At 37.5% G+C, this 72,089-nt stretch overlaps 3 protein-coding genes across 4 annotated transcripts; 1 reads left to right on the top strand and 2 right to left on the bottom strand.

The window, feature by feature from the left end:
* Positions 1-20,968: 20,968 nt before the first annotated feature.
* LOC143612851 (proteinaceous RNase P 1, chloroplastic/mitochondrial-like) lies at positions 20,969-44,698 on the top strand. 2 transcript variants are annotated; one of them, XR_013150007.1, is made up of 7 exons: positions 20,969-22,092; positions 22,884-22,973; positions 23,070-23,251; positions 23,339-23,459; positions 23,564-23,632; positions 24,807-25,015; positions 44,643-44,698. XR_013150007.1 is itself a non-coding variant. In XM_077086730.1 (6 exons), exons 1-6 carry the CDS (start codon positions 21,013-21,015, stop codon positions 24,900-24,902), a joined length of 1,638 nt encoding a protein of 545 aa, XP_076942845.1. In that variant the 5' UTR covers positions 20,969-21,012; the 3' UTR covers positions 24,903-25,107. The 2 variants fall into 2 exon arrangements, 1 of the variants encoding a protein (XP_076942845.1); XM_077086730.1 differs by lacking the exon at positions 44,643-44,698 and having other exon boundaries at positions 24,807-25,107.
* On the bottom strand, positions 41,187-41,717 carry LOC143612849 (uncharacterized). The gene is made up of 2 exons (XM_077086729.1): positions 41,511-41,717; positions 41,187-41,399 (listed from the first exon to the last, which is right to left on the bottom strand). The coding sequence occupies exons 1-2, from the start codon at positions 41,715-41,717 to the stop codon at positions 41,187-41,189; spliced, it is 420 nt and encodes a 139-aa protein (XP_076942844.1).
* LOC143612848 (uncharacterized) lies at positions 41,884-42,861 on the bottom strand. The gene has a single exon (XM_077086728.1). The coding sequence runs from the start codon at positions 42,859-42,861 to the stop codon at positions 41,884-41,886; it is 978 nt and encodes a 325-aa protein (XP_076942843.1).
* Positions 44,699-72,089: the final 27,391 nt, after the last annotated feature.

Here is a 72,089-nt window from a genome sequence, read left to right as displayed (position 1 = left end):
AAGCTTAAAGGTCCAAACATTATGTGTTTTCGGGCCGAGTCTTATCCGAAAATGACCTTGGGAATGTTACGGGATTGGTTAACATCATATCAAAGGGTTACACGTTGAAACGGAGATGATTATGGGGGATGAGAACGAACCCGTAGCTGCTGCTACAAGTTCGCCTACTGTGAACTTCGCCTGATATCTAAGTTCGCGTGCAGCCAAGTTCGTTTGTAGCTATGTTCGCTGCTGATTAACTCCGCCCAATAAGTTCGCGATGTATATAAGTTAGCTAATGTTAAGTTCGCCTACATGTAAGTTCGCTTACAGTTAAGTTCGCCTACATGTAAGTTCGCTTACAGCTAAGTTCACCTACATGTAAGTTCGCTTACAGTTAAGTTCACCTACATGTAAGTTCGCTTATAGTATGTGCACTTGCATTATGTTCGCTTACACTTGAAGTTCGCTTACAAATACAAGACTCGGCTACATTAAGGCTCGATTTCCTTGGATTACCTTAATGATTCGAATACAAGGGAATGAAAAGGGAGATTACAAAAGAAAGAAAGATATTAATGTAAACGAAAACCATGAATTCAAATATGATCGGGTCTAAAAATAACTTAAGTAAAAATTATCTAATACCAGGCCCTTAGATTAGACCTGACTTAGCCATTCTTGGTTGACATACAAATAGGAAGAGGATTGATACGTGTAACTATTATACAGTTAGTAGAGCTCGATTAAAGAAGGGATTAACAGTTAACGGAGAAAGAAACAGGATCCAGGTGAGTTTCTAGCCCCATTCCTTGTTATGTTTTCGGGGCTTTGTGCATACTTGATATGATTTGTTAATACACTGATCCTAAGTGATAAGTGTATGCCCTACGTGATATATGTAAACGGTATGAATGATTGCTTGTTGGTACGTGAACGATCTTCGGATATTGCACGTACTGTCAAGTTATAGTTATGAATATGAATGTTATGTATAATGTATGAATGATTGCTTGTCGGTACGTGAACGATCTTTGGATATTTCACGTACTGTCAAGTTATAGTTATGAATATGAATGCTATGAAATGTATGAATGATTGCTTGTCGGTATGTGAACGATCTTCGGATATTGCACGTACTGCCAAGTTATGATTATGAATATGAATGTTATGTATGAACTATGAATGATACGTATGTATGTTATGAATGAATGTAAGAGATAGAAAGGTAGAAAAGGGACTGGACCCTAATAATATCCAAGGCAGAAAAGGGACCGAGCCCGTTAATAATCTCGAGGCAGAAAAGGGACTGGACCCTAATAATATCCAAGGCAGAAAAGGGACCGAGCCCTTTAATAATCTCGAGGCAGAAATGGGACTTGGCCCTAATAATATCCAAGGAAGAAAAGGGACTGGACCCTAATAATATCCAAGGCAGAAAAAGGGACCGGACCCTAATAATATCCAAGGCAGAAAAAGGGACCGGACCCTAATAATATCCAAGGCAGAATAGAATAATGTAAAGTAGATATTTGAATAAAGTATGAAGGTAAGTATATGTATATACTATGAATGAAGTATGAAAGTATATGTTTAATGTATGTTATGTGATTAACTAGAACTCACTAAGCGTAGCTGACTTTTAGTATGCACGCAGGTGAGTAGGATGAGACAGCTCGCTTGAGGGGAACAAGTACCTGATAATTTTTAGTTTATTGTGAAAAGATGGCCGGTTGTAATGGACTTTAATTAGGGGTTGTGTGTGTGTATGAGGGAGAGAGAGAAATGATAGAGAGAGATCATGTAGGGGAAGAAAGGTGGTGGTGGTCGGAGCGACGATGGTGGTCGGAGCAGCAATGATTATCGGAGAAGAAAAGAAAGGTGACGGTGGATGTGTTGAATTAGATTAAATAGTCAAAGTAATTGCCACATCACATGTAGCATCATTAGAAAATCAATGGAGTTAATGACCAATAGTCACATTGTTAGTAAGGATTAATATTGGCCAATAATTAATAATTTGAATTATTAAAATCTAATTTTTCATTCATGGAATATTGGCATTTTATGTAATTGAAGACATCATTACACACTTATGTATAGAAAATTGTTACAAATTGTGATGCCTTGGTGTATAGAGATGTATCTCGGATGAAGATGTTGAGGTGAATGTGTGGGCACATAAGAATGATTGGATAAGAGATGAAGTTTTTGAGGAGAAATTGGGGTTGCTTATATCTCAAATAAAATAAGAGATGAAAGATTAAAATAGTTCAAGGAAGTGAAGATAGACAAATCGCAAATATAGTAAGAAGCTTGGAAACCCTTGTCGTCACAATAGACTGGATGAGAAGCAAATACATGTCTAAACTAAAATACGGTAAAACAGATTAGACGTGTTATGCTAAACTTGCTCTTTTCCAATGAGATGACTACGGATATAAGTTCTTAGAGGCGTCGAATTAAGTCATGGATTTTTAAGAAAATGTATAAATATGCTTAGATTTGTCTTAGGGCCTTAACTTTTTTATGCTTTTGTTGTACTTAGCAATGTCTCGACGTATAGACTTTCCTATGGAAGCATATAGGTATTTGCAACCAAGCTAGTTGTTGTATATCGAGAAACCCATTAGATTCGAATCGAAGCTCCACAATGGAAGTTAGAGACTTCGTACACTAAACACCATCCCATGTCTTTATTACAATTTTAATTTAATACATGTGTCTTTTGTTGTACTCTTTACATTTTAACTTTTATCTAGTACCTTACTCTTCATTTGTTTCAACAAAATTTTCTTTCTTTATGTAATAAACCTTGTGCCGTTAATGAATGATAAAAAGTTATTGTGTTGATTTATATCTAGAGAGTGAGAGTTAGATTAACATGTGCTTATGCTAGTTCAACATTAACAGATTTGATGGTGTTCTTATACTCGATTTCTTAACTAGCTGGTGAATATGTATCTTCGATTAAATATTGCAGCCTAATAGTTTGTTTTCGGTGATGAATCAGTGTTTGAAACCAGCTGTTATCCATTTTTATATTCAAATCAATTTTCTAGTTGTTGCACTTTGATTTCCTATCGATAGTGCTACATTTCATTGTCTTTATAATCTTTTATTTGTGGTTCTTAGTTCCTATATAGGGTTGTTGCTTTGATTCTCTTATTCATGTTATATTTTTACATGGATTACTATAATGTAGTATACTCTACACCCCATTTTTTAAGCCAAGCGTCTCACAATAGTTTTATTGTGAGTGAAATTTTACCTTTTGTTTAACATCAACTGTTACCTTACTTTATACCGATAAATCCAATTAATTTGTCCGAATTTAAACCTAAGACCTTTTAAAAGAAACGTTTGTACCAACTAAGCTAGCTTCACAAGTGAAGTTTTACTCACATAAAAAATGGTATTTTCATTTTTTTTCTCATTAGTTTCATAATTAAATTTAATGTTTACATCAAGATAAAAGGCAAATAGGCTGTTTATTTTTGGGGGATCATATATCCCGGATAAAGAAAGAGCAGGAGTAACTGATGTGTGCCTAATGAATGCTCTTTCTAAGTAACTCACAACGAAGCTTTAAATTTATACAAACGCAACTCCTAACGAAACCACACGCAACCGGCAAATGTACCGATCGTAAGTAGTAAAGAACTAAGGAAGTCCGAGTATCGAACACAAGGACACGTGAAAACGTCTATGATTACCAAACTCTAGACAATACCTTCCTAAGAATAATATTTTTTAAAATTTATTTTAAATAATTAAACTACTTGACCTAATTCACTTTGATTAAATTAATAAACTTAACTTAACTTGACGAAACACTTAATAAAACTTAACGACTGAACTGACAATGGAGATAACGTCTACCTAGGTAAGAATCAAATTGAAGGTCTAACAAGCTAATGGATTTAATGATCTCACGACACCGGTATCTAAAGATGACACAACTAAGGTTCGCTCAAGAAAACTAGATTACCTCTCGGTCTCACCAACAAACTCTAACTTACACTTAATTGATTTTAAGAAAAAACCGGGAAAAACGAATGCTAAGGTGTTCTAATGTCGACTCTCCTCTCGGTCTCACCGACACACGACCCTAATGAAAACGAATACTACACTACCAAGGATAGAGGAACAATTTGGTTAAACATTAACTAGATCAACTAATCACTCACAAACCCAAACCCAACAAGAACCGAGCCCGCTCTCGCGCAATCCTAATCCTAACAAGTAAAAGCAATGAGCCGACTTTACTTCCTATCACCTCTCGGTCTCTAAGAAGGTGTTTACCCGCTGAATTAAACCAATTAACAATCTCAACAAAACCCTACGGTTGATCCTACCGCAATCAAACTCTAAACACTAGGTAAAGAATTGAACATACAACTATCAATTAATACCAATTCAATCAATCGAAGTATGAGATTATGAGATTAAATAAATAATATCATAGCCACTACAAACAACCCAATGCACCACTAAACCAAACTTTCAATAGCAAATCAAGTCACATTGATCAAACAATCCACTAAACTCATTAAAACATAACAATAATCATCTATCCTAGGTAGAACAAAGAAGATTAGCTACTCATGATTTTTGGAAAACCGCATATACTCAATGTAAACACCATATTAATCATTAAAAACATCATTAAAATCATTCAATATTAAATCAAGATCATACACAATTCAATCTTCAATTCAATTGCAAAACAATTAACCTTAAAGAACAAAATCAAAGAGTATGAACCTTGAACAAGAAAACAAAGATTATAGATGTTTTACTCAAGTATAGGGGCTGAAATAAATGATGAGGAACGATCCTAGCTGCTATCCCAGGTCACCCTTAGCTTACTTCTTCTTTTGGCTTAACAATTGCAAAAAAAAAAACGAATTTCTTTTGTGATGAAGGGCTGCCGATCGGAAGTTGTAAGATGAGATTGCTTTATATTGTTTTCCTCTTGTCTTTGTTGCCCACATTCAATAATATGGCCACCCAATTCTATAATGTGTTTCCTTAAAACCAACAAACCTCCAAACCTTTCCTAGCCACACAAATCCAAAGAAACAATCAACTTTTTGTTCTTCTTCTTGCTGCTAATTTCCGATCAGGAGTATGCAAGTGGGAAGTTTTGGTTTAGTTAAAATTATAATTGTTTCTTGTTGCTAGCCGCCTAGCCGACCACCTTTTCACCAAGAAATACAAGTTTATGTTGTCTCTTTTAAGGAGACAACATATATATGTTGCTAGCCGTCCACCAAAACAACAAACTTTATTCTTCTTCTTCTTGCTATCCCGATCGCTACTGCTGTAACGATTCCGGTAAATTCAGGTATACCCTAGCCGGTATATACTATTTATGTGTTATTTAATATGGAATATATGAATTATAATGAATTTATACGAGTATGAATGATCCACAGTACGAATTATACTCGATCATACGGCTAATCGTATTGGAATTACGATTAACCGATGAACGGTTATTGAAACCCGAACGAATCGGGGATTACGTTATAGACGAAATATATGATGTTTAGTAATGTTTACGAAGCATTAAAGCTTCGGGATAACTGAATTATAGCACGGAAAAAGAATTTCGATTTAATGGTACGTTGGTACGTTAAACGAAACCTTTAATACCAAACCAAGCAAGAGATGATCAATCAAGCCGAAAAAGATGTGCAGTTATTAATAATATGATGTTTTAAGTCAATAAATGTCATGGTTTAAGTTTTTAAAGTTTTTAAATCGGTTTTATATAAATTTCATTTTTAAGCCGAAATACGACCGTTTTAGCCTCGTTTTAAGCCGAATTAAGCATTTAACCGAAAAACGAACTGAACCAGATTATCCACAACATTATCCAGATTGCGTAATCCGAATGTGTGGCCAAGAATGAAGGAGTGGGCCCCACCCCACTCCTTAATAGTTCCGATCGGCTAGGGGTGTTCCCCCTTAGCCTTTTATTTTCTTTTTTCTTCATACATTCAAGCTCCAAACCTTTCCCTCTCTTCAAATCCCAGCCAAGACCTTGATCTTTAACCCGAAGTCACAAGGTAAAAACATGATATAAGGGTTGAATCTTGGTTTTTAATTCCATAATCTTGAGAAAATGAGGTTTCAAGTAAGAAATGGGTGAAAACCCGAGATGAAACCGATTCTTGCATGATCAAGTGATGTATACAAGTTATACAAGGGATCTTGGTCCAAGAAAGGAGTTAAAAGAGTCAAAAACGAATTTTTACGGTTAAAATCTTTGTTTTGATGTCTTAACCGAAACCATGAAAGAAATGGCTTGATTGTGGGTGTAACTTGCTTGGTGTGGTGTTATTGTGCTTGTAGGTGTTATATTTAGTTGCTAGCAAAGGCTAGAAAGCGAGATCCTCGCGGTTTAAAGCTAGAAACACAAGGTAGTTCGGTTTTTCGTATGATTTATATGATTTTGACAGATTATGATAGACTTAGAGTTGGGTCATGAAATTTCACAGAGATGATCTACACATGAAAATATGAGATCTGTGAAAATTTGGTAATTTTTGGATAAAGGATGAATATTTGGTGAATTTAATGCTCGGTTTTGGCTAAAATGATGAAAAATAGTTAAACAACATGAAAAATTCTGGAAAATTCCAGATAAGCTTTTTATAACATATAAAAGTCACACACAAAATTTCAGATCCGTTAGAGAAGTCTAAGTAGGCTTTTCGGTAAAACGAGTTCTAGGGTTTTCTAGCTCGGTTTTTGTGAAAATGGCATGAAAAATGAGATTTTGGTTCTGGAAAAATTACAGGGAACTATGTAGATGTCCGGGGTCATCCCAGAAAAATTTGGGATTTTTTTAAGGTCGTTTGGTATTTTCGATATATTTGGTGTTTAAATGACGTTTAAAAATAGATAAATAAATGTTAAATATAAAAATTAATTCTGGAAATATTTTTATAAAATTCCTTACTGTCAAAAAGTGATTTTTGCAAAATTTCAAGATCCGAGACTAAACGGATAATTATTTGTGCTAAAAAGAACATAAAAACAAACTTTTAAAGCTTAAAACGCGTAAACCGGCAAAGTTCGCCTAAGCGAGCTGACTGGTGTATAAAAACCTTAAAAATGAACCATTTTCATGAAACTAAGTTAATCAAGTAAAAATAAATCATCCGAAAATAATTCGGATGATTTGGGTATTTTTATCCGAAATAACAGTTTCCGGCACCCTAAAGACGGAAACGGGTCCCGCGGCCAAACGGGACGTCTAAACCGAGCTCTAAATTCACGGCTTTAACTAAAATATCAGTCAAACACTATTTTCGGGTCGTGTGTGACCAAACTCATTTTTGAAACATAAAAACGGATAACCGTGCTAGGCACGCAAAACGGGGAAAACACAATAATAATAATTTTGACGGATAAACTCTAAGAGATATCACAATCTGAGTCCTGAGAAGTGTCTCTGGGTTAACATTGTCCCCGGATCGAGTACAGTACTGGGTTAACAGTGTCCCCAGATGTACCGGTTGACACGGATTTAATTTATGGAAATTGTATAGTAACGACTTAGGTATCATATTACAGATTCAGGCTCATAGCTGTTCACTGTACTACATACTGACTCACGAGAAGGTGAGTTTCACGAGCCCCTTTTTACTGAACTGTTTTAAATATTTTCCCGGGGCGGAAAGCATGTTTCTATCAAAATGTTTAAGTACATGCTGATCGCATGGAAATGAATGTATTTATATAATGTTTATTGTACGGGAATCGCACGGTAATGTATTAAGATGGTAATTGTCTAAGTTGCTAACAGTGTAAGGCCCGAAACAGTGTTCTGGGTTAACAGTGCCCCAGAGGTTATTAAATGGGTTTCTGGGTTAACAGTGTCCCTAGAGGTTATTAAATGTGTTTCTGGGTTAACAGTGTCCCCAGAGGTTATTGGATGTGTCTCTGGGTTAACAGAGGTTTCACTTGTAGGCTCAGCATAATTTCATCGCTAATATATGATTACTATAATGATTTGTCATGGTTTATTTAAATTAGTGAAACTCACCAACTATTCGTAGTTGACCCGTTTTCTTTACATGCTTTCTAGGTACACCCAAATTGGAATGAGTGATACGTGCTTGATGATATGTGCTATTTTGTGGAAGCTTAGTGATCTTTATTTTGTGTTGAATATGTTAACGTATTATCGGTAAAACTTATGTGTTATCGCCTAGATGATAACGAAACTCGGAACAATGTATTGCGATATAAATTAATGTAGTGGTGTTTTCTTTATAAGCAATGCTGTTGATATCAGATGCGTCTGTTGCATCCCGTTTACGTTTCCTCTGCGGTTACGGGGTGTTACAACTGCTGCCAAGAGTTGTTAGGGTTTTTTAATTTGTGTGTTATATTATATAATAACATGTAAGGCTTTTCTCTTGTGGGCTTGGGTCGGGCCTTGAGTTTACTCTTCAAAACTTGACTATACAAGCCTCTTACGTCTTCCAAAACCCGAACTTTTTCTCTTTTAAAACTCGTAACCTACACAAAATAACAGACTTTGAAAGATCAAGTTAAAACGAGTTAAAATCACTATTTATTATATACTTAAGCCATTAAAAGATGATAAAAAGGTACGGAAAATAAGTGTGTTTTACGACACATCAGTAAAAAAATGACGATTCAAATTAAGATTTATCTGTTACCCTATATAGAATCAAAATAAAATCATAAAAAGAAAATCGATTCGAAAGAGACCAAAGAAATGTTGTAAAAGAAATGTTGTAGTGATGAATATGAGCACAATTGAAATTCCTGGGGAGTTATATAGTTGTGTATTGATAAGACCATTCTCTATTTATTGAAGCTCGATCTCTCCCCCCGGATGAACCATATAGCCAAGAGAAACCATGAACCAGAATAGAAGAGCTTGCCCCGCCCATGAGTAAATATTTCATAGTAGCCTCATTTGACCGTACATCTTTCTTGGTATATCCAGATAATAGGTAGGAGCATAATCTGAAACATTCTGGAGCTACAAAGATAGTTATTAAATCGTTAGCACTGCATAAAAACATTCCTCCTATAGTAGTTGTTAACACGAATAAGAGAAACTCTGTTATAGCCATATCTGTATATTCAATGTACTCTACAGATAGAGGAATACATAAAGTTGAACATAGTAAAATAAGAAATTGAAAGATTTCGTTGAAATTGTTCGTTTGGAAATTTCCCGAAAAGTTAATCATAGGTTCCTCTCACCATGGGAACAATACGGCCGTTATGCTCATTACTAAACTTGTTGAAGATATAATATATAACCAAGGTATATCTTTTTTATCAGAGGTTGAATCGACCATCAGAAGAAGAATTAGGCCAAAAATTAGGATACATTCTGGGAAAATCAAACTTCCATCGAATAGAAGCAAATGAAAGGCTTTGCTACACCGCAAGCCCTTTTTAAATTGAAAACTCAATACTTTTGAAAACTAAATTAATAGATCTTGGAATCATAACATTACTAGTATGATCCGTTGGATTCGGCTAAGTAGCTTCATAGTTTCATGTGCGAGGAAACCAAAAGTGTTAAAAGAAAAAATAATACATACATGTTGGTTGTCAAGACATGCCTTCTCATGTTTTGTCACATTGCATGAAGCGGCTTTTAGAACAGTCTGCCCGACTGTGAAACACACGCATGTTTCCCCCCACTCCATCCAAAGACCAAAATGTCAGAAGGGTGAAGAGTTAAACGCCCATCAAGCTATTCAGTCAAGAAATTCACATGTGCTTCTTTCTTAATAGAAATTCTAGCATGCTTGAATATGTCAAATAGCACATCCCTAACCAAACTGTGTCGGTACTTGAACCCGGGGAGCTCTCTACAATGTACCCGGTGATCCCCATACGAGTCCAAACATGACTTACGACAAACAGGGCATATTTCATCAACCGAGAATTATGGAATCATGAAACGATACTTAAGGATAGTACGATAATCCACAACGGACATATGTTGGCCTAACCCATCTATAGGGATAGCAAGAAGAAAATTTTGAACATGTGGTGTCCATAGACACTCAAAAATGGCTTTTGTCTACCTGTCATGTCAAAGTGTGTTTCCCATGTCGTGAATAGAGCACTCTTCGATGCATGTTGGGCTTTAGGGGGCACGGTTTCAATAGAAATTCTAACATCAAATCATGGAATCATATCACCAAGACAAGCAAAAGCACAAGAATAATAAAAATTCATACCACATATATCACTGTCTCGTAGGATGTGCTCCTAAAGCACCCACGATTGGGCCCTCGAGGACACAAAAGCATAAGATGAAGCCTCTACTACCGAATATAATCCCAACCCCCCATTCTTAATGGATAAGGAAGCAAGTTTCCATTTGAGGTCTCCAAAGAAAGGACCTCCACAAACTATAATATCCTCAATCGCCTCGCACAATCCTTTGTCAAAGAACAACGTACCTCCATCATGTGTATAGGTTGGTGATGTGTGTTGTGGTCGTGATTGTTTCTTAAAATATGATGGATTTAGTTTTCGCACAAGATCGTGTTTTAAATTTACAAAAGTGATTTCTATTGACACTAACCACACACAAAATAAGCAAGTGTACCTATAGTATATGTAGATTAGTGTAAGGCCCCGTTCCCGGGTCCCTACATTGGGTGTTGGTTTTACTCATAAACACAGTTCTAAATATCAGATTTAATTAAAACTTTCGCGGAATATAAAAATTTTCAATAAACATTTCATATCATTACAAAAACTTGTCTTAGATAAACATCTTTTGTCTTTCATCATAAACATCGTTTATAACACACATCATAATTATTCGGATGCCAGCTTCTTATTCTTCTACCATGTGCCCTCCTCAAGCTAGCTGCCTCATTCTACTCACCTACGTGCATACTAAAAGTCAACTACGCTGAGTGAGTTCTAGTTAATCATACTATGTGTTCACTACCTATATATATATATATATATATATATATATATATATATATATATATATATATATATATATCCGAAGACACATATTACTTCCTTTATACATCATTCATAGATATAAACATACTTTCGTTCATACTTTATCCTTTCAAACCTTCTTACTTCCATTTTATTATACTTACATACTTTTTTCTTTCATATTCATGCTTATACGTTTTAAAGAGACGCCCTACTTTCCTCGAGTATTATTAGGGTCCGGATCCCTCTTGCCTCGAATATTATTAGGGTCCGGTTCCCTCTTACCTCGAATATTATTAGAGTCCGGTTCCCTCTTGCCTCAAATATTATTAGGGTCCGGTTCCTTCTTGCCTCGAATATTTTTAGGGTCCGGCTCCCTCTTGCCTACCATACAACCATATCATTCCTTTCGTTGTATTTATAATTATAACCTTCATTCATACTTTCAATATTTACATTAGCATACATACATTATTCATACATATTCATTCCATACTTACTACACATTACCTCCCTTGACCATACGTGCAATATCCGAATATCGTTCGCGTACCGACAAGCATTCGTTCATAACATAAATTTAAACTATCACATATATCAATATGACATACACTTGCCACTTAAGGTAAGTGTATTAACATTCAGATTGAGTATGCACACAGCCCCGAAAATATACCAAGGGAAATGGGGCTAGAAACTCACATGTGCCTTGTTACGTTCACCGTTAATGGTCATTCCTCTCTTTAGTTGTGCGTGACTAACTGTTTAGTAGATACAATATTTGTAACATCCCGAAATTTCCAAAATAATATTAATTAAATTATTTAATATTAGAGGGAAAGTATACTCGGGTTAACGGGAAATACTTAAATAGAGTAGGAGTTGGTATGGGTCGGGCTAGTGTTGGGTAATGGATATGGGTTATGGACTTGGATTATGAAGGAAATAGGAAAGGACCATGGGCCTAAGCCCATGATCCATAATTATATAAACCTTAAATCACCATTTAATCCTTCATTTCTCATATTCCATACACCACCAAAACACACACTTAGCTCTCTCTCATCCTACCTTCTCTCTCTAGCCGAAATAGAAGAATCATTGATTTCTGACCCGAGGTAATGATAGTATGATGTTGTTTATACTCAAACCCGTTAGTTTTGGTCATGAAACAACGAGCCGACACCGTTAAACCATTAGAGTCATGATATCCGGGTGAAATCGGGTATAAACTGAACCTAAGATGAGCTTAGGGATCACCCTAGCTCAGATCTGGATCGAACGGGATGAAAAACGATGAAAACGGTGGTGAAACGGCTGAGATATCGTTTTTCGGGCGATATCATGGTTTTCCGGCGAAGGCAGCGCCGGAGTTGGGTATACGAGGTAAGGATGTCAGAGAATGTTCTCTAACATTCTGACCTAACCCTAGTTCGTTAGCGGTGACTTAACGAACTAGAAGGCAATTCGTTAATCCATTTCGTTAAGAGGAAGTAACAAACTAGAAGCAGTTCGTTAAGTCATTCGTTAAGGATAAGTAACGAAGAAGATCCAATTCGTTAAGCAGTTCGTTAAGGGAGAAATGACGAATGAACCCCCAGTTCGTTAAGAGTTCAGTTCATTAAAGGACCAGTTCGTCATAAAGGTCCAATTCGTTATGAAAGAGGACGAACTAGTATAATGAATCAGCTAAGGAAAGATAACGAATCAGATCAGGTGCTAGATAACGAATTAAACTGTGATGTGATAATGAATTAGGCTTAATTCGTTATGGAAAATGTGATGGTGAATAAGATAATGATATAAAATCTTAATGGGAAATGTGTTAAGACAGTTAATAGAAATAAAATTTTTCCAAGCTGACCTGGCATCTCGACCCCAGCCAGGGGCACTGCCCCTTGGACCCTGCTAGGGGTTGCCGCCCCTAGACCCTGCTGCCAGGGGCACTGCCCCCAGACCCCCGTTCGTTGAGGGTTGTAAATAGACTAGAAACGCGATATGGATAGTAATAGTTAATTGACATGTGTATTTGTTATACAGTTAGTCGCGCACAGCTAAAGAATGAGTAACTGTTAACCGAGTTCAGGTAAGTTTCTAGCCTCATTCCTTGTTATGTTTTCGGGGCTGTGTGCATACTCGATGTGAAGTTTGCATACACTTACCTTAAGTGGTAAGTGTATGCTATAATGATTGATGTGAAATATTTATGTATGTTATGAATGGATGTCTGTTGGTGCGTGAACGATCTTCGGATATTGCACGCGTTAACAGGGAAGGTTAGTCGGTGTGCGAACGATCTTTGGATATTGCGCGTACCCTCATTCGGGAATGATCCCCAAGTGGTTATTAGTGTGTATATAAATGTTGTGATGTAACTTGATTATTATATGAAGGACGTGATGATATAAAGTGTGTTGTAGACAAGTAGAAGTAGGGTGTGATAGAAGTGGAAAGGGTCTAGTAAGAGTGTTAGTGGCATGCTGATAGTACGTGGTAGGGTAAGACTATGCGTGACTTCGTTATTAAAGTGGCAAAGTGGCATAACGTTATTCGTTATTAAAGTGGCATAAAGTGGCATAAGTGGCTAAGCTGTAGGGGTAATTAAGAGGCTAAACTGTAGGGGTAATTAAGTGGTTAAGTAGTAGCAGGTTAGACAGTGGATTATGTGTCTTCGGATACGCATATGTTGTGTGTAGTGGTTGTATAACAAGTTTCCTGATTAACTAGAACTCACTCAGCGTAGCTAACTTTTAGTATGCACGCGGGTGGTCAGACTGAAGAGCTAGCATGAGGATGGCACATGGCATGGATCGAACGACTGGCATCTGAAGATGGAAGAAATGATGTTTTGAATATAATGTTTTGTGTTATTGTATCAAAGAAAAGATATAATGTTTTGTAACGAATGTTTTAAGTTGACGTTTCCACGAAAGTTTAATTAACTCTGATTGTAAGAACTGTGTTTATGAGTAAATCCGACGCTGAAGTAGGGCCACCAGGTACGGAGCCTTACAATATTAAATACCGCTCTAGCCATCTTAACTGTTTGCTTAATTAATCTTATGCGTCGACGCTGGTTTTACTTCATAAACTTTTAACCAGTTAGTTAATCGTTATTCATTAAACCTTTAAGGCATCTTTCATTAATTAATAAAGTCCAAGGGCTTCTATGTAATTAAATCATTTTATTCTAAGTTCAGGGACCTTTCTGTCATTTGTTCAAACTTCATTCGTTATCTAGTTCCTTAACGAATGGAGCTCATTCGTTGCTTCTTAACGAGTGTGTTCCTTCATAACGAATGGACTCATTCGTTACTTCTTAACGAATGGTCACTTATGGATTTTCATGACGAATGGACCTTTATAACGAATGAAATTTCATAGCGAATGGACTTTCTTAGCAAATGGACTAATTCTCCTGACTAACAAATGGACCTTCCAACGAATAAGGGTTCATTTGTCGGTTTTCCCTAACGAATGGGTTCATTTGTCATCTCTCCGTAACGAATGGGCTAACGAATGTAGCTCATTCGTTACTCCTTCCTTAACAAATGGGTGTGGCCCCATTCGTTACACGCGCCCAAGGTTGCAAAAGTCGCTAGGCGGGCCCTAGGTTGCCAACTGGGGAGTTGGGTGTACTCGGAGTACTCGGGGAGTACTCAGACATGTTAAATATAAAGAAAATTCGTTTTTGGATATTATTATATGTAAAATATCATAAGTTTACTAATATTTATAACAAAATAGGTGAATATTAATATAAATAAAAGAAATACATTTTTAAATAATAAAATATTCCAAAAGTTACTAATCATTAATTAAAAAAAATGATACTTGTTAGTTAATATTATTGAAATACGAATTATGTTTTATTTTTTTAAGTCAAATCGGTCCAAGTTCATCGATAAGATGTGGTTATGGCTGAGATTGACCACATTTGAGCGATTCTTGGAACTAGGCGGATTTACAGAAACTCGCCTCGGCGACATACCTTGTAGCAAGTACTCGGAGAGTACTCGGCCATGTAATCCTACTTTTACAACATTGCACGCGCCTAGGCTTTAGGGCATCTGACAGAATGTCAGATGTCCATTCATTGTATTCCCAAAGATTCTTCTAATCATTGGCGCCGCTTTTCCGGTGCCGTCATTGCCGGAAAACCGGGATCTCACCGAAAAAGCGAGATCTCACTCATTTTTCCACCGTTTTTCACCGTTTTTCGTCCCGTTCGATCCGGATCCGAGCTAGGGTGACCCCTAAGCTCGTCTTTCAATCGGTTTATACCCGATTCCATCCGGATCTCATGACTTTAACGGTTGAGGGTGTCGATTCATCGTTTCACGACTAGATCTAGCGGTTTTGAATCTATACAAGCTCATTACCTCGGATCGGGATCGGTTCTTCTTCATGGGTGGGTTCGGCTAGAGAAAGAGAGTGAGCTTAAGTGTGTGTTTTGGATGGTGTATGGAATGGGTGGAAATGAATGGATTAATGAGTAATTATAATTTATATATTATGGGTCATGGGCTTAAGCCCATGGTCTTTCTTCCTTACTTATTAATCCAAATCCATCACCCATATTATTTAATTGCTCAACCCAAAACATGCCCAACTCATAATAATTAATGTTATTATTTTATAACCGAAACATGAAACGGGATGTTACAAATAGTATTGGTAAGAACCAAGTATCGATCCGTGGACACAAATATTACTAATAATAAATCTTTGTTTTAATTTAATCGGAAAAGATAATCATTTTGGAGTGATTTTTAAAATTTTTATAATAATGTGTGTGTGTGTGTGTGTGTATAGAGTAACTCAATTATATGAAGGTTACTATCTAAAATCAAGAATCCACTCCATTCTTCCTTGATGATTATAATGTAAATATGTGATAAACTTGCTTAAATAATGTATGATAGAATAGTCCCTCATTTCTAAGTGAACCTATCCTATGGCATAAAAGAAAGTAGTATGCATAACTTCATGTCTACCATGAGAATGTAAATTTAAGTAAGCGTGTAGTTTTAGTAAAGTATAAATATTAGGATTGACTTCGATTTCTCAAATACCAATTCTAATTAATTCGGGTGGTTATAGTTTAGCCACACAAACCCCCCCCCCCCCCTGGTTGATTTAAGTAGGTTATAATTACACATTCCTTTAACATATGATTTCTTTAACTAGTATGATAACCTAAGCAATCGTGTTAACAATGTTATTTCAAAATTACCAAAACTAGAGAAATTAATCATAGCTTATATCTCATCATTTCTAAGTACAATATAAGGATCCACGTTTTATCTTAGATAAGTTATCAAGATATTTTTTTACCATTTCTAGTCTCCAAGAACATGAGTGAATCAAGAATGATTGTTAATCATCAACCTTGATTTGTTGAATTAAAGTGATAAAACATTTTTCATCAAAGGATACTCGCAAAATAACCATGTACTTTACAATAACTAAATCACATATTTCATATAATAATCAAGTAAAATCAAGCTTCTTTATAGAAATTAGATGGTAAATGGAGTTTTAGCTCATAACGAGCATGGTTATGAACATCAAAGGAGATGAAGATAACAAACACATAATTAAACTAGAACAATCTAACCAAATTTGAATGAATCTTCCTTCTTTAATTGTGATGGATGATGATGATGATGACCTCCAAGCCTTCAAACTCTCCACAAGATCTTCAATATGAGTGTAAAGTGGGTTTTTTTATAAGTGAAACCCATATAGAACTCTCTCCAAGCACACCAATTGAATGCAACATGCACCTCTATTTATAGGCTATCTGGGAGCTCAGGCACGACCTCGTGTACAGTGAAGCACGCCCCCATGTCCAGGTGTCCAGTCGCATTAAATGCTCTGTCAGATCGTACATGCTGACTCACCACGGGGGCATGCTTTGTGATGCACGACCCCGTGTTTTTGTGTTTCTATTATATTTTCTTATATCTTTTCTGAAAGGTGACAACGGCCCCGTGTTCAGCTGTCTAATATTTTGTATTTTCTTGCATATTTTTGTCTTTTCTTGCACATGAAAGCATGGGGGCGTGTTCCATGAAGCACGGGGGGGGGGGGGGGGGTGTTTTGCTGTTTTATTGAGTTTTCTTTGATTTTTCTTTGTCTTTTCATTCGTTTCTTCGTTTGAGGCTTGGATATACCTTAAATACATTTTATCATGATAAGTAGTTATTTGAACTATTTATACGATAGAAGTTGCGCTTTTAGAGATTATTTGATTCTAAAAAAATGTATATTTATATATACATAAGTTGGAATGTCCTCAAACCGACGAAAATTTGGCAATACCCATACACGATCGAAAAAAAAAGTAGCTCACTCTATGGGTCACCAAGTGTTGGGAGAAGACGCATCAAATCAACAGCATTAACAACTCTCTTCTTTGCCAACCCCCAAATAAGCCCGGTGTTTTTGCTAACAGCTCCCCCAAAAAGCTAATGTCCTCAATCTCCTCGAGCAATCCTTTGTCAAAGAAAAACGATGCTTCCATCATGTGTATAGGTTGGCACGTCCTCAAGCCAAATAAAAATTTAGCAATAAACCATACAAGATCGAAGCAAAAGTAGCTCAGTTTGTGGGTCACCAAGTGCTCGGAGAAAACACATCAAATCAACAGCATTAGCAGCTTTCTTCTTTGCCAACTCCCTAATAAACCAAGTGTCTTTGCTAACATCTCCCCCAAGAATCTTCACCCCCAATGTCAACATGAAATAAACTGTAACGAGACTTCCTACCATCATAAGAAGACCAAAATAGCTTAGTTTTCTTAATATTCAGTTCAAGACCCGAAGTTGGACCCTTCACCTTTATGATATCCAACTCTCTAGCCACTTCTAATCTCCGATGACATTCCCATCATCTAGATACCAACCATGAAGAAAAAGCTTGCAATTTTCTCAAGGGGGTGCAAAACAATAGCGGAAAGAAGAGGTCCCAATGGGACTCCTTGTTGAACCCCGTTGTGGACCAAATGTGATCATCTCCACGATATAATCTTGATGGGTGCCCATATAAAAATTCTACCCACAAGGAAATTGAAGAGTACATGATCCTTTCCTCGTGAAGTAAAACTGATCTATCTACCAAAATAAATACATTTGAAAAATCCACTATAAGCATTGCAAGGTACTCATTATTGTGACACTCACTCAATACCCTGTTGGCACTGTGTAATATGGCCTCCGTGCCACCCGACACGCCAACTCCAAATTGGAAATCATTAAGATATTTGGTCATTACTATGCCAACACCTTTCATTGAAACCTTAGAAACCAGACGCCTCCATATAGCACCCACTGCAACAGGTTGAATCTCATTGCCGAGTTTTAAAAGTGGCGCAAGAGGAGCAAACACAACAAACTTTGTTAAAGTCGACGAACATCTCCCGCTTAACCATAAATTAACCACTACAGTGATAGCACCAATGAGGTTAGTGGCAATAGCAGACCCTTCTCCACAAAGAGCATCCAAAATGTGTCGCGCCCTCAAACCGTCCCTCCCATACGAGGTTCCTTTAGGAAACGATTTAATGCAACCAAGGACACAATCAACCTCCACCACAAGAGGGGGATCAGAATATGTCATGCTCGGCATAGACGAAGGTTGCTTGTACATGTGTTTAGCCTTTAAAGTCTTTGTGGTATCACCATTCTATGGGGCAACATCAGATGAGCATAACACTTTATTGCTGCTATAAAATGACCATCAACTTTCCGAAGACACTGCCTAATGTTGTTGCTACCAAGATTCCTCCCCGTTTGAATATTAGTGTCTCCTTGGCCAAAGGAACATGAAGTAGAACCATCTAACAAATTTTCAATTAACATGGAAATATCGTCATTATTCCCCCGTGTGGCTAGACAACTCATTATTGAACGATGTTGCAAAGCTTTCTTATTCCCGGACCTGCTTTCTTGTTTTGTTTTTGGTCTGAACACTTGTAAAGTGCAGCGAGGAAGAATTAAAAACCTAACCCACACATCAACATATCTTGGTTGGGAAACCACTTTACAAAGTGTTGTTTTCAACGCTTGGGAGAAAGTCAAACGACAACTATGTTGATACTCTTAATGGTTACAATAGGTACGCTAAAGACACGATCAATAAGGGAAACATCCAAAATTAAAGACTCGTGGACAGTGGTCTCGGACGTCTTGATAGAAGGTTTCAAATTCTCGATAATGTGTCCACTCGAGTCATTTGCACGATCGGTAAATCGTACAAGGCCATCAGTGTGATGACAAGCATAGCTCAAAGTATGAAGACGCATGCACTCTCCACACCATCATTAACCAAGAACCTTCAATGTTTCCTCCACTTCCAAAAACAGCCCATGGTCCATAGCAATTGCCTCCCGCAACACGTTTCTACGTTCTTATTTGGAAATGTGCAAACTCTTGAGATGAAAGATCAAGAGAGAAATCCCCTTATTTCCCGCTCCACCATCTGAACAACAATGAAACATACGGAATGAACACGTCCATGAGCCGTTCAAATGAGAAGAAGGAGTTGATAGACATTTCATGGAATAGTTGGCACATGCTATTAAAGGTGACGTTTGATTATTTACAAAGAAGAGCAATGATGGAGGAATAGTAAGAATGACAGCTACCGCTTATTACAAGATATAATTATGAGACAATCTTATAAATAATAGTCGTGTGGCTTTAATCTTTTCTTTTTCCAATATACTTATTCTAATGAAGTAAATAACTGGGGGCATATGTCACTTGGAGATTGATTCTTAGCCAAGATTTGTAGCTCAAACTATTTTCTTATTTTTAATAGTCATGTGGCTTTAACCTTTTCTTTTTCCAATATACTTATTCTAATAAAGTAAATAACTGGGGACATATGTTACTTGGAGATTGATTCTTAGCCAAGATTTCTAGCTCAAACTATTTTCCTATTTTTAATGAAAATTTATTTATGTCAGTGTAATCAAAACACATCAATCCATTATTTAATTAAATAACTAATTACATAAATTATAGAGATTAAATATTTATATCTTTAATGAAATCATATCTATATTTTTTCATTAAATCAATTTATAAACACTTTTCAGTGTAGAAGATGGATATGGTAAAAAATAATGAACAATATTTTTTGGTCTAAGAAGGTAAAAACAAGAAGAAATTATAAATGAATAGCAACTTTACTCTCACGTATTCGTTCAACCTCCATTGATTCATGGAGTTCTCATGATATCTTTCAAATATGTAATACAAAAGTGTGTTTTAGTCATGCTAATTTTATATATGATATTCTTTATTTATGTTATTTATAATAAAACATCTTATTAATTATTTAGTTTTTTTTTAATTTAATCATTTAAATTCTATAATTTTATTGTATTTATTTTAACTTTTCCGTACGAGTTTTTAAAGCTAGTAATCTATAATATATATAAACGAAAACCCAAAAATCCTAGGTGTCGCGATGTGGTCGCTCCCCCCTTTTTTGGAGTCACCAGATTTGCTTTATTTTTAAATGGAAGCTTCTCATGCATTTGACTCGAATTCACGGGTATGGGTCATATCAAACCCAAATATTTCTTAAACGGGTTATAACATCTCATTAAACTAAAAACTAATCTTATCAGATATTTGATATAATAATCATTTAAAGTAGGGATATACTAAAAATTAATATATGATTTATTTAAAAAAAAGATATATATTATTTATAATTAAAAAATCAATTTGTAGTAAAAAAAATAAACTGGTCATTGGTCTCATGAACCCCTATAGCTTATAAATCGAGTTATAATATCTCATTTATTTGAGAAACAATTTATCATACAGTAAAAAAGATAAAATTTTAAAAAATAAATAAATATTAGAATCAAATAATATAAAACAACCAGTCAACCCCATAATACGTGAAATAAAAACCAGTAAAATATATAAGTTTATCCACCTAAAGAACACATGAAAATGGTTCCTTGAACCATGAAACACCTTCCTCAATCTTCGATGCCTCATCTCCCCTTAACCCACCATCACCATAATGCTCTTGAAACCCACCTTCAGTCTAACCCTCAAAACCCTCTTCACCACCAAAACCCCATCTTTATTCTTCAATTACTCCCTTAAACCCTTAAACCCCATTACCCATTTCACACCCACCCACCACTTCTCCACCGCCGCCGCAGCCACCGTGAACCGTCAACAAATGAGCGGCAAAGCAGAGAAACGAGCCCGCCGTGAATCACCATCCGGTAAACTCTTATTCCTCCTCGGCCGTTGTTCCAAAGACAATAATATCCAAGAAGCACTTCGCTTGTACGATGAAGCTTTAATTAATAATGTCCCACTTAATATCGAACATTATAATAAGTTATTGTACTTGTGTTCTTCTGATAATACTGACTTAGGGTTAAAAAGAGGCTTTGATATTTACAAACAAATGGAAACTGTTAATAATAATGTTAATGTTAATAAAGTTGTGCCAAATGAAGCAACTTTTACTACTATGGCTAGATTGGCCGCTGCGAAACAAGACCCGGAATTGGCGTTTGATTTGGTTAAAAGAATGAAAGAGGGATGCGGGATTTCGCCGAAATTAAGATCGTACGTGCCGGCGTTATTCGGGTTTTGTAAAAAGGGGTTGGCAGATAAAGCTTACGAGGTTGATCGTTACATGATCGAGAACGGTGTTGCGGCCGAAGAGGCGGAGTTAGCTATGCTTTTACGGGTGAGTTTTGAGACGAAACGGACGGATAAGGTTTACGAAATGTTGCAGAGGTTACGGGCGAGTTTGAGGCAAGTGAGTGAGGATACGGCGGGATTGGTTGAGGATTGGTTTAGGTCGGATGTTGCAGCGGGTGTCGGGGTGGTGGATTGGGATGTTGGGAAGGTTAAGGAGGCGGTGGTGAAAGGTGGGGGCGGTTGGCACGGGCAAGGGTGGTTTGGGAACGGGAAGTGGGAAGTGACGAGGACGGAAATGGATGAGACGGGTGTTTGTAAGACGTGTGGTGAGAGGCTTGTTTGTGTTGATATTGATCCGTTGGAGACTGAGAATTTTGCTAAATCTTTGAGTACTTTGGCTTGTCAACGGGAGACACGGGCCGACTTTTTGCAGTTTCAGGTATTTAATCGTGTGTTTCTAGTTATGATTTTCATAGTACTTGACCTTGTTCTGTTTGTTTGGACGTCATTTGCTATGATTAAATTTGAAGTTTTAACAGTTAGATAATCCGTGCTGTTTTGAGTGTTAAACGATTTTGATTTTTTAATAAACCATTAGATAAAATTATTAGAACACTTTCTTATTTCTTCTTAAAGTTAATAACTTTAAATATGAAAGTTTATTTTTTTTACATCGAATTATTAAAAATTTTATATAAATTGTTAATTATCAGTTTTCTAGAAAGTCATTCTATAATTCCCCATATAAACATTTCAAGAATTTTATCATCAAACAACAATGAACATCTGTCCTGTATAATAAACAGATAATTAGACTTAGAATCAGTATCATTTTGTTTGAACGCTAAAATTAGGAGTGCACATGGATCGGTTTGGGTCAGTTTTCGGCTCAAACCGAACTAAAACCTAAATGTCGATTTTTGAGTTTTTGAATATCGTTCGGTTCCGGCTATTTCAGTTTTGTCTTTTGCGCTTGAAAACCGTTTGATTTTAATTGCGTGCTAAATTGAAATTGAACTGAAAGTTTGGTTTTTACGAAAACTTAAAATCCAACCATCGGTTTTTGTGTTAGTTCGGTTTTTTCGGTTTCATGCACGCCCCTACTAAAAATCGGTTACCACGTTTTGAAGTCGCAGTAATCTAATAATTTATTATATAACACACTTTCAAACACGCCCTAAACTAACTTATGCTGCTTCTAACTGTAATCATTTAAGCAAACTCATGCAGGAATGGCTTGAAAAGCACGGTCCTTTTGATGCAGTTGTAGATGGTGCAAATGTGGGTCATATCACGCAGAATTATTTCGTCTTCAATCAGGTTCAAATTAAACAAAAAGGGTTGATTGTTTTACATTATTATAAACAAAGTCAAGAAGTACATACATTAACATAATAATTATTTTGTCGTTTGTAGCTTAAATCTGCAGTGAACATAGCACGTAGACTGGGTCCAACAAATAAGTTACCATTAGTAATTCTGCATAGTGGGCGTGTGAAAGGTCAAAACATCGGGAGTCAAAAGAATAAATCGACATTGCAGTATTGGAAAGAATCCGGTGCGCTTTATGTCACGCCACAAGGATCTAATGATGATTGGTAAAACTTATACTTTTTGAAGCTCGGTAACTTGTATTCGTTTATATACAAACGTATTAATTTATAGTTGGATAATAATTTTTTAAGGTATTGGTTATATGCTGCGATAAGTAGCAAGTGTTTGCTTGTGACAAATGATGAGATGCGAGATCATTTGTTTGAGTTGCTTGGCACGAGTTTCTTCCCAAGATGGAAAGAAAAGCATCAGGTATGATTTTCTTTTCTTTTCTTTCGTCACATGATTAATTTCTTTTTTTTTTTTTATATCTTACCAATAGTTGTTTTTAATAATCTCATCATGTTTGTTTGCAGGTTCGATTGTCGGTTACAAGGGATGGGCTTAAGTTTCACATGCCTCCACCATACTCGATTGTTATTCAGGTCCGTATTTACTCCCCAAATTTGAGTTTTGGAACTGATAATAATTGGTTATATCTTGGATAAACGTGTCGTGTTTCTGATCGTGTAGTGGTCGAGTAATTAGTTTTTGAGAATTGCTTTTACATTAGCTGTGACAAAACTGATTATCTAATGGTAATAAATGTTTTTATCTGATTCTAATTTCATATAATCCCTGAAAACTTGTGTAATTTCATATTTACTCAACTAGAAAATTAAATATGCCTATTCAAAATACTTACAGTTTCATATTTACCCATTTTATTAAGTGTTATTTACAATATGACCAGTATACCCCTGTCGCTGTCTATAAACTTCAAACTTTTGTATATGATTGTAAATGAATCGACTAACCGAGCCAGTTTGGGCTTGGGCTTAGAGTTAAACGCACCAGCTCGACTCACTCATTTATCTTAACGAGCTGAAATGTTGACCTTGAGCTTGGTCTGAAAAATGCTCGAGTTGGCTTGTTTTTTAGTTAAATGTTGCATTTATTACACATATTGATATAATTTAAAAACAAAAAGTAGCTTATTAACTTACATGTAAAGCAAAAACTTTATAAACTACACATTATAATTCAAGTTCAATGCATAATACTGGGCTGATGTAAACTTTGGGTCATAGTTTTGATTTATAATTTTATATATTAAAATTTGGACTATAATTTAAACGAGTCAATGAGTCAGCTACCCTGGCTTGGGCTTGGCTCATTTACAAACGAGCCATAAGCTTTTTAACAACCCTACTCTTATATGACAATGAATGTTTAATGAGAAGGGTATAAATGTCATAAATTAAAAAAAACGCGTGTATTTGATATTCTGATTTTTTGTTGGGTGAATAATAAATATGATATTATACTAAGTTTTGAAACAAGTACATGCAGTTATCCCTTACCCTTAAATTTCAAATTTGACACTTTTACTCCCATTGCATGAAGCCATTTGTCCTTTTCACAACAAAAAAACATCTTTTAGTTATGCTGTCTATTAATTCCTTAAATAATAATAAACAAAATGTTTAACACAAAACATCTAGTTATATAATATATTTCAGCTTTAAACAGCGGATTCACGTTCAAACAATATGCTCTTTTTTTTGTTATAACTATATGATTACTCATTATCGAACAACAAATGGCATGTGATTGCAGGAGTCGGAACAAGGCAGCTGGCACGTACCGACTGTGATCGGAGATGACTTTGAGACACGCAGGCAATGGGTTTGTGCCAACCGGACGAAGCATTAACTTTGCGTTTTGTCGGAACCATTCTTTAGTTTAGCAGTAAAGATAGAATACATGGAGGAGAGAGGAAAGCGGTTTGATCTTAAAAATTTTGATTCATGATTTGTAAGTTTTAAGTTTTGTAGCTCAACATAAGCATTGGATTTCATTTCATATATTATTCAAATGGGAAGATGATATTTTCTTATATTAAGTTAAAAATGTGTTGTGTCAATTGAGTTGACTGTTCTTTGTAAACTGAATGCCCTGTGCATAACTATAATAAAAGTTACTAAACGTTTATTTAATAGCAGTAATTTTAACGTCTGTGCACCTTAATAAGTCTTGCCATGTGTTAATGAGTTATTTTAGCTTGTTCATAGTCACAAAAGGTCATAACAACATAACAATCTAAAAGTTAATGCCATAAACTACCAATAAACTACATTTATTTTTGTACTACACTATATTTCCAGATCTTATAGATAAAGTACAAATATCTTTGTACTACTTGAGAGATGATAGATTAAGACAACATTATCAAATTAAAAGAAAATATCAGTTAAATGAATATACAATTTACATTTACCAGCTCCAAAGTAAGATTTAGCTTTGTTTTATGGGCAACATTTACATGTCGGAACACATTCTATATGAATACATATATTCAACATATTAAAGAGCATCAGTTATTTCGTATGAAACTTGAACAGATTCACTTCTTGTTATCTTCTTTAATGCCGCCACCACCAATATTCAAGGTCTTGACCTTAAAGCGCTCAAGTTTTTGGCTTAATTCGTCATCAGTACTTATACCTCTATTACCGACTAAAACATCTCCATCTCCTTGATCTTTCATCTTGTTGATTACTTTTGTCACAATCTTTCCCAAAAAGTCCTTAGCTCCTGCTTCCCCGATTGCTTCTCGTGCAAGTTTTCCTAACGGCATTTCAACATACTCATTTGAAATTTCTTGAACAATTCTTTCATTTTGATATCAATTTCCTCTAAGCAATCCATAAGTGCACCGATTATGTGATTATTCATCTCACTTTGACCATGTTCTTCATCCAAATATGCGTCATCTTGCACTGTACATGTGTGTATGGTTTCGAATGTGGATTCGGGCATAAAAGTTTGAGGGAAATATCGTGTCGATTCTGTGTAGCGAACGAGATCGTTTATCGTCATTTGTAAGTGTATGAGAGGATTTATTTTGATTAAAAATGTACAAGGTTACTTCTCTTGATGATGTGTGGGCATGCATGGTATTTTACTATTTATAATATTTATATCTAAATCTTTGTGTGGCACACAAGCTGACCATTCCATGGACTAATCAAATTTTATCTTTCTTTACTCGTTTTTATTGTTTCTTGAATAAGTCTACTTGTAGTTTTTCATTTTTTTTAACTAACAGTTTCTAGAAATTTTCAAGGATAAATACATGATAATCGCACCTTACGTATTTGAATCCTTATATTTTCGATTGTGGGATACATCACTTAACCACCAAAATGTCCTTGTTAGGACGGTTGACTGCTTTTAAACAGTGCTATGAAGAACGTACTATTAGTCTGTGCCGGCTTCGAGAAGGAGAAATTTTTATGGGTAACAGCCAAAAACTTTTTTGGGCCTTAATTGAAAAGAACATTTTATTGGGGAGTTAAGTACCATTTTAGTACCCGTGGTTTGGTCAACTACGCAACTTTAATACATATTCTTCATTTTGTGCAAATTGCTACATCAGTTTCAAAAAACTTGCATTTTTAATACATTTTTTTAACCAAGTCAATTTTCATCCGTTAAGTCCGGGGTATTTGCATAATTTCATTATTTAAATGAGGGATATTTGGGTAATTTCACTACTATTTTTTTGTTTTCATTTTTCTTTTCTCCTTTTCTCTCTCCCTGTCTTTAAAACCCTTTCCTCCAATGCATCATCTTATAAACCCTAATTTCTCAAAATCCCAGCAAACATTAATTCCTCAAAATTGATCATGATTATGTACTCTTGTGGTTCGCCAACCATCATTCGAAAGTCCTGGACATCATATAATCCCCTCATTCTTCTTCTTCTTCTTCTTCACAAAACACCATCATTCCTCATGCTTCAATACTTTAATCACCCGCCTCTCCAACAACGACACCGACACACCCAGCCTCGGCATCCCACTGTACCAACGGTGGTCGGACCATCTCCGTCGCCAACAGATACCTACAAGCCATCCCCACGACATCCCGTTCAACCGGACGTTGTGGGGGTTGATTGCTTCTTTCATTGTTGTTGAAGATGATAATGAGGGAAATGGTATTTTGGTCAGGGGTATTTGTCTTCCCCGGTGAGATGAGGTTGTAGTGAGTGTTGTTTATATATTACTGTGGAATGAAGATGATGATGAGAGAAAGGGTTCTTACTTAGATTTGTAGATGGAGATTGAGAATGAATATGGTTGAAAGATTCTTATAAAAAAGGGAGAGAAAAAATAAAAGAAAAAGACAAATAATAATGAAATTATGTAAATACCCCGGACTTAACGTATGAAAATTGACAGGGTTAAAAAAGGTACTAAAAATGCAAGTTTTATGAAACTGAGGTAGCCATTTGCACAAAATAAAGAATATGTACTAAAGTTGCGTAGTTGGCCAAACCACGAGTACTAAAATGACACTTAACTCTTTTATTGGGTTTAAACAATTTAATTTTAAATGAGCTTACTTGGTTATATTTGAGTTGTGTAAAAACTTTTGTATAAAAATAAACTTAAAAATGTCTTAAATAAAACTAGAACCCACAATTTCTTATTTAGATGTCATACATCTTTGCCACTAGACCAAGTGGTTATATAATTGTGTTAAAGCATCGATTATACATATTTTTTCATAAATATATATAATTTTAAAAATAAAAAAATTTCAGGCCTAACGAAGTGTCAGGCCTTTGGACGTCGACTACCCTACCACCCTCATAACAATCTTTATTTGAGCTGTTAATTGGTTATGAAACACTGTTTTATTTAGAGTTTTCAAAATTAATTACTTTTATGTTTTTAAAATCTTAATTGTTTCAGACTTTACATTATATTATTTTTATAAATTATTTGTCATGTCATCTGATTTGTAAACCGGATGAATAGCTTGAAGAAAAAAAAATTAAAAAAGCTTTTATCGATTATTATAAAACATTGCTTCCTGTCGTAAAACCTTCATGCAGGATTATGCAATCAATCCAAGCATATATATTAACAACGATTTATTCCCGTACTCGTAGGTACAAAAGCTAAATGCTCCACACACGTAAGTTTCTAGAAGTTATTTTTTAAATAAAACTCAAATGCTTATCAATACATAGAAAATAATATCTTAGTGGTTGAAAAGCCCAGAAATAAAACCGAGATCTTGATGAACCGAACATACTCATTTAACAAATTTCTTGTTAATAAAGAGCATGTTGTGTAGTAGATGAAGCTCTTATAAGAGTGTTTTGTGACATCATGTTATTATAGGGATGTTTTATGATAAAAATGGTATAGTGGGCTGAGCTATTTCCAATCATTATCTCATTATTTTTTCTATTAATATTCAAACAAATAAAATCATCCATCAATCATTGACCAATATCCTTCCCTCATCTAGCTTTTTTAGAAGGTGCCACCTACCCAAATAAAGCCCAAAGTGGCCGGTTGGGGGGGGGGGGGGGGTTGTATCTCGGCGTTTTGGGCCACACACAACCTCTACTATGAAGACAATAAGATTTCAAGTCTAAATCTCAATAGTATTGATTGTTAATGTTAAGATTACTTGATTACAAATAACTCTATTTATAAACTATACAATACCTTGTTAGACAGGAATAAGAAAAAACTAACTCAAAAACCCCCTATGTTTGTAAGTGCGACAACTAGGTCCCCGTACTTACGCAAGATTACACTAACAATCACCCCAATTATTTTGTGCCACCGATGAAGCTTCGTATCTCGTTAAACTTCAATCATGGTAGCATTTTTGTAAGGATGCATGCTCTTTGTAAATCTCCACTTACATGTTCCACCTTAATTTGTTCTCTCTCTCTCTCTCTCGCTCAATGCACTCCCATATGAAATGGTATCGTGTGTTGATGTGTTTACTTCTCCCATGAAAAATCGGGTTCTTCATTAAGACGATAGCTGGTAAATTATCCACCTTTAATATCACGATTTTCTCATTTTCTCTGGTCATCTTTGACAACAAACTCCGAAGCTATAAGGCTTGGCATGCAACCGATGTAGCTGCCATTCAGCCTCACACGATGTTAATGCCACTGCTCCTTGTTTCCAAGAAACCCATGATATCGGTGATGTACCATATAGAAGAAAATCAGACCCGATTTACTCTGACCATCATCCATATCTATCACCCATGCAACATACTATTTCCGCCTCTCGAGTAAGTAATGTCGGGTTCCAGTGGTGATCAGTCAACGATTTAACTATTAAACCCGGTTTTAATTGGTTTCATAATTATTAATCAAATTAATAATAAACAAGAAAACACAACGGAATATAAAATCGAGTAATCACCATTTAACGAAATCGTACAGGATCCGGTTACAAACAATACGAGCACGAGACGAAACAACCAAAGTAAATAATAATATACAAGACATTATTTAATTTTACCTCGGTTAATGAATAACCGGTTGAGACACCAAGGTTCAACGAACGTTGCTAGTTGACGAATCGAACAAACGGAGTGTGACGGTGGAGCGAGAGGCAACAACGTCGGCTATAAGCGGGCAATAGCGAAGGACGGAGCGGGTTGCGCGGCGTCGTACGATGTTGGCCGGTGAGTTGTTGCGACAGTGGTTTTTTTTTTGTGAAAAATCAAAACCAATGTAATGGAGCTAATGCTCCCTTTTTCTTGGAGTTTGGTGGCGGCTCTTTCTGTGTTGTTCCCACCTATTAGATTATTAGGTTAGTATTATATGTGACATCACATAAATTTCGAGTCCAAAATGTTAAAATTCAAAAGTTTAGGGATCAAAGGTGCCAATTTCCAAACTCCAAGGTTTAAAATAAAAATTCTGTTTTCTTGTCATATCGCGATACGCGACGGGACAAAGAGACAAGCCCATCGCGTATCGCGAAGGGGCTTGGTCAAAGGTTCTAGAGGAAGTCAATAGCGATACGCTATCGATGTTGAACCATCGTCATCGCGTACCGCGATGACTTGGTCTGACACAGTGTGACACGTGTGCCACGTGACAGACGGTGGCACAGTGTGTCGCCACGTGGCAACACGTCCGCCACGTGTTGCCACGCGGCACAACGCCTGCCACGTGGCTGGTCTACATGGTGATGCGGAAAGCCTACATCACGATACGCGACGGGCTTGGCCAGGAGGCCATTACGTCCCGCGACGGATCCCAAAATTTTTCCTATAAATAGCAAGGTCGGGATCTCATTCCAAGCATCCCAAAACCTGCTTTCAACTCTCTCTCTCTAACATCTCACTAGCCTTTATATCATACCTCGAAGTTCGTGCCATAATTCCTCGATAAACGTGTCCCGATTCTCGTTTTCCGTGCCGACGTTTCCTCGAAGTTCGTACCACCCTCCACCCACATATTGACCAAGAAGGTGTTTGTGATATCTCGACGTCAAGATGTTGAACCTCGTAAGGCGTGCCGACAAGTGGTAAAAGATTGGTGTTATCATTTAGTGTGCAAAAAGAAAGGTGACGAGGAAGAAGGTTGATCAAGAAAGGCAAAACAGCATTGGAGTGTTGCTCGAGTTGTTAGGGTTTCTGAACGCCAACAAGGTAGGCGTAACGCTAATGAATATAATAAAAAAATATTATAAAGGCTTAAACCTTAAGTCAATGTTATACTCGATACCTCGATAAAAGAAAAGAAAACATAACAAAGAAGAGAATAAAAGATAAGAATATGAATATTGATAAATATATATGTGTGTAAGTATATATTCTTTGTTATGAAAATATTATTTAAGTAATAAATAACTATTTTTAAATAATAAAGAAAAGAATACGTTTCTTAGAGAAAAAGAAACGTCGGGTTTTTCTAAATAAACTAAAGTTTTATAAAATTACTTTTAAACTAAAGGTTTTCAAGTAAAAGAGATTATGAACTAAAGGTTCATTGAGGTAAAGTTTATAAAATAAGACTAAAGGTCTTAAGCCGGATTGTATATCCGACTAACAAATGGTTATACTCGTACTATAGGTGCGAGATAGCAAGGGAAAGACCCTCGGGCGGTGTTTGAAGCCGATCCCAAAGTGAAAAGGTGAATACGCCCCCAAACTTTACAAACTTATTTTCAAACGAGTCAAACATGTTATATGAAAATTATTTACATGAGACACGTGTTCCTAAAACCGTTATAAATAAGAGTATAAGCTTAGCCCTCAGGCTGTAGTATACGTTTTTCTGGATCCTTACATATGTGGTAGTACGCGGTGGGCACATCGCACCACACTTGGTCGTAGGACGCTTTCCCGCGGGAAGTACGACCATGTGTATACATACGGGTACTTAACTAAGTCGAACGATGCGGTGTTTGCTGAGGTGACCTAGTGTAGAGACTCGAGTTTATAAATGTGTTGTTTAACTTTGTTATTCCTAAGCCACGATGGGCCGAGGCAGGCGTAGTCTCGAGGGGTAATAAAGTAAAAGAAAATATTTTAGCGTCAGCGTGTTCACCAGCATTTGTTGCTGACGTATTTTATTTACATTTTGCAGGTGAACAAGAATAGCACTTGGAGTGATGAAGTGCTATGGATATCCGATGGCTCGGATTTGTTTTGTATAAACTTAAAATATTAAAAGTGGTGGTTTGTAATTAAAAACAATTAATACTTTTTTTATAACTTAAACGGGTATTTTATAATCCCGTCTTTTGTAATATTACACTTTAAACCCACAAGTTTATAAAGTCTTCCGCTATTAAATGTAACTCTGATTTAATTACACTTGTGGTACCAACATAGTTGTCATACGCCTAGGCCGTGGTCTGGGGTGTGACAAGTGTTGGTATTAGAGCCATCGATATTAGCGAATTAGGTATTACAAGATAATACCTAAGTTTCGATCCAAGTATAAGGATTAATTGATTATTTGAAATAGGGATAAGATAGGCTGGTAAACCTTTTCTTTCCCTCATCATTATAAACCACCCAAATTGTTAGATGTCATTCAAGAATATGATGGAAAACTTTGTGCGCAAGGCCAAAGAAGCTGGAATCGCCGAACCTTTCCCCGAGGACAATATGAGTGAAGGTTATTATGAAGCGTACTTCGACCAAGACGTAGAACATGACCTGACCAAACCAGTATACTATCCCGGAAGCAAACACTATCCAATCAATGTTCCCGATAATCCACAGAAACAAGGAAGTGAACCACCGAGGCACTCAAGCTACCACCCACCAACAATCCCTATGTACCACCCATCTGAGGTTCCCACATACTATCCGTCAGAAATCCCCACTTACCAACCGTCGGAGATACCACCCTATTACCCATCAAACAACCCAATCTATTTACCACCAAATCCTCACCCGTCCTATGCCTTCCTCTCAAATCGACCAATCAAAGAAGAACCAAAGTCTTCATCCTCCAAATGGATGCAATGCCACTCAGATCAACTAAGATGGCATACCGGGAGCTCCACTTTCAATGAAGTTAACTCCCAACCCAACAATGATGAAGGGCCATCCCGCAAACCCAGGATGAGGGTGATAATGCCCTATGAAAGTTTCCAAATGCCCCCGATGATCAATGAGACCGCCCAACATATGGAAGAAGAAGAACCTGAAGAAGAGGAGGAACCCGAGGAGGAAGAGGAAGACCCAGAAGAAGAATCTGAGGAAGAACCGTAAGAAGAGTATCCTGATAATCCCAACGAGATATCAACCCCAATGGAGGAATCACTCACTTCCCAAAACCCAAGCTACGGTTCTGTTGATCCATATGTCCAATATCTTGAAATATCAAGAACCAAGCTTCATCAAGTTTACCACCGTTTCAAGGCGTGATCCCAACGGAAGAGGAGCAAGCAAACGAAATCCGAGAATAGAATGAAGCTGCTGAAGCTTTCTTCACCTACCCCTCCGATGAGACAACATCCCCATTACGAAATGGTGACAATGGGTTTCTGCGACCCACCTCCCAGATATGGATACCCCAACGAAGTTCCGCAGTCATACGAGGAACACTTGGACCGTGCTTTACATGAGACGGACGATTGGAGGAAAAAGATGGCCGTTGAAGGAAAGAAAAAGAAGAAGATAGGAGAGACACTTCTTCGAAAGTGAAACAAGTTGACAAGGGTTGTGAAAAAGTTCATGAGGGATTGAAGATGATGGAAAAGGTTATGAGAAGGAAGATATGCGTGTGTTAATGTAATCCTACGTGTTATGTGAAATGTTATTAAGAATGTGAAAACGTTCTTAAATAAAGATAGGTTTATCAATATATATATATATATATATATCAATCACACGATATATATATATATATATGTGTGTGTGTGTGTGTGTGTTGTAAAATAAATATATGTATCCTTTCATGATATATATATAAATGTGAAATAAGATATATGTTTAATAAAAGAAAGTTGTTAAATTTCAGATATAAAAGACATATTGAAAAAGAAAAAGAAAATGTCTGAACAAAGTAACAACAATGAGAATGCTCGAAAAGAGAAAGAGATAAGAAAAGAAAAGGGGAAAGACCCCATAAATAAACAAGATGAACCGATCCCTGAAAAATATATGAGTCAAATACAAAAAATGATTAAGGATGCGGTTAGGGAAGAATCTATGGCTAGGTCCCAATCGAAAAACTCAAAACATTCCCAATTTGTTAATCCTTCCCGAAAATCTGTGAAATCTCGTCCGAAACCATTTCATGTCGAGGAAAGTGTTCATGAGTCCAACGCTGATGGTGGGGTTAGGCAAGAGTTCAAGAAACTCAAGATTGGAAGGTGTTCGTTTGAGGATTTCAAATATTATGGACCAAAGGAGTTCCACGGTGATAAAGGAGCCATCACAACCGTGAGGTGGCTTGAAGAGATGGAGACGCTTGTCATAACGAGCAAGTGTTCCGATGAGGAGAAAATTCAATATTCTGCTCTTATGTTCAAAGGAGAAGCACTCGAGTGGTGGAATACGATGATAATGAGTAAAGGAAGGGAGATGATGTATAATCTGACTTGGGATGAGTTCAAGGCGATGATAATGGCAAAATTTTGTCCCATGCATGAAACCGACCAAATTCAAACTAAATTTCTCAATCTTAAGGTCGTGGGGACAAATCTTCATGAATACAACACCAAGTTTCACGAGTATTGTCGTTTAGTTCCCCAGCTTGTTAATCCTGAATCCAACAAGGTTACAAGATACATTTGGGGACTGCTGTAGGAAATCCGCGACATGGTGAGGTCACACTTACCACAAACCGCCGACTCCGCAATGGAATTGGCTGGTTATTTGATGGGCGGAATATCCGCAACAAGGAAGAAGATAAAAAGGTCGTGTCACCTAACGACCAAAGAAAGATTGGAGGAAGCCCTCGATTCAAGGGCAAGGGAGTAAATCAACATCAAGATCGATTCAATTCCAACGCCACGCCATGCAAAACATGCAGAATATACCACAAGGGTCGATGTAACTTTTCTCCGCCTCTAAAGGTCTGTGAATCATGTAACCGACCTGGTCACGCAACGACCGACTGCTGGAAGAAAAAGATGACCTGCTACAACTGCAAGGAGATGGGACACCTAAGCTTTGAGCGTCCCAAGAACAAACCCGCGACTGGTGGTGCGGGTGGAAGTGGTAAAGACAAGAAAGGAAACGCTAGAGTCTTTGTACTTGACACAAAACAAGCCGCTGACATGCCGGAAACCATCATCAGTACGTGTAACATCACGGGAATTTTGGGCCAAAAATGTCAAGTTTCTAAAGTTAAGGGATCAATTCTGCCAATGTCCAAACTCCAAGGGCTAAAATAAAAATTCTGTTTTCTTGTCCTATCGCGATACGCGACCAAACAAAGGATGAGCCCATCGCGTACCGCGATGGGGCTTGATCAAAGATTCTAGAAGAGGTTAACGGCGATACGATCGCCATTGAGCCTACATCATCGCGTACCGCGATGACGTGGCCTGACATGCCTGACACCTTTTCACCACGTGTCCACACGTGGCATGTCGTCCGCCACGTGTTAACACGTGGCACAGCGTCTGCCACGTGGCAGACCTACGTTGTGACGCATTTGGGTTACGTCGCGCTACGCGACGGGGTCCTTGGTACCCGTCGCGTACCGCGATGGGACACCAAATTTTGCCTATAAATAGCAGCCTCGGGTCTTCACAAACTCACACCAAAATCTGCATACTCCTCTCTCTCTAAACATCTCACTACACCTCGAAAATCGTACCCTCGATCCACCTCGAAAACCGTGCCCAAATTCTCGTTTTCCATGCCCTACCTCGATAAGCGTGCCACTTCCCGACAACGAGTTATCAAGAAGGTGATCCCGTACCGACGCCCCGACGATCATTTTGGAGAACATGCCGTGAAGTGTTGATGCCTCGAGAAGCGTGCCGACAAGTGATTCGTTGACGTAAAGAAGTGTTGATCAAGTGGCGAGGGAGTGCTTCTCGATCCTTAGGATTTCCCAAACGCCAACAAGGTTAGGCGTAATGTCAAATGAATATAATATAATATTATATTGAAGGCTTAAGCCCCAAGTCGAAATCTTATTAAATACCTAAAGAATAAATGATATAACAAAGAAAGAAAATAAAGAAAAGAAATGTGTATATATATTTGAGTGATATATAATTCCTTGATATAACTATTATTATTATTTAAGTTTAATGAGTATTCTTAAATAATAAAGAAAAGAATACGTTTTATCGGTCGGCTTGGTGTAATAGTTTGAGCAATAATCTTTCAAAATATCATAAAAAAATATTTTCTCCGTTTATTTGTCTTTGATATGTGTCACATTAGACCAAGCCCTAACACGCATGCACCAAACACCGATCGACGTTTAGTGCGTCAGATTGCTGGAACATCCTGAATATCAATCAAATTAACGTCGACTTGTAGTCGCACCGCGTATGTTTTACTAACCGACTAGACGTTTTAATACGCTTTTATCATAGGTTATACGAGTGACGATAGCATCAGCTCGACGCAACGTGTTGGGTATGCTACTTAGTTATAATTAAAATTCAATGCATAACACTGGGTTGATGAAAAATTTGGGCTATAGTGTTGGTTTTATGTAATATTAATTCTTTAGCTTTAATTTAAATGAGCCAGATGAGCTAGCTACCCTGGCTCGGGCTTGACTCGTTTACAAATGAGCCAGTTTTAAGCGAGCCACAAACTTTTTCTTTTAACATCTCTATACTTATATAACCCTATATTTATATGACAATGAAAGTTTAAAGATAAAGGCTTAATGTCATTAATCAAAAAATAGGTATATTTGATATTCTGGTTTTTTTAAAGTAAATATGATATTATACCAAGTTTTAAAACTAGTACATGCAATTATCCCTTACCTTTAAATTTTAATTTGACACCTTTACTCCGATAATCCCGTTGCATGAAGCCATCTGTCTTTTTCCTAAGAAAAAACATCTTTTAGTTTTGTTGTCTATGTTTTTTTTATTGCAAATTAGGATCACTCACGGACCATTGGAGTATCATCGTGTCACCAGCAGAACCACGCGATCATATCCATCTCCACTAGGCAATAACGCCTAACCACTCCTTAAATAGTGATAAACAAAAAATAAAAACAAAAAGACAAAAAGAATCATATAATAATTTTAATATATTTCAGCTTTAAACAACGGAATCACCTTCAAACAATATGTTTTTTGTGTTATATCTATATTATTACTAAATATCGAACAACAAATTAAATGGTATGTGGTTGCAGGAGTCGGACCAAGGCATCTGGCACATACCTATTGTGATAGGAGATGACTAGGTGTTGTTTGATTTTTTAGAGATAAAATATCCGCAGTCTGTGGGCCACATCTGTAGCAGAAGAGGTGGACAAAACCTCTACAGTCTGCAAAAAGAAGATTGTTTGTTTTTAATGTCTGCAGACTGTTAAAATAAAACAGAAATTTTAAAAAGCTGAAATTTAAATAAAAAGGTCCTTTAACTTCGAAATTAAATAATAGTCAAATAACACTGAAATAATATTTATAAAACCACAATAACATTTTCTTTAAATCACTTGTTCCGTACTTTGCACAAACAATGTTATTTGATAGATGTTGTGCTTAAAACAATATGGAAGGTGAATTGTGAAAGTTGTGAACAATTCCTCTTATGTAACTATTCTTTTTTTTTTTTTGCTAACATATAAAAATATACAACAAAGATGAAAATACAAAAAAACTTCCTTTAGGATAAAATATTATGCTAAAAAAGATTATTACATGTCAACAGAACCCATGCTCAATTCATCCTATTTTAAAGCCTAAAATTCAAATCTTATAATCCTCGGTTCATTCTCGTCAAATCTCATAACATTTTTTTCTTTAACACATCTGTAGATTGCTAAAATAAATGCTAATGTCAGTAGATTTCTAAAATAAACTGGTGGTGATGTATGAACTGTGAAAGTGGGTGGTGGTGATGCTAAATGGTGATAGTGGTAGTGGTAGTGGTAGTGGTGGGTGGTGGTGATGGACGGCGGGTGGTGGTGGTGGACGGCGGGTGGTGGTGGTAGAAGGCGGTGGTGGATAGTGGACGATGGTGGTAGACTGTGGTGGCAGCGGACAGTGGTGGTGGGTGGTGGCGAACGTCAGGTGGTGGTTGTCACACCCCGACCAAAGGCGGCGGGACATGCCGAGGTGCAACGGATTGCTCAAGAACACTATGACACTATTGAAGTGACAATATTTACTCAACTTGTTTTCAATAATCACAAATACAACTTTCCTAAGATAAAATTACAAACAAGTTCATATAATCATAAATTCATTAAAGTATCCTAAAGGTATGATCTAAGTGATGAGTCTTCAATCTTCACGAGCAACCTAAGAGTAAACCTGTAACATGCGTAAAAATAGATTTGATCAACACGAATGTTGGTGAGCAATACACTAGTTTTGACGTATGTATATAACGAGGCAAAAATCACAATTCACATGTGTAAATAGAATAATGCAACAACCATTGTAAATGTAAAGTAAATAACTGTGGCTCCTTTCTATTTGGTAACAACCAAAATACTCAGAGAATGATGCCCTATTCTACTAACACAAGGCTAAAGTAGTTAGGGAAGCGTATGATCATACTTATTGAGGTTCAATAACAACATAAAAATAAACACTCGTGCACATAATCAAATTGAGGCATAAACAAAGATTGAGCAAATATTCGTACAACATATAATGTTGAATTGTGGATTTGATAATGAGATCATAAAAACAAGTAAGTTTGAATATGGTATGAATGTCACCCCCAAAATTATAAAAGTGTGAAAAGGGGGAGTGTGATTACTCACTTGTAATAAGTAACTTGAAGAATTAGTTTGCGGTAAAACGGAAAGGTAAATTCAACAAGCAAGACCTAGATTGAGAGGGTCTTGAGTTAGTAGATGGTCTTAAAAGCTTTAAAGTAAAATAACAACATAAATACAACATATAATGTTGAATTGTGGATTTGATAATGAGATCATAAAAACAAGTAAGTTTGAATATGGTATGAATGTCACCCCCAAAATTATAAAAGTGTGAAAAGGGGGAGTGTGATTACTCACTTGTAATAAGTAACTTGAAGAATTAGTTTGCGGTAAAACGGAAAGGTAAATTCAACAAGCAAGACCTAGATTGAGAGGGTCTTGAGTTAGTAGATGGTCTTAAAAGCTTTAAAGTAAAATAGCATGACAAGTAAGATAAATAATTAAAGTTTTGAGGGTTAAAGTGTTAATACATAGGAAATTAAAGTAACGGTTTTTGAAAAGTAAGTTTGCTCGAAATCGGGTCTCGGTATTCTATTAATTAGCTTTACCTAACCTTTGTTAAGTAAATATGTGGGGATTGGTTTAATGCAATAGTGCACGACCCCTTGCTAGATTTACAAAAACAGGATTTTAACGAGTGTTTGGTTAGTCGGTTCGGGTCTTGATAAATTGTCAAGTCCGAACCTGACATTCCAAAGTGATAAATATCATGAGATAAATTGTTTAAAATAGAAACTTAACTAATGTTAGAAGTTCTATTAAGGAGAAACTCCAAACATTGATGTTAAGTGAGTGTTCGTTTTATCGGTCCAAACTTGTTATAAGATCAAGTTGGATCCGACATACCAAGTACTTTAAGAAATATTTATAATTAGTTTGTAAAAGATCTTAAAAAGAGAATGTGAGATTCGGTGGCCCAATACACAACTAGTGTGTTTTAAGCGAGTGAACTTGGTTTAGTTCGGTTTATTTAGTTTGGTTGGTTTATGACTTGGTATGTGACCAAGCTTGGGTCCAACCATCCATATTATAATAACAAATACAAAAATGTAAATGAAAGAACTTAAACACTTAAAACTTACATACAACTTGTTTTTAAAACAATTAAATAAGAGTTAAACGAGAGTTCGGTCTTAGTTCGGTCCTTGACTCGGAATGAAACCGAGGATGGTTGCCACATACCCAATACCATGGAACTTATTAAGTAACTTTAAAAATTATAATACACAAATCTTACATGTAACACATTATTAAATCATTTTAAATATATAAAACATTTAAACGAGAGGTCGGTATTGGTTCGGTTCTTGACTCGGAATAAGACCGAGGATGGTGGCCACATACCCAATACCATGGAACTCTTTAGAATAAACTTAAAAATGATAATACTCAAGTCTTACATACAACATGTTAAAAATAAAGTATTTAAACAAAAGTTCGGTTTTGGTTCAGTTCTTGACTCGGGATGAAACCGAAGATAGTAACCACATACCCAAATACAATTGAACTATTAAAATAATTTTGAAATTGAAATAATTAAGAACTAAACAATATTAACAAGTTTAAACAAAATTAAAACATAATTTAATGTGTTTAACAAATATTGCAATAATCCTTCATGTAGCCTTGCCTAGCAATACACCTAAACCGACATGGTCGGAGAAGGGAAAACCAAGGAGACAAGGAAAGTATGTTTTAAACAAGATATAATACAAGCTTTGATTAACAAGGATTAGTTATAAACAAATATTAGCATTAGTTTGACCTCAAAGAGTCAAACTATTAAGAACTTGAAGAATGGATACTTGGATCTTAGATTGAGAGAGTTTGGAGAAGGAGAGCAACCAACAATGGAAGAAATGGTCATATTTATATAGGGAAAGAGTAAGGGGTTCGGTATAATATTACTTTTAAGGTTTACACGCATTTGGATATGTTTAAAAGGTCAAACAATGCACAAAACAACATGAAAAACGAGCTGGTGATCTGCAGAATGGTCTAGGCACTGCGCGACCACCCTGCCCATAGTGGCCGCGCGGCGTGGCATCCCCTAGGGGTGGGGTTTGGTCTTCAACTTTGATTATTCGAGTTTAGTCCCTGAAGTTCGTTTTAAGTCAATTTTAGCCATAAAAGGGTATTTTAACGTACCGAAAAGGACGTTTCACTATCCAACAAGTGTGAAACAAATTCGTAACATAAAAACCACTATTTTTATTAATATCAGGAATCCGAAAGATAAAACGGGTCGGGTTTATCGTACAAAAACAAATACGATTAAACCGAAAATGACGAATGTCACAGTGGTGGTGTTGGATGGTGATAGTGGTAATGGTGGTGGATGGTGGCGGTGGAAGAAGGCGGTGGTGGTAGAAGGCGATGGTGGTAGAAGGCGGTGGTGGACAGTGGTGGTGGTGGACGATGGTGGTAAACGGTGGTGGTGGCGAACGGTGTTGTTGGGTGGTTGATGATGGTGGTGGCGGACGGTGGGTGGTGGGCGATGGTGGTGGCGGATGGTGGGTGGGTGGTGGTGATGGTGGACAGTGGATGTTGGTAGGGTGTGGTGTTTTAAACTTCTTCGACCTTATAAGATCTCAGAAGTGGATGAGCTAAGTCTGCACCAAGAAGAGCTTGCGCAGACGTTTTTTAATGAAAAATTTTCGAGAAAACAAACAGTCTGCAGACAGTGGCGGATTCAGAAATTTTTTATACGATGGGCACAATACGAACCGACACAAATATAATCAACAAAAAATAATGTTAAAATAACCATTCATTAAATATTCAAAATAAAATTCAAAGTACGTCAATTACAAATGTCCTCTACGTGTTTTCATCTTTTGGAAACACTCTATTACATCTTCATTAGTTACATTGACAAGTTCATCTACTTCCACAACACAAATGACACAAGCGTTCAAGAAATCATCACTAATACGATTGCGCAAACTCGACTTTATTCGTTTCATCGCCGAAAAAGATCTCTCCACAGATGCAGTTGCAACAGGCAAAACCAATGCTAGCTTTAATAGTCGATAGACCAAATGATAAGATAGATGTTTTTTTTGTCTTCACCATCATTTTAGAAAGGTCGGCGATACTCTTCAAGTTAGAAAAATTGTGTCTTTTAGAACACTCTGATGATCTAAGGATAGTTGATGCTCAAGCTTAATCTTTTCCCTATCATCAAAATCATACGGATAGAACTCACTCAACCGAAGTAACGTTGATGCGTTGAACTGAGAGAAAGAGTCGCGCGGACTCAAAGCCGCCATATTTTTAAGCAATTCCATGTTAACTTCATTAAAACGATCACCAAATTCTTGAAGCAACTTATCCATAATAGCGTTAAAGCAATCAACTTTAAAATAATGTTGATTAGTGATTTTGTTCCTTTGGTTTCGAGATCTTGAAGAAACATAATCTTTCTTCATGTCCAACATTTGAATATCATGCTTACCACAAAATTTAGATACCTTTGCTAAAACTTTATCAAATCCACTTTCTTTAAAATTTTGCAAGACCGCTTTGGTTGACTCCACCATTGAAACCGCGTCTACCATTTCTTGATCTTTCTTTTAAAGTATTCTTGATAAAGTATCTGTTATCCCTAAAATGTGAAACATCAAATGTATAAAATACAAATTCAAATGTTTCAAAGTATTCTAAAATGCCATATGCTTGACGTTGGCTAGGTTCATTACGGCATTCCTTTACAATATGTTCAAGCACATTAACAATGGAAGGAAACATATCAATTAAACGCATAAGTGTTTTGTAGTGAGAATTCCACCGTGTATCTCCCGGCCGTATAAGAGAAAGCTCTTGATTTAACCCACTTCCGGTCATAATTAACCCACAATTAATCTCCTTTGCTACCCTTTCTCTTTCAGTTTCTCGAAGAATGTCATTTCTCTTACAAGAAGCACAAACCACATTCAACAAAGTGGCTATCTTATCAAAAAAACGCCCAACACTCACATGTTTTTTGACAACCGCCACAACAACCAACTGAAGCTGGTGAGCAAAACAATGCACATAATACGATGATTTGTTTTCTTCTAAAAACTTTGCCTTCAACCCATTATATTCACCGCGCATGTTGCTTGCTCCATCATAACCTTGACCTCTTAACCAGCTCGAACTCAAGTTATGTTTTGCAAAAAAAGTGTCAATAGACGACTTCAAAACTGAAGAAGATGTTTCCATCACATGTACAAGTCCCACAAACCTCTCTTTAATAAGTCCATGTGTATCAACATATCTCAAAACAATCACCATTTGTTCTTTCCCGGATACATCACTAGACTCATCAACTAATAACGCGAACACATCATCACCGATTTCATCAAAGATACGTTTAAGCACTTCTTCTTCAAAACAATGAGCAACATCCTTTTGAGTACTTGGACATAAATATTTGTTATTTCCTAATGCTTTTGGCAACTTTTTTAGTTCAACATTTTGACTTATGATCAAATCCATTAATTCCAAAAAAATTCCTTTAAAACTAGAAGTTTCACTCTCACCATGACCTCGAAATGGTAATGCTCATTTCAAACAAAACCTACAAGCATCAACCTTAGCAGTCAGTCGAACTCGATTTGCTTTCCTCACTATATCATCTTGTTTATCGGTAGCAACACTAATAGACTGAACTTGGTTTACTAGATCTTCACATCTTTGTGGGGCTTTATTATGAAAACTATTAACATCACCAACATGTTTATCAAATCTTGGCTCTTTCCAATTCTTATAGCCCGTTGTAATATATGCATTACGCCCACCTTCATTAGACTTTCCAATCCCGATAGTGTCTTTACATAAATAACAACATAAACAAAATACTTTGTCTGCTTTTACACTATAATCTGACCATCTGCGATGTGATTCAAACCAAGAAGGTTGAAAACTGCGGTATTTATCCCCGTACATTGTTTTTGGAAACTCATGATCGTGTGGTTAGCATGGTCCTTTTAACCAATATTTTCTCCTTATCCCGTCTCTTTGATTTGGATGATAATTAGAAATTTTTATCCTATCAGCGGGATCCCACGGAAGATTATCCAAATCAACTAACTTAGGCATAGTCGGAGTAGAGATAGGAACCGGACCATCACCACTACTAGATGGAATTTCACTTGATGATGGAACCTTTCTTCTTAAGAAATTGTTAAGAGTTCCTAGATTATAACTAAATAAATCAATTTACACAACAAAACAAAAACAATTATCACATATTCCCAATTATATAAGAGGGTAAAAATGAGCACCTTGTTTTTGTTTTACTTGTGAAGACATCGCCGGTTTAATAAACGAGCAAATCACTATTTCACCAAATAAGCTAAAAAGGATCTACACAAAATTATGTAAACAAGAAAAGGTTAGGCATGTTCGCTACAACTTACAAGGCCTATAAAAATTATAAACCAAAAATTCAATAAAAAAAACTTATAACTATTAGCATTTATGATTTAACAAGATTATAAATTTGTTATATGTATCAAACTTTAGAAAATAATAAGCAAACAAACAATGAAACAATCAATTTGATAATGATATTATGATAATGACTTAATGAAAAATTGATCAAATTTATATACATATATACAACACGGCAAGTCGGCAACAGTAGCAATAGCATCAATATGGAAGCTTAACCACTAGTTTAACAAAAGAAAATCAAGTAACTAATAACTTGGTATATTATTATATTAACCAACTTACCAACAAATCAATAAAAAATAAACGTTTCCATACCTATCAAAAAAAATCAGCGGAGCAGCAGCACTGCAGCAGGGAGGGTTTGAGACTGAGTGTTTCAGCGACGTTTCATGTTAATCAGATTTCAAAACAAAAAATATTTTACAGCTTTGGGCTTCACTATTGGGCTTGGAGGGTGGGCACTTGGGTTTAAAGGAGGGTGGGCATTTGGGCTTTAACCGGAAAATCAGTATAATAAATACACTACATATATAGGCTGGACGGCGGGCTTTGGCCCACCCTCGTATTGGGCTGGATCAGCCCCTGTCTGTATATGGCAACGTCTGCGCGTGATGTGCACGACGCGGACCTTTTTTAGAAAAACAAACATCACCTTAAAGACACGCAGGCAACGGGTTTGTGCCAACTGGACTAAGAGTTAACTTTACGTTCTGTCGGACAAGTCCTTTAGGTTTTGGTTAGCAGTAAAGATAGAATGCATGAAGAAGAGAGGAAAATAGTTTGATTTAAAAAATTTGAATCATGATTTGTAAGTTTAGTAGCTCAACACATAAGCATTTGATTTCATATATTATTCAAATGGGAAGATATTTTCTTTGTAAACCGATCATTCATCAAGTTATGTAAGTATTTTAATTTGTTAGAAGTTGTTACATTTATTAATTTGTAACTAGTTTAACGTTAGTGGCTTAGTGCACCTTAATAAGTCTAGCAAGTTGCCATGTGTTAATGAGATATTTTTCATTGTTCATACACAATAGGTCATAACAACGTAACAATCTAAAAGTTAATGCCATAAAATACAAATAAAATACATTTATTTGTGTACTAAGCTTTATTTCCAGATCTTATAGATAAAGTACAAATATCTTTGTACTACTTGAGAGATGAGAGATTATTGGGATTCCTTATTATTTTAGTTCCTTATAGCTTATAACTTATGGGTTATAAGTTATAAGTTGTTTGAAAAAGTTGAATTTTGTGAGTGTATAAGGTATAAGTTACAACATTGTAACTTATATCTTATGCCTTAAATAAGGTATAAGGAGGTAAAATAAGGAATCCCAAACACCCCATAAGACAACGTTATCAAATTAAAAGAAAATACCAATTAAATGAAAATATAATTTACATTTATAGAATTATGAATACAATTTACATTTACCAGCTCCAAAGTAAGATTTAGGCTTTGTTTTATGGGCAACATTTACATGCAGGAACCCATTCTATATGAATACATTCAATATATAGATTAAAGAACATAAGTTATTTTGTATGAACTTTGAAGAGATTCACTTCTTGTTATCTTCTTTAACACCACCAACACCAGTCTTCACTTTAAAACGCTCGAGTTTTTGGCTCAACTCGTCGTCAATACTTATGCCTCTATTACCCACTACAACATCTTCATCTCCTTGAGCTTTCATCTTGTTGATTACTTTTGTCACAATCTTTCCCAAAAAGTCCTTAGCTCCTGCTTCCCCGATTGCTTCTTGTGCGAGTCTTCCTAATGGCATTGCAACATGCTCGTTGGAAACAATTTTCTTGAATAATTCTTTCACTTTGATATCAATTTCCTCTAAGCATTCCTTAAGTGCACCGATTATGTCATTGTCCATCTCTTTTTGATCGTTTTCTTCATCCATATATGTGTCATCATCATGCACTGTAAATGCGGGTATGGCTTCGAATGTGGAGTCGGGCATAGAAGTTTGAGGGAAATATTGTGTGGATGCCGTGTCACGAACAAGATCGTTTACCGCCATTTGTAAGTGTAGAGAGGAAGGATTTGATTATGAATGCAGAGTTTTTTTTTTCTCTTGATGATGAATATGATAAACAAGTCTGACTAGAGCATTCCATTGGTTGACTAATCAAATTTCATCTTTCTTTACTCGTTTTCTTTGTTTCTTGTTAAATAAGTCTTTAGCAATTTATAATTTTTTTAATTTTTTTCTTCTTGTAATTATTTTATAACAGTTTCTAGAATTTTTTTTAGAACATATACATGATAATATGCACCTTACGGATTTGAACCCAACTTTTTGATTGTGGGCACCAAAATGGACGGTCTCTTGCTTCTAACCCATGCTCTTAGGAACGTACTATGAGTCGCTTAACATGTCATATTAAGTAATCTTGAACAATCGTCACTTGAGCTGATATCAGGGCCGGCTCAACGTGTTCGGATGTCTAAAATTAACTAAAATGCTGAGGCCTTTTTTTCTTGTGTATAGCTATAAAGAGTATCCACGAATTATAGAATATGGATGATATGCAATGATAATGGGTACGTGACGTTCCTCCTAAACTTGTGGCTAATAACTGAGTTATTAATTCTAAAAAAATGACTTTCGAAAACCCATAATACAAACCTATATTTTAGATTGAGGCCCTATAAAACTGGAGGTCCAAATCCTTCGTCTTATTTGGCTTAGCCAAGAGACGACCCTGGCTGATATTATATTGTTTTATAAACTATTTGTCACATCATCTGAATTTAAAATCGATTATAAAAACATTGCTTTCAGTTGTAAAACTGTTTATTCATTTAATAGAAGACTTCCACGCCAAGGTGCCTCATGTATCCTACAATAAATATATATGAAGCCAGCTTAATGCAGGATTATGCAATCAATCCAATCATATATATTAACAATGATTTATTCCCGTACTCATAGGTACAAAAGCTAAATGCTCCACACACGTCAGTGTCTAGAAGTTTTTTTTAAATAAAACTCAAATTCTTATCAATACATAGAAAATAATATCTTAGCCCACAGATAAAACTATGAGATCATGATGTATCCAAACGGCCAAACATATTCATCTAACAAATTTCTTGGTAGTTTTAAAGATTGTAAATTTTGAAGAAATTGTATTGAACTCTTCACATTTTATCTATGAAATACAATAGAAATGAAAAAGAATATAACTTTACAGGAAATTTCAACTAAAATAAGCAAATATGAAGAAAGGAGGCAGAAGGTAGTGTTTGACACGGTTTCCTTTAAACAAATTTCGTTCGTGTCTTCACTGAGAACACGTCTATTTCCCAAGATACAATAGCTAAGGGCAATTGAACAGTCGGAAGAGACCACCGGGCCTGAAAAAACACACTGCACGCTCAAGATTATTGGAACGAAATTATATGTTGAGTGTTCTTGTGAGCATACAAAGTGCCAAAATATTGTTGGAATGAAAGTATATACTGAGTGTTCTTGAGAGCATACACTTACAAAGTGTCTCAAGATTGTTGATTTTCTCGTATCTTGAACAAGGGACACATCCCTTATATTTTAGTGTGAAATCTTTAGTGGTTACATCTAAGTAACAATGCACTATTTCACGCTTTAACATTTCAACCACACAACCTCTCAAGTGTCGTTATCGCATTCATCTTAGCTCCATTTTCCACTCAATTTCAAACAAAAAGTATGTGCCTCAGCCGAACTATATTTCTGAGTGTAATTTACGTGTTTATCTAGGGTCAGTTTTATATATAATTGTTATGTAAAAAATAATTTCTTCATTTGTGGCTTGGTGCAATAGTTTGAGCAACAATGATATGGCCCAGCATGTTACACCACAAAGGCCCACACGTGTGATACGAAGGCCCGGTCGTTTACTAGATTAAATGTCAAGTTTGTCAGTTTAGTTTTTCAATCACAGTTGCATTATTTTAGGATAACATGTAGTTAATGGAGCATGATAGTTTAGTAGTTGCATGCATGTCTCCAACAAAGAAGGAACATGGACATCATGTGTTCATAACCATGCATATTTAATTTCCTTGTACTTTCTTTTGAGAATTATTCTGAAAATTTGTCCCAATTGTCTCTCTCAATTTACTGCATTCTCTTCTTAATCTTGGAGTGTTTGCCTACTAAAAAAGGCTCCCAACATTTTGGTGCTTTCATTCACGTCCTCACCTCCTTCAACATGCCCCCATGCCGTGAACCGTCGGGGAACGAGGACCTTCCTCCGGCTATCTCCGACCAACTGAACCAACTTATCCAAATCACTCAAGCCGCAGCAGAAACCCAAACCGACATCCGTACACAACTCTCCGCCCTTGTGCAAGCAACTGCAAACTTAAACACCAAATTAGATACCCAAACCGAAACCACGGGCCGCCTGGTCAATCATGTTATGCAGCTAACCGACAACCTCGAACCGAATTGCCAAAATGATCCACCCGATAACCCAGCTCGTAACCACCGAAACCGTCAAGAACAAAACCCATGCCACCCCAAAATTACCCTACCAGCCTTTGATGGATCGAACCCCTTGGGTTGGATCTTCCAAGCGGAACAATTTTTCTCGTATTACAACATCCCGCCACCGGAACGAGTTTACCTCTCGGCATTTCATGTCACCGGTGACGCCTTAGCCTGGTACCAAAGTCAATCCAACAACGACTTACTGGGGTCTTGGACGGACTTCAAACGGGAACTCGAAATCCGTTTCGGGCCATCCTCTTATGAGAACCACGAAGCCGCGTTATTTAAACTTCAACAAACAGGCTCGGTAACCGAATACCAAACCACCTTTGAACGGATTAGCAACCGAGTCACGGGTCTCTCCTCGCAAAAACTAAAAAAACTGTTACGTTTTCGGGCTTAAACTAGAGATCCAAGCCGAGCTCACAATTTTAAAACCTAACTCATTCCACGACGCATGCGGATTAGCACGTGCAGTTGAAGAAAAAATCCACCACCCCCACAAAACCAAACCATATACTCCTAATAAGTCGTACTCCTCCCACTTCTCCAACAATACTCCAACCACCACCCCTACATCCATGACATCCTCTTCCAACACTAAACCTACGACCACCACAACAACACCCCTATTACCAGCTCCTCCCAAACCATTGCCGATAACCAAACTCTCGCCGGAAGCCATCCAATTACGTCGAAAGGAGGGATTATGTTTCAGGTGCCCGGAAAAATATTTCCCGGGTCACAAGTGCTCACCGCCCCAATTCTTACTAATCGTCGATAACGATGAGCACACAAACATGGATGATCACACAGACCCCACCGACCAAGACGATCAAACCAATGGTCCCAAATTCATGTCGCTATCTGATGCCGCTTTTTTGGTGTAAGCTCATTCCAAACTCTACGCATTACCGGTTATATCAAAGGGCTACCCGTCACAGTTCTAATTGATTGTGGTAGCACACACAACATCATTCAGCCAAGAATAGCCTTGACCCTTGCCTTACAGGTCCAACCCTTACACCCATTCGCCGTCATGGTCGGTAACGGACAATTCATCCACTGCCAAAGTTATTGCCCCGACGTTGATTTACCCCTCCAAAAATCCAGCTTTAATGTTCCATTCTTCATCTTCCCAGTTCTAGGTGCGGATATTGTACTTGGTATCTCATGGCTAAGTACGTAGGGATGCATTACCGTTGATTTCTCGGTCCCTAAAATAGCATTTAACCACCTTGGTCAAAACATCACACTTTGTGGAGACCCACTGGTCAAACCCGTTTCATCATCCTCCTTATCCACCCTCCTTAAACATGACTCAATTGCCTCCCTACATGCCTTTACCATGCAACCTGCAACTACGAATGCACCACCCTCCATCCCTAATGACCCACATATCACCGCCTTGCTCGATATGTTTCAATCCATATTTCAAGAACCTCACTCCTTGCTACCTTCGAGACCCCATGATCATCACATACCCCTTACCAACGATAACCAACCAATCAACGTTAGACCCTATCGGTACCCACATTTCCAAAAGCAAATCATGACCCAACTTATCTCCGAGATGCTCAGTAACAGCATTATCCTCCCTAGCCAAAGCTCATTCTCATCACTAGTCCTTTTGGTAAAAAAGAAGGACGGTACATGGCATTTTTGCGTCGACTATCGCGCCTTAAACGCGGTTACAGCCCGTGTCCGATTCCCGATTCCACCATCGATGAACTCCTTGACGAACTCCATGGTGCAACTATCTTCTCTAAGATAGACTTATGATCGGGTTACCACAAATCCGTGTCGCACCAGAAGATATTCACAAAACCGCTTTCCGTACCATCAATGGCCATTATGAATTCCTTGTTATGCCATTCGGTTTATCAAATGCACCGTCCACCTTTCAATCCGCCATGAACGACCTTTTCCGCCCCGTACTTCGTTAATTTGTCCCCGTATTTTTTGACGATATCCTCATCTATAGCCATACCCGTGAACAACACTATGTCCATCTTCACTATGTCTTCCAACAACTCCATACCCACACATTTTATGCCAAAGCCTCCAAATGCACCTTCGGTGTGTCAGAAATCTCATTTCTAGGCCACCGTTTCTCATCCCACGGTGTCGCTCCGGAACCGGACAAAATATTGGCTATCCAATAGTGGCCGGCACCGACCTCCTTCACCACCCTCCGTGCCTTTCTTGGACTCACCGGCTATTACCGCCGTTTTGTAAAAGATTATGCACAAATCTCCACAACACTAACCAATTTGTTGAAAGGCAAAGAATTTACTTGGAACCAAAATGCAACAGAAGCATTCATAAAACTCAAACAACACATGCAACACTCATCACTCTTGCCCTACCTAATTTCGGAGCCTTTTGATGTTACCACTGATGTATCGGACCAGTCAATTGGAGCAGTTCTATCCCAACACAACTAACCCATTGCATTCTTGAGTAAGAAACCGTGTGATACAATGAAATGCCAATCAACATACACACAATAATTCTATGCCATTACTAAAGCAGTCAAAAAATGGCGTCAATATTTACTCGGCCGCCCCTTTCGAATCTACACCGATCATCACAGCCTAAAACACATTCTAACCCAAAAAATCCACACCCCGGAACAACAAAAATGGATCACAAAGCTCATGGGTTTTGACTTTGAGATACACTTTAAACCGGGAAAAGATAATAATGTGGCCGATGCGTTGAGCCGAATTGACATTCTGTCATTGCTCGCCATATCTTACCCCACCGCCAATTGGTTAGCTGAACTTCGTTCTTACTTCCTATCCAATTCCAATGGCAAAACTTTTGTCAAAACAATTAAGACCAACCCATCCAGTTTTCCAAACCATGCTTATCGTGATGGGTAAATATACATCAATGGCAAAATTCTGGTTCCACCTATCACCGACCTAAGGCAGCGGTTAATGGATGAATTTCACTCGTCCTTCATGGGCGGTCATTCTGGCATCAACGCAACAACTAAACGCCTTTCGACGGTCATTACTTGGTTGGGCCTTAAACGTGATGTCACCCGTTTTATTAAATCTTGCCACGTTTTCCATTGTATCAAAACCCCGAACCACAAACCCTACGGGTTATTGCAGCCACTTCCAACCCCGGAATATCCATGGGTAGACATCTCAATGGATTTTTTTACAGGATTACCTACATCGAAGGGAAAGACCACTATTTGGGTCGTGGTAGACCGTCTCTCCAAGTTCGCTCATGTCATACCATTACCCACTTCATACACGACCGTATCGTTGGCATCGATCTTTATGAGAGAAATTTATCGCCTCCATGGTTTACCCAACACCATCGTCTCCGATCGTGATCCATTTTCTGTAAGCCAATTTTGGAAAGAACTTTTCAAGCAGATGGGGACGAAATTACTTAATTCAAGTGCTTACCATCCTCAAACGGATGGCCAGACGGAAGTGGTTAACCGATGCCTTGAAATGTATCTCTGTGCATTCATGTTGGATGCTCCCAAAACATGGGAACGCTTTCTGTATCTTGCCGAGTTTGCCTACAATACTCATCATCATGGATCAACGTTTGAATCAGAACCAACAACCTCAACTATTGGTTAAGTGGATGCACAAAACAACATCGGAAGCAACATGGGAAGACAAATCCGCGTTCACAGCCCGCTTTCCGGAATTTGAAGACATTGAGGACAATGAATCATCTTGTGAGGGAGGGGATGATATGGCCTAACTGACCCAGCATGTTATACCACAAAGGCCCACGCGTGTGATACGAAGGCCCGGTCGTTTACTAGATTAAATGTCAAGTTTGTCAGTTTAGTTTTTCAATTACAGTTGCATTATTTTAGGATAACATGTAGTTAATGGAGCATGATAGTTTAGTAGTTGCATGCATGTCTCCAACAAAGAAGGAATATGGACATCATGTGTTCATAACCATGCATATTTAATTTCCTTGTACTTTCTTTTGAGAATTATTCTGAAAATTTGTCCCAATTGTCTCTCTCAATTTACTGCATTCTCTTCTTAATCTTGGAGTGTTTGCCTACTAAAAAGGGCTCCCAACAAACAGCCTTTCAAATTTCATAAAAAATTATTCTCTATTTATTTGTCTTTGATTTATGTCACACTAGACCGAGCTCTAACATGCAAGAAACACCAATCGTTGGTTAGAGGCGACCACAAGTTGTGTCAATTTGTAACGAATATAATGTTTGCCGAGTTAGAATATGATAATAAACTCGGCAAACTTTATTGTTCAAACATTCAACAAAGTTGTAGGAAAACTTGATAAAAAGTTATATATACAACTATTTAACTCATTCATAGATTCAAATTTTGGATTTCAATTTCAATGATCAATATAACGTTCACTTGTTTAAATTAAGTGATAAAAAATCATGTTATCAACTTAATACTCTGACACTAGTCCACTCACTAGTAATATAATTTACTATTATCCAATTCCACGACAGCCGTAGGCCCATATATATACCAAAATTATTTTATAACTAGCATTTCAACCCCACGCTTCGCGGCGGGTGAAACCATTCGATCAACTACCTAGCCTAATTCGATCAACAACCTAGCCTAATTGTGCGGTGCGTTGGTACTCGGACGTGAAGCCAATCGATCAACTAATTAGTGGTAGCCTAGTTCGTACTCGTTAGGCTACTTGTACGTTGCATTGGTACTCGGACTATGAAACCATTTGATCAACTAATACCCATGTTTGCGGTTCGTTTATCTCTAGCCTACCAACTAAATAGCCTACTTGTACGTTGCGTTGGTACTCGGATTATGAAACCATTTGATCAACTAATACGTTTGCGGTTCTTTTATCTCTAGCCTACCAGCAATTACAATTGAATTATATTTATTTAGAATGACCATTGATATGATCAGAATTATATTTATTTAGAATAACCAAGAATTAATTATAATGGTAAGGAATGAATCAATTTATAAAAAAAACTATACGAACGGAATCACTTAACTGAAAAATTGATAATTGAATTGAACATTTATCAGGAAAGCAATAAGATCCAAGGACATAATTTGTCTCTTTCCATCACCATCTTCTCCAGCTGTCGGCTCCAATGTCAACAGCCATCAGTTCCACCAATTTACTGACCCACTCAACCAACTCCACTACCTCTCAAAAACCCTAGTTTTTCTGCAGCCACGAACCATGCAACACCATGATCCTTGTTGCTGCTCCTGAAGTGACCACACAACATATCAGTCATTATCAGGCATTTAAACGGTCAAAAACTTAATTAGAGTTTGGATTGTTACCATCTAAGTCGAAAATCTTTTTTTACCGTCGTCGGGTTCCTGAAACTGTTGCAACGGTGGTAGAGGCGTCTATTTCCGGTCGCCGCAACTACCACGACACCATTTTTTCGAAATGGTGCATATTTACATAAAAAAGGAAAACGGGGAAAGTAAAAAAAAAAAGGTAAACGGTGTATCCTTTCCTGCCACCAGAGGATTAGGAAAAATGTGGATTAGGATCCTTCATTGGCAGGCGAGGTTCAATCATTGAGGCCTATTCCTTCCACTCCAATGGAGGATTAAGAGTAGCAACTTACAAACCCCGTTTGTGTTCCGTTATAAAACTTAGCCGACGCCTAAACATAGCCAACTTGTCCTCAAAGCTGCCATTTGCCATCCATCTGCCATCTGCCATCTAAATGCATGCATAAATCCATTCAAAGCTTTAACTTGTCCTCAAAGCTGCACCATCTTACAAGTTAATACCACTTTTCACATGCCCCCTGCCAAACACCATCAATATATTAAAGACGAATCAGAATCCCGCCAACCACCTCAAAGCTGCCAAACACCTTCAATATATTAAATCTGCAACATTTCACATGCCATCTGCCACAGTCAAACCCGTGAATGCTGATTTTAAACCTGCACAATTGTAGGTCTCGTGAATGGTGATTTTAAACCTGCACAATTGTAGGGTTTGGAGGAAAAAGACGAGTTTGAAAAAAAAATAATTTCTTCCTAATCCTCTAGTGGCAGGAGAGGAGTAGGGTTTTATTTTTTGTTCCTAATCCTCTGGTGGCAGGAGAGGAGTAGGGCTTTTTTTAATTTTTGTTCCTAATCCTCTGGTGGCAGGAGAGGATTAGGGTTTAATTTTTTTTCCCCTTTTAGCTTCTAAGTATTTAAATAAAATCCAAATGGTATTCTAACGCACGTCGCTAGTAGCCCAGCTGGTAAGTACATTAGTTATAAAACGGGAGGTCCCGGGTTCAAACCCCTCCCAACTGGTTTTTTGGTAGCATTTTTTTAAATAAATTTCCATCTTAAAAAAAAATTTATACATGGACTTTAATGTTGATGCTAAAAGTTGTTTCTTGAAATAAATTTAAAGATATGATGGGTCATCTGATCCCTCACCTTAAAATTAATAGATTTTAATTAAATATTATAGGTGTCACTTTTAGATAAATATGTGTATTTCATATTGATATTTCAATAACTATAAATCTTGTATCATACAACCCAATGGATTAGGGGTGTTTTTAACTTTAACCAACATGATAACATGATATAAATTAAAGATTAATATTGCAAGTAACCAAGGCAAATGACACGACTTACAACTAAATTTAGATAACATAAAGTAAACAGAGGTACAATATGATGACAATACAACAAACGCTAAACAAGGTCGGGTTCCACGTGCCACTTATATAATTCAAGAGCCATCTGACGTCGGTAGTTAGCATATACCTCATCAACGTCATTTTCAATCACTAAGGGCTTCTTTTTAACCAACATTTCCATCATCATACAAACCAGAACACCTGAATTAGAAGTGTTACCCTTGTCTTGAGGTACGTTAACTTCACTTAAACCGATAACCATTTCTTTTTTCTCGTATGAAATATTCGAGTTTCTCCAGTAACGTATACGATCAAGAAACCATGGGAAAAACAATGATAACATCTCCATTTTAGTGCTTTGAAGTTTTTCATTTCTCCACCTTTTATCTGTCCAGTATTGGGTAATTTCCATCATTCGCAGATCTATACGGACGAGTAACCAATCACCACCAGAATGAAACGAAAACGGAATATACACTTGGTCAACCTCCCAAAATCGTGGATATGGGTCTTTTTTTCCGGCTACCTCTATTGCAAATATAGAGTCTTCGTTTTGCATTTCGTCATAAAAACACGGGGGCAACACCGTCCAACGTAATCTTAAATATGGATTAGTCCTTAACTTTGCGTATCGAGCGATCATCAATCTTGTTGTCCACGCTTCGATGTGTTAAAAACATATTTATCAAAAATATTAGTTAGTCATTTAATGAAGCATATATCTAAAAGTATATAAAACTTTATATAAAAGTATATAAAATTTTAGAATTTTACCGTTTCAGAAAGGGAACCATTGGACTCGTACCCTAACAAAGTACCTCAAAAACTTCGATTGAGTTTTTCCATGGGTAAAAACTTTGTATAGCAAAATGGGGCGTCTCCGTTAATAAAAAACTCAACTACATCTTTTGACCAACTTGTTTTCGCTGGATTAGAAACTGCAAAATTATTTTTTTTCGTGGGGTGGGGGTTTTCGTGGGGGTTTTCGGGAACATATGAAGAAGATGCCGAAGTTATTGAATAGGGCCTCGTTAAACACCTCCAAACATCATCAGTCCATCTTGCCGATTTGGAAACTGGTTGTGAGGAAAAAAATTCTTCATTTTCTTCTTTGTCTCTTCAGTGCTCCATTTGAAAGAAAATTATGTGTTTGAAAGATGGTAGGGTTGATGTGAAAATGTTAAATATGAAGTATGTATTTATAGTTTAAAGTGGGTAACGTATCGTTTGAAACAAGATGTATTTATCTCTTACAAATTAATACCACTCATCTACTAATGACGTTACTAACACCCACCTAACTAAATTTTGTTTTTTACCTACTAATAATACCCAACTAAGTTTAAGGTTTTACCTACACATGCATAAATACAGTGAGCTTCCATATGCCATCTAACTTTAATGTTTGCATGCATAAATATAGTGCATGCCTTCAAAGCTGCAACATGTCCTTCAAAGCTGCAACATTTCACATGCAACATTAAAAGCTCATGCCAAACACCTTCAATAGTGTGTTTCAAAGCTGACCCGTGAGTGTAGTCAAGACCCGTGAGTGAGCTGAGCAACAAATGAATTCAAAGATGCAAGTAGGGTTTTCTGGCGGATTAGGGTTTTTAAAAAAAATTCTTCCTAATCCTCTGCTGCCAATGGGGGATTAGGGTAAAAAATCCTCTGTTGGCAACAGAGGATTGTGGTTTTTATTCAAACTCTAATTGGGACCAGGGAAACCACCTTCAATTATAAATACCTTCATTCAATTAAAAATACCACAATCCATCCACTTTCTTATTCAACTTCCTCTTACAACTTGCTCATTCACGCATCAAATGGCTTCTTCTTTGCCATTCAACACCTTTGTCGTGCAGTTATATTATGGTGGTGATATACACACAAGGGGTTGTTATGGGTGCTCCGGGAACCCGTAGCACTACCTTCTTAGTTTCTCAACAGATTAATTATTCCGAGTTGGTTGACAACATATGTAGATGTGTTTAAATTGACCGTCAATGTTGTTGTCTAGAGTTAACACTCTACTACGACTTCAATGGAGGTTCTTATACCGCACATATTCACCAAGAAAGTGATATGTTATTAATATACCAACTAGTTTCCCTTGTTCCTGGTTACACCTGTAAAATTTATGTGGCGTGGACGACGGTAGTTCCATACTTGCAACAACATGAGCATGGTAGTTCCTTAATCATTGAAGACCACGATAAAGGTTTTATACTTCCTTTTTTACATCCCTTTTAATTATTTTTATTGTCAAAAAATGTTGTAAAAGTAATAAATTAATTTGTTTTCTTGTAAGACTCTCTTGCTGAAGAAGTTGAAGACACATTAGAGAGTGAACCATCTATTTCAGAATATGAATCGGAGGACGACGAGCCACTCCCTCCTTTTCCGCAACAACAAAATCAGGGACTTACCCATTTTCCCGACCTTAATGTTGTTGGTAGAGGAATGAATGAAGACTATATTTCCATGGATAATTTTGCGGAAGATGAAATGGATCTTTGGGACGAAAAAGATCCAGAAATACGTTTAAATATGTATTTCACTTCAAAAGCCCAAGTTGATTACGCTTTTAGAATGTGGAATATCAACCACAACAGAGAGATATTTATGGCAGAAACCCGACCCAAAGTTTTCACAGCAAAATGTAAAAGTATCAAACAAACAAACAACCAACATGATGCCTCTCAACCATGTATTTGGACATGCACGACCAGAAAATTAAAAGATTCCAATTGTTTCAAAATGACAACATGGACACCGGCTCACTCGTGTTTCACCACTGTTTCTCGCAACAACAACCGAGCCCTGAGATCAAAAGTTGTAGCAGCCCACATCCAACAACAAGTTCTTGCAAATTTATCGTATACTGTGAAACAAATTCAATCTCTGATCAAAGAGAAACTGAATGTTGATATCACTTACGGCAAAGCTTGGGCTGCCAGGAAAAAAGCCATCGAAAAAATATACGGTATATGGGATGAAAACTTCCATGAATTACCAAGCTACATAATGGCACTACAACAAGCAAACCCCGATACCGTTGTCCATTGGTTACATCATCCCTATAGTCCAAGTGACTGCTCAGTATTCAAGTATGTATTTTGGGCATTCCGTCCAAGTATTGAAGCATTTAGTTTTTACATTCCTGTGATCTCTATAGATGCCACCCATCTTAGGGGCACTTACAAGGGAAAAATATTGATGGCGGTTTCCAAAAACGCAAACAACATGATCTTACCGATTGCGTACGCGTTGGTGGATGAGGAAACAAACGAGAGCTGGAAGTGGTTTCTTCAACAATTTGCCGACAACGTTGAAGACCCCCCCAAGGCGAAAGCTGTGTGTAATTTCTGACAGGCATGCGGGCAAAAAAACACGCCATGGATAATTTAAAATCATGGAAGGAACCCCACGCCTACATCGATTTTTTCTAAGGCATGTAAGAAGCAATTTCATGGCGAAGTTCAAGAGTGTAAGCTTGAAAAGGATGTGTTGGGAGAAGGCATGTGTAGGTAAGAAGGTAAAAATCAATTAGGTTTAGTTGGGTAGGTAAAATATTATTAAGTAGATAAAAAACAAAATATTAATAGTTGGGTAGGTAAAATATTGATAAATATGTAAAATATTAATAGTTGGGTAGGTAAAAAATTAATAATGTTGAATCAATAATGCATGTGGTGGCAACTTAGATGTTGTCAGCTTTTTACCTTCTTACCTACACATGTAGTGAATGATGGAAATTGATTTAAAAACATCTACCAAAAAACCGGCTGGGAGGGGTTTGAACCCGGGACCTCCCGTTTTATAACTAATGTACTTACTAGCTGGGCTACCAGCGACGTGCGTTAGAATACCATTTGGATTTTTATTTAAATACTTAGAAGCTAAAGGGGAAAAATATTAAACCCTAATCCTCTCCTACCACCAGAGGATTAGGAAAAAAAATTAAAAAAAGCCCTACTCCTCTACTGCCACCAGAGGATTAGGAACAAAAAGTAAAACCCTACTCCTCTCCTGCCACTAGAGGATTAGGAAGAAATTTTTTTTTTCAAACTCGTCTTCTTCCTCCAAACCCTACAATTGTGCAGGTTTAAAATCACCATTCACGAGACCTACAATTGTGCAGGTTTAAAATCAGCATTCACGGGTTTGACTGAGGTAGATAGCATGTGAAATGTTGCAGCTTTAATATATTGAAGGTGTTTGGCAGCTTTGAGGTGGTTGGCTGGATTCTGATTCGTCTTTAATATATTGATGGTGTTTGGCAGGGGGCATGTGAAAAGTGGTATTAACTTGTAAGATGGTGCAGCTTTGAGGACAAGTTAAAGCTTTGAATGGATTTATGCATGCATTTAGATGGCAGATGGATGGCAAATGGCAGCTTTGAGGACAAGTTGGCTAAGTTTAGGCGTCGGCTAAGTTTTATAACGGAACACAAACGGGGTTTGTAAGTTGCTGCTCTTAATCCTCTATTGGCGTGGAAGGAATAGGCCCCAATGATTGAACCTCGCCTGCCAATGGAGGATCCTAATCCTCTGGTGGCATGAAAGGATACACCGTTTACTTTTTTTTTTTACTTTCCCCGTTTTCCTTTTTTTTTTGTAAATATGCACCATTTCAAAAAAAATTCCTCTCTCCCTCTACGTTTTGTTCACCACCGCAACCACCGGCGTCAACGCCATCACCATCGACTTAGTAAAGCCATATCCGAACGTCATTGTCGCCACCATTTCGGTTAGATTTACAGACCACTCCACCCTTTCTTTCTAGATGTGTGAGGCGTGAGGCGTACATGGTTGAATGAATATGCGTTGGGAGATAATATTGTGGTTTTTTCAGAGTTTGGCCATGTGCATGAAATGACATAAGGTTTTACAAAGACACGTAGCAAGACAGACGACAGATGACAAAAGAGGATGATGAGAAGCAAAGTACAACATATTGAAAGTAATGTACAACAGTGAAAGCGGACACTTAGACGAAATTGTTATATTATAAATTAGGTGGGAAGTTGAAACAGTTTAAATAATTTTGATTAAACACAAGAATAAAATAGTAAGCATGTTTGAAAGACTTACTAACCTTCATTTATCTATAGTTTTCATTTATATGTTAATCCCTAGTTAGAAGTACAAACTAGGTATGAAATCGGTACCGACCAATACAGGTACCGACCGATACGGATCCCGAAAATCACTAATTCTTGGTACCGGTACCGAAATATTCGGTTCGGTACCTTATTGATGGTAAAAATTCGGGAAATACTGATAACATACCTTACCGGTACCGTACCAATTCCGAAACTCAAAACTTGGATATCGATTCGGTACCGACGGTACCAAATCATTACCAGCACCGAATTTCCTCATCCCTAGTACAAACAATACAAAATGAGCGATTCTAACAATTTGGTTAGATTTTTGAAAGTTACTAGTTTTAACATTAAGTCACATTTATTGAGGGTTGTCACAACTCACAAGATGATAGTTAGTTAGACTAGGTTTATCAACAATCTCTTGTGAGGTTGTAACACTATTTGATATTTAAAAAAATAAATTAATTCAAATTGATTCCACGACCTGGCCAGATCACAACCCAAGCCATGACCTCAATCATTAAAATATTCTTTTCTTTCTTCATTTTTTTTACACAATTTCTTTTCATTATGATGTACATAGAAATATACATCTTTTCGGCATCAAATAATCTCTAAAAACTGCAATTTCTATCTAAGCATAAAAGGCTACTTATCATAATAAAACATAATTTCAGGTGAAATCAAGCCTCAAACGAAGAAACAAGCAAAAAGACGAAGAAAAACAGAAGAAAACAAATAAACACGCCCCCATGCCTCAAGAAACACGCCCCCCATACTTCTGACACAAGAAAAGACAAAATCTGAGAACAAAAGCACGGGGCCGTGCTCAGCATGCACGGGGCCGTGGACGGGAATGTAGAAAAGAAAAAGAAGAATTGATCACATGTCACTAAAAAACACGGGGCCGTGCCTGCTAACCACGGGGCCGTTGCCACCTCACACAAAAGACAAAACAAATTTGGCACATGTCATAAAAATACACGGGGCCGTGATCAGCATGCACGGGGCCGTGCCTCATCGTCAAGATTGCCTATAAATAGTGGCTCATGTTGCATTCATCAAGTGTGCCTTGAAAAGAGTTCTCTCCGGTTTTCACGTATAAAAACACACACTAACATTCACTTTGAAGATCTAGTGAAGAGTTTGAAGGCTTGGAGGTTATCACCACTAATCATCATCATCAACCATCATTACCATCATTAAGAAGAAGGATTCATCTACACTTGGTTAGATTGTTCTAAGTTTAATCATGTATTCGTTGTTATCAATCATCTTAATGCTTATCACTATGCTTATTATGAGCTAAACTCCTTTTACCATCTAAAATCTATGAAGAAGCTTTGTTTTACTTGATAATTAATCAAGACATGTGATGTAGTCTAGTTAAGTACATGGTTATGTTACAATTATCTTTTGATGATAAATGTTTCACCATCTTAAATCACTTATTCAAAGTTGGTGGTTGTCAAATCTTATTGGCAATCGTTCATGATCGATTCATGTTCTTGAAAGATATAAATACTTTGATACATTATCGAAACATGGATCCTTATATTGTACTTAGAAATGATGAGATATAAGTTATGGTGTATTTTTCTAAACCTTGGTAATCCGAAAATGGATTTGCTTAGGATATCAAATTAGCTAAAGAAACCATATGTTAACGGAATGTGTAATCATAACCTATTTAAATCAACCAAGGGGAGGTTGTGTGATGAACTACAACCACCCGAAGTTGTTAGAATCGGTATTCGAGAAATTGAAGTCAATCCTAATCTTTCTACTTAACGAAACTACTTGCCAACTTAAATTGACATCATTGAGATGGTATGACATTAGGAAAGGGTGGACTTTAAAATGCGCATATCATCTCCTTAGTGCCAAAGATGCTCACTTTGGGTTAAGGAGCTATCTATCATATATTGCTACGGCAAGTCTATCACATGTCTACATATTAATTATCAACGCTAAAAATGGAGTGGATTCTTGATCTTAGATGGTAACCTTCGCATAATTGAACAACTCGTTTAGAATCTCTTTTCTTGGTCACCTATATACTATATATAAGTATTTATATTTTATAAAAAGTTAAAAATCAAACTCAAAATGATTAAAACCTCCGATTGAAGTAAAACAACGATTTATTATTAGAAACCTTTGTATCCACGGATCGATACTTGGTTCTTACCAATATTATTCTACATATACGATAGGTACACTTGCCTGTTTTGTGTGGTCTTTGTAGAAATCACTTTTATAAATTTAAAACACGATCTTGTGCAAAAGCGAATCATCTAACCTCTTTTAAATTTAAGACGCACGCGCACAGCACACATCAAAGTTTTTGGCGCCGTTTCCGGGGATACACGGTATGTTTCTAAGAATGATCCAAGTTTTAATTTAATCATTGTCTATAATTGTACAAATTTTTAACTTCTATTTTATCTTATCTTTAATTTTACTAAATATTAAACTATATAATTTTACGGCTAGCCTACTTTTTACCTTTATTTACCTTACTTTTGAATTAGTTTAACTAACTTAGACATTAGTTTAGTTTAAAATAGCTTAACTTATAGTTCAACCTAGACTAACTTTTGCTAACTTTTACTTTAGTGTACTTTTGATTTAGCCTCATGTATGACCTCTAATTTTGAGCGTGAGCTTGTTTCTCAAATTTTTGAACCGAAACGACTCTTTCGTCGACGAACTCGTAAACGGGCTACAGAAACCGCAGAAGCAATCAAAGACGAATCAGTAGACGCCACCACATCAGGAGAAAATCAAACCGAAGAAATGATGGCAGCCCAGAACAATGAGCCGAACATGAGCCAGTATGCCAAGCCAACTCTCGAAGGCTACGACAATGGAGTGGCTCCTCCCGAAATCACCGAACATTTCGAAATCAAATCTAGCACCATTCATATGGTAGAAAATTCAGTTCAATTTCATGGTCTCCTCGAGGAAGACCCTATTTCTCACATATCTCGATTTCTACGAATTTGCGGAAACTTTAAAATTCAAAACTGTTCAGAAGATCAAATCAAGCTTAAACTCTTTCCTTTCTCTCTAAGGAGACAAGCCCTAGAATTGATAGAATCTCTTTCCTCGGGTTCCATCACCACGCGGGACCAGATGGTTGAACAGTTTCTCCTCAAATATTTTTCGCCCGATAAAACTGCCAAATATCGAGCCAGCATTACCGGATTCCGGACCGATGATAATGAATCGTTACACTCAGCATGGGAAAGATACAAAAGTCTTCTAAGAATATCCCCACATTATGGACTGAGTGTATGGTTACAAGTCCAAACTTTCTTTGACGCACAATCCAGTCAAAACAAACAGGCCATCGACCAGATCGCTGGTGGAGACCTGGGATCCAAATCACCTAACGAAGCATTTGAAGTCCTGGAGAAAGCCGCAAAGAAGAGTTTCGCTTACAACCCACAAATATCTACACCTACCCATAAAGAAATACACCACGTAGACTCTAACACTCTTGTCACACACAGCTTGAAGCTCTTTCTAAAATTTCGAACAACTTCAAGCCGAACTATCAAAAACCAGACTCACCTGTGACACTTGTGGAGGAAGTCATAAGATGAGTGACTGTAAACAAGTCATTATGGCCATGGAAGAAGTCTATTTCATCGCTAGACAGCACAACGCTTTCAGCAATAACTACAATCCAGGATGGAGAAACCATCCGAATTTCAGCTGGAAAGGCGGAGGTAACACTCAACCTTTATCTGGATTCGAAAAGAGACCTATGAATCAACCCTTCCAACCTAAACCTCAATTTCAAGATCAAAGTTCTAGTAGCCATCAAACCCAAACTACTCGAAGATCGAAGAAATGCTAATCCAATTAATGACCAAAACAAATGAAGCAGAAAAGAAAGCCTACTCAAGAGCTGTTGATATCAGTGGAGTATTATTAAAACATGAAGACGATCTCAAAAGTCAACAAGCATCACTTCAGAACCTAGAAACCAAATCGGACATATTGCCCGACAATTATCCGAAAGACCACCTGGCACTCTTCCAAGCAATACAATCACCAACCCGAATGCGACCGCTAATGTCGTTACACTCAGGAGTGGTACAACCACTGTTGTTCCATCAGCCTTGGAGAAAAAGTCTCCTGATGAAACGCAGGAAAGGCTGACCCCAACAAGCACAGTACAGCCTAAGGAGCCAGTTTGAACCTATGTTCCACCTATTCCATACCCTGGAAGACTGAAGCAGGACCGATTGGAAGCCCAGTATGGGAAGTTTCTAGAACTCTTTAAGCAACTCCATATCAACATCCCTTTTGTCGAAGCTATCGCTCAAATGCCGAAATACGCCAAGTTTCTCAAAGAAGTACTGACCAACAAGAGGAAGCTGGAGGAGCTCTCGCATGTCACCTTGAGTGAAGAATGTTTGGCTGTCCTCCAAAGCAAACTACCAACAAAAATGGTCGATCCAGGGTGCTTTACTATCCCTTGTCTCATAGGAAATTTATCTGTTAGCAATGCCCTAGCTGACCTAGGAGCTAGTATTAATTTAATGTCTTATGCGGTTTTTGCAAAACTAGGGATAGGAGAACCAAAACCCACCCGCATGAGCATTTAGTTAGCTGACCGATCCATTAAATATCCTCGGGGCATTGTTGAAAACATGCTTGTCAAAATTGACAATTTCGTTTTCCTAGTAGATTTTGTGATTCTAGACATGGAGGAAGACAAAAGCGTACCTCTAATTTTAGGAAGACCCTTTTTAGCCACTGCAAAGGCTATCATTGATGTTTGCACCGGCAAACTCACTCTTAGGGTCAATGACGAGGCAATCACTTTTGATATAGGAAAATCAATGCAATATCCGCAACAACACGATGACACTTTATACTGTGTTGACATCATAGATTCTATCGTAAGTTGCTGTATGCGAGATTCCTCCATCAATACTCCATTAGAAACACAAGTCTTAGACAAAACACTAAACAAACCCATTTTAGAAAATGAAAATTTCAATGACAACTACCACGAAGAATTAGAAACAACATGCGAAGTCATTGAAAACAATGAAAAATCAAAAACATCAATTGAAGAACCACCAGCCTTAGAATTAAAAGAACTACCAAAACATCTCGAATACGCCTTTCTAGAGAAAGATTCTCAACTCCCAGTAATTATTTCATCTCACCTTTCTAAAGAAGAGAAAGACGAACTTCTTAAGGTTCTCAAAAACCATTAGAAAGCCATCGCATGGAAGATCATGGATATCAAGGGAATTAGTCCCTCGTTTTGTACTCACAAAATCCTCATGGAGGAAGAATACAAACCCGTGGTCCAACGTCAAAGACATCTCAACCCCAACATGCAAGATGTGGTGAAGAAGGAAGTAATCAAACTGCTTGATGCCGGATTAATCTACCCGATCTCGGATTCACCTTGGGTTAGTCCCGTTCAAGTAGTACCCAAGAAGAAAGGAATGACAGTCGTAATGAACGAGAAGGATGAGCTAATACCGATGAGGACCATCACAGGCTGGCGAGTATACATCGATTACCGGAAACTTAATGATGCCACAAGAAAAGATCATTTTCCACTTCCTTTTATAGATCAAATGCTCGAACGATTATCTGGAAAAATGTTGTACTGTTTTATTGATGGATTTTCCGGATACTTTCAAATTCCCATTTCCCCTGAAGATCAGGAGAAAACTACTTTTACATGTCCATACGGAACCTTCGCCTACCGAAGAATGCCATTGGGATTATGTAATGCTCCAGCCACCTTCCAACGCTGCATGGTGGCCATCTTTCATGAAATGATCGAAAACTCTATGGAAGTTTTCATGGACGACTTCTCAGTATTCGGAGACTCATTCGACCATTGTCTGAAAAACCTAGACAAAATGCTAGCTAGGTGTGAAGAAGTAAATCTAGTGCTCAACTGGGAAAAATGCCACTTTATGGTAAAGGAAGGCATTGTCCTAGGTCACAAGATTTCTCAAAATGGACTAGAAGTCGATAGGGCCAAAATAGAAACCATATCCAAACTCCCACCACCGACTTCAGTCAAAGCAATTAAAAGTTTTCTAGGTCACGCCGGTTTCTACCGCCGCTTCATAAAAGACTTCTCAAAAATATCAAGACCTATGACCAAACTTCTAGAGAAAGACGCACCATTCGTCTTCTCTGAGGAATGTGTTGAGTCATTCAATTCACTGAAAGACAAACTTGTCAACGCACCAATCATGACCACACCCGACTGGACCCTTCCATTCGAAATCATGTGCGATGCAAGTGACTTTGCTGTTGGAGCCGTACTCGGACAACGCAAAGAAAAACACTTTCACCCAATCTACTACGCCAATAAAACTCTTAACGATGCACAAGAAAATTATACCACAACTGAAAAAGAATTACTAGCCGTAGTATTTGCCTTTGAAAAATTTAGATCCTACTTAGTTCTTTCCAAAACCATAGTTTACACCGATCATGCCGCAATACGATACCTATTCAACAAGCAAGATGCCAAACCTAGACTCATCCGATGGATCCTACTACTCCAAGAATTTGACATCGAAGTTAAAGATAAGAAAGGAGCAGAAAATGTAGCCACAGACCATCTTTCACGTTTAGAATGTCCAACTTCCAAAGAACTCCACAAGGAAATTATCAATGATAATTTCCCACATGAAGTTCTCATGCACATTCAAGAAGTGATAGAGGAAAAAGACGAAATCCTTGGTATGCCGACTTCGCTAATTACTTAGCTTGTATGATTCTCAGAAAAGGACTTACCCACCAACAACGGAAGAAATTTTTCTCCGACCTTAAGTTTTACTTCTAGGAAGATCCATATGTGTTTAGGATAGGTGCGGATCAAGTCATTCGTAGGTGCGTAGCAGGCAAGGAGGCCTTAGACATTCTCAGACACTGTCATGAAGGACCAACAGGAGGACACCACGGTACTGCCACCACGGTCAGGAAAGTGTTTGATGCAGGATTTTTCTGGCCCACTATATACAAAGATACACATGCTTTGATCCAAGCATGCGATGCTTGTCAAGAGCCGGGAACATCTCATCGAAAAATGAGATGGCTCAAAAGGGCATTCAAATTTGTGAAATCTTTGATGTATGGGGGATAGATTTCATAGGGCCATTTCCTAACTCATTCGGAAATAAATACATCCTTGTAGTAGTCGACTACGTATCTAAACGAGTTGAGGCACAAGCTCTTCCCACCAACGATGCTCGAGTAGTTGTACGATTTCTGAAAAAGTTATTCTCAAGATTCGGTACTCCAAAAGCCCTCATCAGCGACAGAGGTACTCACTTTTGTAACACCCTGATTGACAAGGTCTTAGCACGATATGGGGTTCGCCACTGACTAGCAATACCATATCACCCACAGACCAGTGGGCAGGTGGAGGTCTCAAACGGAGGAATTAAGAGAATTTTGGAAAGAAATGTGGGGATGAATCGCAAAAATTGGGCAGAAAAGTTAGATGACGCATTGTGGGCCCTCAGGACAGCCTACAAAACTCCCATAGGAACGACACCCTTCAAGCTCGTTTACGGAAAGGCATGTCATCTACCAGTGGAATTAAAACACAAAGCTTATTGGGCTCTCAGAGCAGTGAATTATGATCTAACGCCCGCCGGAGCAAACCGGGAAGATCAAATTCGTGAGCTCGAGGAACTGAGAGCTATGGCCTACGAAAATTCCTGATCCTACAAAGAAAAGACTAAACGAATACACGACTCCCATTAAAAGGAAACAAGAAATTTCAAGTCGGCGATCGTGTACTGTTATACAACGCTCGTTTACGTCTTTTCCCAGGAAAACTGAAATCCAGATGGTCAGGCCCATATATAGTTGAGACAGTTTTTGACTATAGATCCATCGAAATTTCAAATTCAAACGGCCAGAAGTTCAAGGTAAATGGACATCGATTAAAACCATATATCGACGGTCCACTTGAAGAAGTGTTGGAGGTATTAACCCTCCAAACTTCTTGATTAAGAACGTAATGAAATAAGATCTGGCCAAGACCCTCTAAAAACTAGGCCTTGTAAATATTTTATAAAAAAAAAATTCAGAAAAACCACGGGGGTGTGCTCCTTAAAGCACGGTCACGTGCCTAAAAATGCGGGCCGGCATCTACGCTGCAAAAAATCTCAGTCAGACTGGTTTGTAACAGAATTGTCAGAGCAAAAACACGGGGGCGTGCTTCTAAAAGCACGGTGTCGTGCTTGGTTATAAAAGGCACCTTGTGTCATTGCATTCCTTGCACAAACCAAAACTAAAATGAAAACCAAAAACCTCTGATAATTCAGCATGCCAACTGAAGTAAGTGATGCAATTCCCGTTTCCTGACATCCGAGAAACGATGCCCGCCATGTTTCCAAAACCGAGCTTCTCTTGAAACTTCAAGAACTTGTGGGAGAACTCACCGAAATGAATGTCCTTGCCGAGATGCGTCTCATGCAGCTCACCGAATCGGTGGAAAACATGAAAATGGAACTCCGAGACATCAACGAGCAACTCCAGTTTCAAGTTCTCGGTTTCACGTATTTTCCACCACCAGGACCATTCGGAGGAGGAGCGCCTTTCGGAGAGCTCTAGGAAACTTAATTTTATGCTTTTATGTGTTAAAAAGTGCATTAAGCACAATGTGTTAGGACTTCGGGCTTAACCCGATTATTTTCTTTCCTCAGGAAACCCAGGCTTATCCCGTAACTGTTCTAGGATTCTTAATTAATGAAAAGTAATTTTTAGATGACCAAACTTCCAAATTATCACAATAAACGTCATTCTAAAAATTCCGGATCGTGAATCATGTTGAAAACTAAAAAAAGAAATTACTGTGATAAAAAGCACGGGCCGTGTTTCCCTAAGCACGGGGCCGTGGTCACCCCAGAATCTTCAGTATGATACGCGCTGACTCCGTACAATTCTCTAAATCAGAAACATTTATTCTTCTAGTAGCATGGGGCCGTGCTTCCAAGAACACGATGCCGTGTTCAACTTTCCAGTCTCTATATAATGCATGCATAAATTCACTATTCCATTCACACCAAACAAAAACTACCTAAATGGATGGAAAACGAGTTGAATGGTAACCAGTGAAGAAGGGGAAACAACATGAATCTTCCTTCCTTGAGAAACAAATCATGAGACTCCAATGCATCGTAGGATACAAAGTTGAGAGCAACATGCAAACCGAGGCTCGAGTGGTCGAGCTGATTAACAAAGTCGACCTGCTCAGGTTCGAAAACTTCCATGTTGTGGATGGCCACCACAAAGATGTGACTTCCAAACTTAACTTTCTCAACCGAGAACTCGTCACTCTCAACAAAAAGCTTGTCGAACTTTTGGAAGCCAAACGAGCACCACCACACATCCAGGACTTGTTCGGGGGTGGTATCCGTTGATGTTCCGACTTCGTTTTGTGTTTAAGTTGTTCCCGCTAGTACTATGTGTTAGGACCCGAGAATTGTTGTTGTACTTTTCATTTCATCTATCTTTAATTATGTCTTTAATTTTATGTTTTTAATGAAATCTAGGATTTTTAATTACCATGTTAAAATAACCAGAAAATAAAAACCAGTTAAAAACGAACCAAGCTCGACAAATAAACAAAATAAACAAAACAGTACTGTCTGCACTTAGCAGCACGGTACCGTGCTTCCTACTGCACGGGGCCGTGTTTTTGGTCAAACAGCAGTTACGAGTTTTAACTTAACAAAATAACTTTCTCCAACCACCAAAACTATTTTTCACTGCATTCTGAACCAAAAACCGCCGACCCTCGACCATTTTACGAATTTCTTCATCAAAATCTTCGATTCTAAACCTAAGGTATGTTAATTTAACAATTACATTACTCGAATTCATCATTCTAGGTTTAGATTAACCCTAATATTGTTCAACACGACCAAATCGGGTCAAAACCCGAAAAGGGTATGGGTTATTATGCTTGATTATGATGAGTAGATTGTTGAATGTTTGATGGTTAGGGATTAATTGAAAGAAACAATTCGGGTTTTGGGTGTTAGAATAAATACCCGACGAACCATTAAACCCAATTGATATAACCGGTTAGAAACGAGGGTTAGAGTCTAAGTAAGTTAGAAATCGGTATTACAAACACGAGCCGTGCCCAAAAACAACACGAGTCGTGGTCAACAAAAAGTCAAACTTCAAAGAAAACTGAAGCAGAAGCAGCAGCACGGGGCCGTGCTTCTGAAAGCACGTCGCCGTGCTTTGCTTCCTGTTTCAGCAAAATGCAAATTTTTCGTGAGTTTAGACTAATTTAAGTGTAATTTGCAGATGGCTGAGTATGGGGAAGATTTTCATGCGTTCCTAGTCTTCAGAAACCGCAAAAAAAAGGACCAAGCGGCAAACGAAAGATTAACGTATCTTAACAACAGATATCCAGAAGCTCACTTCCATGCATTTGAAAACACCCTAAGAAACGTAAACCAATGGGACCGATATCAAAGCATCGTGAAGGGACCCTGGAGATGAGTTTTTAACCAAACAGGGGATTCAGTTACAGAACTCACAAAAGAATTCCTGGCTTCGTTCAACCTTAAGAAGAAAAAGTTTGACATGTGGGATACTAAGGCAATCGAGTTTCGTTGTGGGGGTATTTGGCATACAACTTCTAACCCAACTGGGAATTGATTTGGGTATTTACACGTCCGAGGAAACTGACATGAACATTTGGTAGGAGGCTAAAACAACCTTTACAGATGAGGGTGAAGATGATGAAGCTGAAGCAGGTGCCATTAGGGACGAAGCTTGGGAACAGTTGAGTTATGGAACAGCAAGCTATAGGCCGAGCGTTTCAAAGAGCACAGCACTGCGTGACCCGCTGATGAGGTACATCCACCGATTGCTGAGTCATATCGTCACAGCTCGAGGACAGAGCAAAGGGGTTGTTAACCTAAAGGACCTTTGGGCATTGTATTGCATAAAAAACGAAATACCATGCAATATCACTATGCTATTCTGCAAGCTTTTCATGTCAAATGCTACTGCCCGAGGAAATACCCCGATCTTTAGAGGTCCCTGGATCTACAACCTCTATATAGCATATGGTGCAGACACAGAAAGAACCCCAAGCCAATACTCAATAGCTCTCAACCTTGATTACTGTGAGAGCATGCAGATGGTTCAGCAGATCAGCCCAGGTGTGTGGAGATTTTGTGACAAGTACAATCAGATTTGGGACCCCGAAGACCCGTCGGAGATGATGATACAGGATGTGCATGAGAGACGACAGTCACCGCCCAGACAACACCGCTGCCAAACCTACCATCAGACAGGAGGCCCATCTTCATCAGGGGCCGGCCCCAGTTCATCACATGATAGCCGATACTCTTTGGAGGGTATTTATGGACTGATCGATCAATTCTCAACTAACACTATCGCCTCGTTTTAAAAGATCAACGAGCAAATGGATGCCTCCGATGCACAGCGAGCAGCCGAGTATGAAGCAACGAGGCGAGAGATTGAGCGATTGGGCTATCGCATGGACAGGCAGTGGGGACCGTTTGACTCGGACACGGGTAACTGATAACTGACGGCACAGGTAGTTGGGCATGGGCACAGGCATGGGTTGGTGTTACTTCATGAACTTATTATTATTTGTGTTTGAACAATTTACTTTTCGTCGTACTTGTTTATTTGTTTTTATGTTGGTTTGGATACTACTATGGCCATGAGTACCAAAGACATTTTATTAGGTACTAATTTAGCCCGATAGGGCAAGGGATGGATGATTCCATACCCAATTTTCAGTAGTTATGCTTGGTTGTTTGTGAATCTTTGCGGTTTTATATTATACAGGTACAAAAACAGGAAAACGGACGAAAAACAGGGGATGCTCTGTCGAAATTTCGTTAACCCGTAGGGAAGTAACTCTCCATTTTTACCCATAAATTAGAATTTTTATATTTTCATGAATCTTGTCACATTGAGGACAATGTGAGATTCAAGTGTGGGGAGG

This window comes from Bidens hawaiensis, unplaced genomic scaffold (assembly GCF_021521415.1).
Source record: "Bidens hawaiensis isolate Kalapana, Puna unplaced genomic scaffold, B.hawaiensis_p1.1 tig00035847_1, whole genome shotgun sequence".
NCBI classification, from domain to species: Eukaryota; Viridiplantae; Streptophyta; class Magnoliopsida; order Asterales; family Asteraceae; genus Bidens; species Bidens hawaiensis.
This window is presented reverse-complemented; position numbering and strand designations above follow the sequence as displayed.

What these genes read in the sequence shown, in the direction of transcription:
- LOC143612851 (XM_077086730.1), top strand. Translation starts at nt 21,013, where the DNA reads ATGCTCTTGAAACCCACCTTCAGTCTAACCCTCAAAACCCTCTTCACC. An exon ending in ATTATTTCGTCTTCAATCAG is followed by an intron (nt 22,974 to 23,069) that starts GTTCAAATTAAA and finishes TGTCGTTTGTAG; the next exon opens with CTTAAATCTGCAGTGAACAT. An exon ending in CAAGGATCTAATGATGATTG is followed by an intron (nt 23,252 to 23,338) that starts GTAAAACTTATA and finishes TAATTTTTTAAG; the next exon opens with GTATTGGTTATATGCTGCGA.
- LOC143612849 (XM_077086729.1), bottom strand. Translation starts at nt 41,717, where the DNA reads ATGGATAAGTTGCTTCAAGAATTTGGTGATCGTTTTAATGAAGTTAAC. An exon ending in TATCCTTAGATCATCAGAGT is followed by an intron (nt 41,400 to 41,510) that starts GTTCTAAAAGAC and finishes CGACTATTAAAG; the next exon opens with CTAGCATTGGTTTTGCCTGT.
- LOC143612848 (XM_077086728.1), bottom strand. Translation starts at nt 42,861, where the DNA reads ATGGATTTGATCATAAGTCAAAATGTTGAACTAAAAAAGTTGCCAAAA.